A 71,857-nucleotide genomic window follows, 5' to 3' on the forward strand; every position below is an offset into this window, starting at 1 on the left:
CTGCGGTGGCGGGGCTGCGGGCGGCGGGGGTGGGTGGTGGGTGGCGGGGGGGGCTTGGGTATTTAAAGAGGGGAGGGGGCAAGGCAGCGGGGAGGCGGAGTCCGGCTCAAACTCCGTCCGAGTCGGCGGCGGCGGCGACGCTGTACTGGCGCGGGACGAGGCGGCGGGGAAGATGTGCCGGCCCGGTTGGGTAAGACTTTTTTTTAACAATTTCGCCGAACAGAAAAAAAAATCCTAGAAAAATAAAATTAAAATCTAAAAATGTCAAAACAAATTTTCACCGTCTAAATAAAATATTTAGAACGAGATGAACATTTTCTTGGCCCTAAAATGCAATTTTGAAAATGTGCAATTTTTCTAATGCGAACAAAATTGCAATAAAATCCAAATAAAAACAAATATTTGATTTTAGTATTTTTCCTCCAATATTTCAATTATTTTGAAGAAGTCATATTATCTCCTCTCATATACTTTAATATGAAATATTTTCGGAGATAAAAATAATTAAAACCAAAAATCCTCATTTCAATATTTGATAAAAATCAAATTTGAAAACCGGGGAAATCCCCAACTCTCTCCGAGGGTCATTGAGTTGCTTAGGATTTCGAGGATCGCGAGACGAAATACAATAAAATATGATATGCAAGAATGATCTATGTAGAACATTCCAAATTAAAAAATTTGGATGTTACAAAAATACATCATGACATGTTGTTGAGTGCCTTTCAAATTGAAACCATGTTAGTCTTAGCAGAAGCAAACACAAATATATTTTGTGATTCATTGTGATTTGTCATGCTCAAGAGTGTACCACATGTTTCATGCGGTATTACCTTCCACGCGACTAGTAGCTGAGCTAGCCCATTGGGCCAGGATAGGCCAATAGTGCATACTGATCATATAATTATAATCTTTTCATTTTTTAAGCCTTGCATCACTGTAGACTAGCAGCCAATATCTATACTCCTATATAATATACGAGGAGCAAGTCGTATGGACCGTTCGATCTTCCTAATCGGGCGGCTCAAATTAAATGGCTTGTGTTACCGATATACGTGGCTGCATATGAATCGTTGGATATGTCAATCTAATAGCCTACATTGCAGGGATTCACTGGGCCATTTCTCCGTGCTGCCAGTCTGCCACTCTCAGATGTAGTCGTACTTTCTAGGATGTGCATGTGACTCTTCTTGCGTTCTTTGTAGCCAAGCCACTATCCAGAATTTTCCAGCAGACTCCGGTGATGCATGCAGGAGTAGAGTAGAGTAGCACGAGGAGTACTAGGAGTAGCAACTAGCAAGTACGCATCATGACGAGAGAGAGAAAGCATGTGATGGTGTAGCCTGGGTAAAGGCGCACAAGCTAAAACAGAATTAAAAAGTGGCAAACAGTGAAAATGTAATATATGTACATTTAAATAGCTTTTACTTTCTCTTATAAATTTATTTAAAAAATATTTATTACCCTTGTTTTCTTGGACCATGTTCCGGATGCAGGAAAAATGGAGGAAAACCGAAGGAAACTCCTTCCGAAGGAATCGCTAGCTTTTAGCTTTTAGGTCGTTCGGTACAAAGCAATGTGCATCTACCGATCCTGTGGAAAGGTTTACGTGCCCGTGTTTTCACGGGAAAAATGAACATCCAGTCCTAGCTCTTTTTCTCACAGTGGCCGAGGCAACGCAAGGAAAAGCTGCTGAACCATGCACCTTGGGGCCCATGTGCGGTTTTTTTTATGGAAGGGCCCATGTCAGTGTCGATACGTACATGTCAGGACCCACATCCAGAAGGATGGATGTGAGGAGTTGATCTGTTTAAAAATCGCTACAGGGGGCCATGTGAGTTGATTTCCCTCGGTTTTCTTTCCTTCGTTCCGAACGCCTGGTCTGCATGCCTATACAGATTTTTCCTTTCCAATGTTATGCATTGCTATTCCATTACATTTCCTTTGTTTCACTCCAACCTTGTGTTTTGCTTCCCTTTGTTCCGAACACAGCCTTAGTTTTTATCAACAATTCTGTGAAAAAACTCTGATCTGCAAAACAGACAGAATTAATGTTTAAATTATTATTTTTTTTCTAACGGTAAATAACTTGCAAACAGTACTCTCTCTGTTGCTCAATCTAATATTTCCTCTGAATCCATAGTAAGTATCGCAGTTTTGAACTGAAGTTAAACTTAAACTTTATTAAGACAAATTTGAGGACGAACCTGGTATCCTTTTTCTTATGGTATTCTATATTGTGTAAATTCGGTATTACATGGATATATTTATTAAATCGTGCAAAGTTTTATAATTAATAATTAATTAGTTCAAATCATGATACTACTTAATTTCTTTTGTGAAATATGATACTACTTAAAATTACCCACATGTATGTGTGTTAATAACTATCTCTACACGTGCATGGCACGTGCTATTTACTAGTACTATTTAGCTCGTGGATCGATAGTTTGTGACCACGAATGCACCACCCAGCTCCCCGCATGCACATTTTTGGCCCAACCCATTCGCTTTTCCCCCAGTTTTGGGTAGGTTACATAATATTCTGTCGCAGGTTTTTTATGCTTTTATTTTTCATTTTCAATATTTCCTTTTCCATTTTCGTCTTTCTTTATCTTTTTTTATGTTAGTCATTTCTTTTCTTTTTTCCTTTTATTTCTTTCATTTGTCCATTTTGTGGTCATCTTTCAAATTTGTGTTTTTTAAAAAGCATGAACACTTTCTGATATTTACGATATTGTAAAAAAAATCATGAATATCTTTCGAATTATGAACATTTTTTAATATGCAAACATTTTCTAAATTCATGGATTTTTTTTAAATTGTGAACATTATTTGGAATGCGTGAATATTTTTTGGAATGGGTGAACATTTTATGAATTGACGAACATTGTTTTTGGAATTTGTTTTTCTGAAATAACGTACAATTTTCTAATTTCTGAACTTTTTTTTACAAATTTGTGAACATTTTCTTTGAATCCCGTGAACCTTTTGTGAATCGATGAACAATTTTGGAAATTATGGAATATTTTTTGAAATTCACAAACACTTTTTGATTTTGATGAACATTTTTTGATTTGAATCAATGAATATTTTTCTTATTGCATGACTTTTTTTAAAAAATTTGTGAACCTTAAACTTTGATCAATTACTCGAATACGTTTTTCAAAATCGTGAATAATTTTTTATTTTTCAAACTTTATTTCGGCTCGACGCCACAAGCACACGCTGGACGCAGCGCTCGCCTCAGGTCCTTCCCTGCGTGCAGCAGCTTCGCCCAACGCCCCAAGCGCACGCAGGACGCACCGCAACCCCGGCTCAGGCGAGCTGCCACTGGCCACTGCCGCATACCATGTGCCATGACATGAGCCTATGCCCAGTCTTCCCATAGGTCAGGCGTGCACCCACGGGCGTCGGATCGTGAGATCACAGTTGCTGACCTGCCTTTGCACTGCACCACACTAGGGATAGTGATCATCACTCCATTTTCGGCTCTCACTTCTCACCGGTGTCATGCCTCCTCGACACGTTTCATGGCGCAGGCCATTATTGCATTACTTGACTCTTGGAGCAGCTCCAGCTTTTCTTTTCTGGAACGAAGCACCTCCAGCTTTTATCTATTTCAACGAAGCAGCTCCAGCATTATCTCCAGACACTCGTCCCATCCGTCCTGGCCAAAAATGGAAAGATGAAAGAGAAGTTCCCGGTGACCTCTGGCCCCTGCCCTCTATCATGGAGGCCCCATCTGGGATTGAATTCAAGTGTGCTAAACCATAGGCTTCGATTTTAATCTTTATTTGCTAAATCATACGCATCTGGAATGTTTTTCAACTTCTAGGTATTTATAAAGGTGGCCTACTCACTTTGTGCTTGCTTCCCGTCACTTTGTGAAGTACATTTGTTATCTTTTTTTTTTGAAAAATCAAAGTCAATTTGTGAAGTTTCACCCATTTAAAAAGAACGCTCACTTTCGTGAAATTATAGTAACCGCATTTTGTTTTTGTGTTTTTTTTTCTATTTTTCGCTATTATGGTTTCTTTTGTGCAGTTGCGCTTCTTCAATTGTGTAGTGTAGATGCACCATCCTCCTCTAAAAAAAAGCCTAGGGTTCAGCGTCGCCGACGGTTCGGCTCATCTCCGATGGCCTTAGGGCCATGGTGGCGTTGTGGATCCCAGCCTTTGTCGATGGGAGGTCTCTGTTTTTAGATATTTCTTCGAGTTTTGTTAGGGTTTGTGTTATGCTCAGGAAGACGAGACGGTGCCGGCTCCTTGAAGATGGAACAAGGGTTTTCCGCGCCTAGCCCCGCGCCGGTGGTATGTCTAGCATCGTCTGTGGGCGTGTGAAGGTGTGTAGCGCATTTGTCTTTGGTGGATTTGTTTGGACCTGGTCGTCGTTTGTTGACGTTCATATGTCTTCATGTTGGATTCTTTCGATCTATGGCCATTGTTGTTCTTGTGCATTGGTTCTATGAGGCCTTCGCACGGCGACTTCCTGATTGTCTTCTACAACAAGTTTTGGCCGGCTCCGCGAGGGAGGGGTGACGATGGCGGCGCGCCTTCGGCTCGCTTCTGTGCTTGTACTCACCTCCAGGTGGTCTACGAATCTAGATGTATTTTTTTATTATTTTTGTTGTTGGTTGTACTACCATGAAGATGAAATAGATCGGAATTTTTCCCACAAAAAAAATGTGTAGTCGCATTTTCATTATTTTTACTTGTTTTTGTTTTTTTGGCATATTTGTTGCGATTCTATGTTTATTTTGCAATTGCACTTTAGCTTTGTGGTAAAGAGTTACTTAAACTTCAAAAAAATTCACTTACATTTGTCCTAGACATTCCCTAGTTACATCACCTGTGAATTATGATGTCGATTGATGTTTTAGATGGAGTACACATAAATGCACATATGAAATCCTTTTAAACCGATTGTAGAAGGAGGATTCGTAAGAAATGGGACAATCCAGAAGTTCTCATGCACAATCACATGCCTCTGTTTTGATTTTCCTGTTAGCTCCTTGCGGCAGTGTTATGTGGATTTTTTTTTCAGCTTTCATTTCTTCGTTCTGTTATCCTTTGATAGTGGAATCTAGTCCCTTTTTGAGAAAAAAGATGCACATGCCCCGCCTTAGTCTTTTTCTTGTCCAGTGACAAAAAAACTCGAGAACTAGCTACATGTACTGCTGCTCCTTGGATATTTTGTGTGTGATCGGTTCGAGTACTTCCTTTCTTTATGAAATCACAACGATGGATTATTTATTAGCAAAGAGAGTTACTCAAAAAAAAATTTAACAAAGAAACAGTTGGAGACTTTTGGGAGGGGAAATGTCGGCCCATTTATAAGAGAAACTAACATGAAAACTACACGGACTTAGCTAATTAAGGAAAATCATATGAAAAATGCATGTAAAACCAGATAACTAAGCTTAAAGCACCACTAAACAAAATGAATACTATGACAAACCAATCCAACAGAATAGACGTTCGCAGACAAAGCACATCTTCAAGCACCGTGAGCCTCATCAACCCCCCACCATCCATCACACCCTTGACCCAATGACTCGTCATTGTGGCCGCACCACCGTGAGTGCCTTCTGATCCACCAAAGCAATCCTAACCATTAAAGCCTTGTACAATGGGAGATGCTTAGGGGAGGTGCTTAAAGAAATAAATCAGACTTTCTTCAGCACCGGTGCTTATTTATACAGGATAGACGTTTAACTAAGCGCATCTCTTGTAGAAATAGGCATCGGTGCTTCCGAAAAAATCGTTTTATTTTTTCTAAGCATCTCTCTAAACACCTTCCATTGTACAAGGTCTAATAGAGCTTTGACACTATCTGAGTGCTCACCTATACATATGTGAGACATAATCCCTACAGGGCATTTGTGCAAGAAACGACCCCTAGTTAAGCTCATCGGAGCACACATTGGAATCCAGCAATGTGATATGTCAGGCTGTCAATTCATCTATTGTCCCGAAGAGAACAAGCGGGTTTTCAACTAATACATTTGTTTTCTATACGCAATCCATTTTGTAACCATACATCTCGAAATTATAATTATTGTTGACACACACACCGACTCAAAGCGATAGACAAAAAGATGAGAAAATAAAACCTAAGTACTATGGCACCTACACACAAATTTGTCATAGGTTCATGATTCACATGTATAGTATTTTCACATGATCCTTTTTGTTACCACTAAACACTCACACCATTTCTTTTCACATTTCAGATGATTGCTTCCGCAATGAGTCGTAAATTTTAGTTTCTCATTCTCTTCCTTTTTTTCTTGAATTTTTCCGTTTCTCATTCCCTACCTTATAATCTCTGTTGTTACTTGTGAGGAACTATAAGCTTTAGGGACTGGCTAGTCCTCACTCGACTGAAAATAATTTTTGGGTCAATCACTTGGTTTTAAGCCGTTAGATACCAAATGAATGGCTAGATCGCTTTCTTTATTCTCCCGCCCAACCTTCTTCCTCGAAACCACCCCACATACCACCGGTCTCCGTCGCCCGTCTTCCCCTCAGCCGCCGCCCCGACCATCCCTCTAACCTCGACAGTGAGTAGATTTTTTCGGCAAACCTGACCCCTCCCCTCTCCCCCTAATATAGACACCGGGCGAGCCTGACATCTAAGATAGACGCCGGGCAAGCCTGGCACCCTAAGGTAGAAACTGGGTGAGTCTGCCGCCCTAAGATAGACAGCCGGTGAGCCTACCAGGACCCAGGGGGCTTCTCCGGCGAGCCGATGGCCGCTCCTTCCTCCGGCTGCTGCTTTCTTCATGTGAAAAATCGACTGACCCAAATATTATTCCTAGGTAATTGGAAATTTTATATAGAAACGCCTCATAAAACACCTAGAAACATCCCGGGAAAAATAAAGACCAACCACCAAAGTCCAAAAGAGTCATTGCACTTTGTACGCACATTTCCATCTTTCCGCTGCGCACCGCCCCTGCCACACGACGACAGGACTGAGTGCAGGTGACGCGCGCGATGCCTTCCTCCTCCGTCGACCCGGACAACGGCGTCGCCACCGCCGCCGAGATCGACGACGCCGAAGCTGTGCTGCCGTCGAGGCCCACCGGCGACGAGCGCCTCGTGTCCTCCCTGCGCACGCAGGCAGACGTCGACAACCTCCGCAAGAAGCACGGCATCCCGAGCGTGTACGCCGCGCGCCCCGCCGGCGACGACCGCCGCGCCTGCACGCGGCCGCCGCCGGGGTCCATCTGCGTCTACGCGCACGCCCTGGAGGCCGGGATGCGCGTCCCGCTGCCCAGCTTCTTCTGCGAGGTGCTCGTCCACTTCGGCATCGCGCCGGCCCAGCTCATGCCCAACGCGTGGCGAGCCATGGCGGGATTCCTCGCGCTCTGCAACTCCGCCGGCGTGCCGCCGTCGCTGGCCGTGTTCCGGCGCTTCTTCCTGCTCTCCATCGTCAACAAGAAGCACAAAGGCTGGTACTGTTTCCGAGCCAGGGACAGCTCCGGCGCCGGCTTGCGCTTCACGGGGATGCCAGGGACACCCATGGACTGGAAGAAATTGTTTTTCTTCCTCTCCTCGCCGGAGCCGTGGCCTTGCCCCGTGGAGTGGGGCGAGCCGTCCATGAGCTCCTTCGTAAATCCGGCCCTCACCAGCGAGGAAAATAAATCCGCGGCGAAGCTATTGCGCGCTTACGGCGGCGCCTCCGTTGATATCAAGACATGTCTGTGCGATGGCAACCGTGCGGCCATCGCCATGATCCCCGCCGCATCTCCGACGCCGCCTTCTTCTACTACTACTAGTGTCAATTTCAGTTCCAAAGGTAACTGAACATCGAATTCCCTCTGATTCCCCTGTTTATTTCGAGCGCTCATCTTGCTGTTGAGTGCTATCTAGGTATGGATCCCTCCGCCTACGACATGATGAGGACTATGCTCGCGGAGAAGGCGGCCGCGCAAGCGTCGGCGTCGGCGAGGAAGGCGAAAGCCGAGCCGGGCAGCAACGCGCCAGCGCCGCCTCCTTTGTGCGGGAAGAAGAGGGGCCTGGAAGAAGCCAACGGCGAGGACAGTTCAGCTCATTCTTTGCTGAACACGCCGTTGTCCGGCATGTGTTCGTCGCCGCCGGGCTTCCCCAGCAGGCACGACGGAGACGCCACGGGCTGGGGGGCTGCACGGGAGCTGCTGCAGGGCGCCGTGGCGCCGCTGCAGGAGCGCGCGTTCGCGGCGAAGGAGCCCTCCGACGTCGTGAGGTCAAGCTACGCTGCGATTCTGCGGGTATGTCTTGCCGGCAAATGCAACGGCGAATTATTCATCGGGCTGCCCGGAGTCCAATCGACCGCACTGACTGTTTGCAGGCGGCGAACTACGCGTCGTACTCCCTGGGCTACGCGCTGGAGCTGGAGAAGAAGCTGGCGGCGCGGGACGCGGAGGTCGCGGCGCTGCGGGAGCAGCTGGAGGCGGCGAAGGCGGAGCTCGCCGCAGTGCAGCGCGCGGCAGAAGCCGACGCAGAACGGGGGAAGGCAAACGCGGAGCTCGCCGCCGAGCAGCATGTCCTGGGGCCCGAGGAGCGCGCGCGGCGGCGGGCGGAGCACGCGCTGGAGGGGTACGAGCGCTGGCGAGGTAGTAGGAGAGCGGCGCCGAGGACATGGGGCGCGCTCCGGCCGCCTGATTAGCTCGTTGATTGATTTATTTTTTTCTCTAACGTTGCCGACGCATTTCGTGCTCACGTTCACCTGATGATGGCCAGATGACTCGTCGGCGCATGTCACGGCCTCCGGTGCTCCGACTACCTCGACTGCACCCACCCAGCAGATGATCCACGCCAATGGCCGGCACAGGAGAGCATGTGCATCCACCAAGTATGACAAGAAGCAGTGGGTTCTGTAGCCAGGATGAGTAGAGCCGGTGGATGAACTCAACTGAATACTAGAGAACTCTGATATTTTTCAATCTCTGTCGATTTTCAGTCCAAAGTTTCACTACGTTTAACTGTTTCTTGCTTATCACTACTCCTACCACATACACTCCTTCCTTTCCGGTTTATAAGACTTATCTCAAAATTTTAGTTTTTCCATTTTATAAGACTCAATTTGATTGTTTCACATCACATGTTCAGATTCCAATGTGCATTAAATCATTGCATGCAAGAATTAAGAGAAAATTGATCAATGCATGTACTTTATGCATGCATGCATTGCAATTAATGAATTCATAAACATAATTTTTTAAGGAAAACAAACGCATTAATTAGGTGATTTTGCAAACTACAAAAAGTATTCGACCACTCATCATCTACCTCGTTGGAGAGATTTTTGAATTGAGTCCTATAAATCGGAAAGGAGGGGGTACTTTTTTTTTCTTTACAAAAGGAAGATAATCACCAGCCTCTTGTTGATTGATGCACACAGACTTAGATGAAGAGTTTGAAATTTTACAAATGACCCAACAAAACGGCATGGCAACTACCCGTATGCTATAATACACCTAGTTTCCTAGCACCGGCCGTAACCCATATAGGTTGACCTCGTGCACCCATATAGGTTGACCTCGTGCACGACATGCTGGAGTAGAATAGGCGGCAGGCCGACGGCACACTCTTGTGCCGAATTTATTGCGAAGTTTGTGTCATATTTTCTTCATTTTTATTTACTATATATATCAGGTTTGACTGAAGACAAATTTCGTAAACTTTAACCAAGTTATAGAAAACAATATAAATAATTACCATAAAAAATATGTATGATGCCAAAGTAAAATAATCTAATGGTATTGATTTGTTAATGTATATGTCAATTTGCTTATAATTTTTATCAAAGTTTATAAAGCTAGACTTTGACCAAAACTAACACGTGGATTATATAAAGACCGAGGGAGTGCAAAGAAAAGAACAGCTCGCCAGCCACCGGCTACACAACAGGGATTTACCATGCCCACACTTGTGTAGCACAAATACTACTGCTAGATTGTCACCAAACCGGTTGAACATAGCAAGCTCGTGCTACTGTTCCCAGTGTCTGCATCAGAGACCAGAGAATCTTCCAAAGTATCACTTATATGGAACCTTTTTATCCTCGCTGTAATTCTATTTAAGGCATGGTCTACTATTTTTATTTTGTGTTCATTCATGAAAAATATTGTCAAACTTTTCTAAATTTTCAAGCATAGTTAAAGTTTTTAACTTCACTTTAATTTTTGTTTTTCTTTATTTTGTTTGATCATTTTAGTTCAAAGGGACGAGTCAGCCTAATTGAGCCCAAGTACAAAATAAAACCTTACACAAGATAACATTTCACTTGTTTATAGAGAGGACTACACTCAGATGATATCCAGTTTTTTTTACACAAAGAGTATTTGACTAGTTTTTTTTTTTCAGGATAGAGTATTTTTCTGAGAGGTAAACCAAACTTTATTGACTGGTGTTTCGGCTTATACAGAAATAACATAGGGATCATGGGGTACACCCAGCCACAAGTGGCGCCTTGCCCCTATGGAAGTACAAAATTTAACTAAATTATGAGCATCAACATTCATCTGTCGGACTTCAAAGATAAAATCACATCTGGTAAACTCTCTAGATTGGGCCTAGATCCTTGAGAATAGAGTGTTATACTAGTTGATTTGGCGAATCTTATTTGCGGTGGAGCGAGGTGGACCGGCCCATTTCTGGGTATTTTTCTCCGCGGGGAGGGGGTACTTTTGTACGGCTCATTTTTCTTCTTCTAGTTTTGTTTGTTCTTCACTCGAACATGTTTTGTGTTCTTTTCTAAGTGGTTTTTTGTTCGGTATTTTTTTTGTTTCGAACAATTCAAAACCAAAGTATTTATTCTGTTCTTTTCCAAGAAAATGTTCATGTTTTCAAAAAAGTTAGAAATTAGTTAAATGTTAAATTTTGTTCAGAAATTCAAAACTCTTACATTTAAAAATATGTTCCACAATTTCAATAAAAATGTTCGCACTTTTCAGTTATTTAAATATTTGTTCAAAATTGTCTGGAATTTCAAACAATACTCAATATGTATTATAAAATTATTTATCATTTATTTTCAATATGTATTTATAAAATGTTCATAATATACTTACAAAAATGTTCACCATATATTAGAAAAATCTTCATGTAAACTAAAGAAATGTTGGCAAGATTGTTCGAAATGTTTAAAAATAGTTTGAAGAACTCAAAATTGGCTGAAATTTTTCAAAAATGTTCTTGCTCCGAAAATTCCGCATTTTAATATGTGAAACCAACTAAAGAGGCTGAAAAAATTCGCTACAGGACGCTGCTACGTACAGTGTTATCTCACTGTTGGACCAACCCAATTAGGATGACTTGTGCGAAAGCTCAACTATTGGACGCCAAAGGGCGTCAAATAGGAGCACTCAGTTGATTTGTGGACTGCTGCTTCGAATTTGCTGATACTGACACCTTAGGGCTCGTCTGATTTGTAGGATTTGCAGACGATTTTTTGTAGGATTTGGATCTTCTGGAAACTTTCCTGCGATGTTGTTCGAACAATATTGTGTTCCATAGTTCAGTTTCACAGGAAAAACAAAACGAGGTCAAACTTCATGGAAAATTCCTGGCGGGAAGAAAACGCGTGTGTGCGCGCGCCGGTGCCTTGCTCATGAGTTCCAGTGGTTTTCCTGTATAACAAGCAAATAGCAGTTGTGTGAGAATTCCTCTGTTTTGCAATCCGTGGGATTTCACTGGACATGGCATCCTATTCCTCTAGTTTTCATGTCCCTACACTTCACCAATACTGCATATCAAACGAGGCCTTAGACGGCAAGGTAAATATTATGGTAAATCATTCAAGTATGTAGATCAGCCATATCAAAATCAATCATCACTAGATGATATTTATAATTATATTTTTTGGCAACTACTAATGGCTTAAAATATCAGTAAGAGTCAAAAAAAATAACTTTCAAACTATATGTTTAAAATCCTTTAGTGGTGAGAAAGTGAAGATTATGCTATAGATGAGGACACGTTTTTAGCAAATAAAGTAAACATAGAGAATTGGGGTAAGACATCAAGGAATCAAGTTTTCCACCACACTTGTTCGAGCTTGATTGACAAGGGAGACTGTGAAGGAGCAATCTTTTAGCCACAAATGCAAAGCAATCCCGGACGTCACACCAGCGAAGCTCCGTACATCTCATTTGCCACTTTTTTGATAAGTCTTGCTGCCAGCATCATTTTGTTTTCCTCCTTTATCTGCAAAATAGCCCAACTTGTTATCTAGTGACATGCTTATTTTTTATCAGCGCAATTGGATCACTAATCGTTTTCTTTTCAAACACAACATCATTTCTACATCTTCAAATGGCACAAAAGATAGCAGAAATGCCAATCGGTGCCAATTTTTTTCGCTATTCCTGAAAAAGCTTTTTAACCAATGACCATTTTTTTGCTATCGAATTTGGTACTTGAGTCATTGACCGAACTTGACCGGTGCCGCAAGAGTTCAGATGGCAACCCGCGGCAACGTTTGCAACTAAATCGGCGCCTCCTTCATTTCAGTAGTTTGGGTGATCTAAAGTAATCTGCCCGAGAAGTCGGGAGCATTGATAAAAAGTGAAATAATTGCTGAGTGTGCGAATGTATAACACAAAAAATATGATCATCTGATATTTACTCTGTTTCATTTTCATCCCCCCCCCCTCCCTAAAAAAATATTTATTTTCATTTTCTCTTAATGCAGAGAGATGCCTATGGCTTTTGTATGCCCCCTGCACGCCCAGTCGCTCCTGTTTCAGAGCCAGAGAAAAGTCCATTGTCGTTTTTCCCACTCCGAAAGTCTTGTGTCGTTTGGTTGGCCCACGGCTGCTTTCTTCTCTTTTGTTTTCGCTCTCTCGCCAGTTTCATGCCTAGTACAGTACTAGCAGGAGCAGCGTATCACTGGATCAACAGCAAACCAAACAATGCTCAAAAAAAAAAAAAACAGCAAACCAACCAATCTTTTGCTTCGGCTGCTCGCTCTGTCTACCTGACACTGCCCACGCTAGGACAAATGTAGGCGCTTTTGTGTGCGGTGAAAAATGACAAAACTGGCCCTTTGGTCAAAACTCAGCACAAAATGACCTTGTTTTAATAATATTTCACGAAATGGCTGACGCCCGCATCTGGAGCGCCATGGTAAACAACATGATCCCCTGATCAAAGGCGTCATACGAGTCGCCGATGACTTGCCATGTTGGCAGGGCATGGCCCCATAGCGCCCCAGGCCAGGGCGCCATGGTCAGCAGCATGACGCCCCTGCCCAGGGCGCCAGGCTCCTCTGTTCCCCATCACAAACCCTCTCTTTTCCCCTTCTCCACCCCAGCCGCCCCACTCATGACCCTCCCTAATGCCCATAAAATTTCGTGGACCGGAGCTCCAAATCAGTGATTTATCCTCCCCTTCGACCCCTCAAGGTATTCTCCATCATTCTTCCTGTTTTCATTGGTTGAAATTCCGCATTGTGGCGATTTGGGGAAACCCTAGGTCATCCAATTTTGCTATTTTTGTTGATGCATTTTGGTGTTTATGATTGTAGATGGCGAGGACCGTGAATGTGCATCATGTGGACTTTGTTTCCTTTGAGAAGGAAGACGCGGAGTATGGTGACCCAAAAAAAAAAGCCGGTGGTGATGGTATTTCCCACAAGTCCTAGCCTTGAGGAGGTTGTGGTTGATCTTCAAAGAAGGTTGAATTGGATGGAAGAAAGTGATGGAGCAGACTTAATCGGAAGGTATAATATTGGTTATGGACAACATATTCGTTGGAACATAATGCCTCTTGACTCCGAGTTTCATTGGAAAGCATATAAGGAGAGTGTGTTAACCCAAAGTATACATATTGATATGTAATCATTTAAATTTAACTCAAATACAATTCAATAATATTAGACAACTACTAATGGACTCTGTTTTCTTTCAGAGACCATGAGCAACGAGTAGCTGGCTAGTACAAGTGTGACTTGACGGCCGTTTTAAAGAATGTTCTGCAATGGTGGTTATCGTGTTGGTTGGGTAAAAAAACAAAAAGCTTTTGTCAGATTTATCTTTGCTTCTCTGCAAGGCTGCAACCAATGAACCAAAGGCAGTTCTGTTCATTCAAACAAGAAGAAGACCAACTTCTCTGCAAGATTGCACCATGCTTTCTTTTCGGTCTCACCAACTCAACTCATGCGTGGGGAGGCAGGAGAAAGCTAGGGATCGGGAGATAAAAAAGGAGGAATCGATGAGGCAGCGCACGATGGCGTAGCTCCTGCCATTGCCTCTTTTTTTTGCGGGTGAGCTCTTGGCCTTGCCTGTGTGACGAATGTATGCTGGACAGTGATTATTTATTTTTATTATTTTTGAGCTGCCAATGGTGATTTATGCTAACCACTCTAGCAAGTCAATTCATGGTATAATTTATTGACATTTTTTCGATAGATCGTACCATTGCTTGCAACCATTACCATTTAAAATGCCGATAAATATTTTGGACGCAAGTTTTAATGCCAAATGAGGGCTTACTTTTGTTGAACTATGATATTAGCGATGCTGCTGATAAAATATTTATCATATATCGGAGAGTGGGGTCTGGAAGATGAAATTTGAGGTTATGTCAGAAATTACTCTTTCGTAGGTGACTGGGAAATAACCGTTTCTGTTTCTAAATCACCACTAATAATCATCTGATGTAAACAGGAGATTCATACGAGTGTAGAATTGGTTTTATTTTTTCTAGAACATGAACCAAATTGATCATCCCTGCAAAAAGAAGAACCAAATTGATGAAAATACCTTGAACATACGTCCACAAATTTTGACTGGGAAATAAAACATTTTAATTGATTGAGCTACCGTTACTCTGTATTAATATAAGGGTTCAATGTTTCAAAATTTTGGGATACTGCTTGAGTTGCTCTCTGCAATACTACATGCACTAACCTTAATTTTCCCAATGGATTTGTCGGAACTGGTTGCGTCCGCGGGAAATACCTAATGGTTCCTGGGTACATTTTTTTTGATATAGGACTTTTCATTGAATAGATATATCGAGATGATACAATCATATTGAAAGAAAGCCCGGCCTCTGCATAGCTAGATGCACACAGCCAAAAAGTCCAGAGCACCCTAAAAATAAGTTTTTGGGTACATATGTACCCTATATGGGGTTTTATTTTTAATAGTTAAACAAAAAGTCAAAATAGTTAAGAAACTATTTTTAGAATAAAGTTGACTTACTTGCGCACTAGTATACACATTTTCAAAAAAAGAAAACTATTTTGACTTCACAGCGAAAAAGACAAAATTTATTTGCTATTATAGGTCACTATTCATACTATTTTGACCCGAAATTTGTCTTTTTTGAAAACAAGTCAAAGAGGAATTTTATGTTTTTGTCACTTTTCTCACTAGTGAAAGATCGTGGATGTCGCCTAGAGGGGGAGGGGGGTGAATAGGCGTTTTAAAATAATTACGGTTTAGGCTTGAACAAATGCGGAATAAACTTAGTGGTTAATTTGCCAAGCACAAAACCTAAAACAACTAGGCTCACATATGTGCACCAACAACTTATGCTAAGAAAGATAAGCAACTATGTGATAGCAAGATATATGACAAGAAACAATATGGCTATCACAAAGTAAAGTGCATAAGTAAAGGGCTCGGGTAAGAGATAACCGAGGCACGAGGAGACGACGATGTATCCTGAAGTTCACACCCTTGCGTATGCTAATCTCCGTTTGGAGCGGTGTGGAGGCACAATGCTCCCCAAGAAGCCACTAGGGCCACCGTAATCTCCTCACGCTCTCGCACAATGCAAGATGCCGTGATTCCACTAAGGGACCCTTGAGGGCAGTCACCGAACCTGTACAAATGGCAACCCTTGGGGGCGGTCACCGAACCTGTACACTTTGGCAACCCTTGGGGGCGGTCACCGGTACCCGTCAAATTGCTCGGGGCGATCTCCATAACCTAATTGGAGACCCCGACGCTTGCCCGGAGCTTTGCACCACAATGATTGAGCTTCGAACACCAACAACCATCTAGGGCGCCCAAGCACCCAAGAGGAACAAGCTCAAGGGTACCAAGCACCCAAGAGTAATAAGCTTCTCAACTTGTAACTTCCACGTATCACGTGAAGAACTCAAATCGATGCACCAAATGCAATGGCAAGGGCACACGGAGTGCCCAAGTCCTTCTCTCTCAAATCCCACCGAAGCAACTAATGCTAGGGAGAAAAATGAGAGGAAGAACAAGAAAGAGAACACTAAGAACTCCAAGATCTAGATCCAAGGGTTCCCCTCACATAGAGGAGAAAGTGATTAGTGGAAATGTGGATCTAGATCTCCTCTCTCTTTTTCCTCAAAAACTAGCAAGAATCCATGGAGAGATTGAGAGTTAGCAAGCTCGAAGAAGGTCAACAATGGGGAAGAACACGAGCTCAAAGGATAAGGTTCAATGGGGAAAAAGACCCCCTTTTATAGGAGGGGGAAAATCCAACCGTTATGTGCTCAGCCCGCACACGAGCGATACTACCGCTCCATGAGCGGTACTACCGCTCAAGCGGAAGAAACAGGGAAAAGGAGCAACAAAACATGAACCTTGGGGCGGTAGTACCGTAGGAGACAACGGTACTACCGCTGGGTTAGGCAGTACTACCGCACCCTTCGGCGGTACTGCCGCGCAGAACGAAGGGTAAAGGGAAAGAGGGAATCGGGCGGTACTACCGCGGAGGAAGGGCGGTACTGCCGCTAAGGAGCGGTACTGCCGCACTACTGCCGCAGCGAGGTACCGCACAATCCGACACAGGAAAAGACCCCTCGAATCGACGCGGTAGGGACCTGATAAGCCAACGGTAGTACTGCTACGGAGTCACCGCCGGTACTACCGCTGCGGAGCGGTACTGCCGCTTGTGTCTCCTCAACGGTACTACCGCTGGGTACCACGGTACTACCGCTGGGACGCTGACAAAAACCACACTCAAAAAAACCAGAATTGCCATAACTTCTGCATATGACCTTCGAATTGAGCAAACTCAAGCTTATTGGAAACAAGACGACGAGTAGCATCAAAACAGCGACTGGTTATAGTAAGAAGAGGCAGGAGAGGTATGCCTAACAAAAAGAGGAGTGAAACCTCCAACCGAGAAGAACCGACAAAACCTCCAACATCGAAAACATCATAGAAGATGCAAGCGAACTCCGTTTTCGATGAACTCAAGCTTGTCAACAAGATGACCGTAAGCTCTAAGACTCACAAAGAGAACCAAACAAGAACCAAGAAAGATGATGCAAGGATGCAATAGTTTGAGCTCTCAACGAACGATACGATCAAGCTACTCATTGAGAGCCCCCCTTGATAGTATGGCAATCGATCCTATAACCCGGTCTCCCAACTACCATCATGAGACCGGTAAAATAGAAAACCTATCAAGGGCAAACCTTTGCCTTGCACATGGTCCACTTGAGCTAAATGATGACGATCTTGACTCCCTCAAGTTGGACCACCTTTCTTGATTGTGTTGGTTCGATGAAGACTAGTTGATTGATCCCCCATACTCCACTATGGGTGAGCCTTTCTTCCGCACATCTTCATAAGTCCATTGTCACCACAATGGACGGCAAGCTTCAAGCATTTGATCTCTTCGTGATGCTCCACTTGAACTTGCACCGCAACCTTTCTTGATTGTGTTGAGTCGATGAAGACTAGTTGATTGCTCCCCCATACTTTACTATGGGCGAGCTACTCTTCCGCACATCTTCACCAGTCCATTGTCACCACAAAGGACAACAAGCTTCAAGCATTTGATCTCTTCGTGGTGCTCCACTTGAACTTGCACACCGCAACCTAACCCCACAAAGAACCCTCACGAAGACCATGGGTTAGTACACAAAGCGTAATTGACAATGCTTACCATACCATGGGATCACTTGATCCCTCTCGGTACATCTTCTATGCTTTGTGGGTTGATCATCTTGATTCACTCTTTAACTTAGTCTTGATCAACCTCTCACAAGACCAATCTTTAGGTAATTCCTTGAATAGCACCTTGGTCGAAACAAACTCTTCTTCAAACCAACACATGTACTCCAAGAAAAGTCTATGGACAAAACCTTCAAATATAACTCAAGGCAACCATTAGTCCATAGAGATTGTCATCAATTACCAAAACCAAACATGGGGCAACCGCATGTTCTATCAACTAGTACAATAGAAGGTCAAGTTTTTATCTAAAATATTTTTAGAAATTTTTGACTTTTTGTTGAATTACTAAATTATTTTGGAATATAGGGTACATATGTACCCAGGAACCAAAAGTTCCCCTCCTTGCGTCCGCACCCTATTTTGAGAACATATATATACATCCCAAAGTTTCAATTTTTTTTTGAAAAACTCATGGATGTGTCACATGTTATAACATAAAGCTTCTTGCCAGAAGTTTCACAAAACCATTCGTACATGTAGGTGATTATAAACATGCTTAAAAAACAAAACAATAGTATGACATGCACACACTATTTTTGCATGTATGTTTACAAGGCTTGAAATCTTTATTGCATGTTGTCAAACTGGCCACCGTACGTGTTGTTCTCAGTCTTGCCACCTCTCATTCTTGGCCCATTCATCAACTTGATATCAAGAACGCCTTCTAACATGGTGAGCTTGGCGAGACGGTTTATTGCACGCAGCCTACTGGATTCATCGACACCTCTCACCCCAACCATGTTTGCCTCGAAACAAGCTCCTCGCACTTGGTTCTTGAGGTTCAAATCCTTCATTCTTTCTTTACGGTTTATTTATTCCAAATGTGACACATCCCTCTTTATTTATGGACATGGCTCATCCATTGCATATCTCCTACTCTATGTAGATGACATTATTCTTACTGCTAACAATTCAGTCACACTAAGTTCCATCATCACATCTCTATGCTCCGAGTTTGCCATGTCTGACCTTGGTGATATACATCACTTTCTCGGTGTTAATGTTATTCGCTCTCCCACCGGCTTGTTTGTATCCCAACAGCAGTACGCACTCGAGATATTGGACCGCGCCAACATGGTTCACCGCAACCCGATTCCCACCCCGTGGATACTAAATCCAAACTTTCCTCCATGGATGGCGATCCCGTATCCGGTCCTACTCTTTATAGGAGTCTTACTTGGGCCCTACATATCGTACCATCACTCGACCGGACATATCATATGTTGTCCAGGGCCAGTTCTTTTGGGCGATTCTACCAGAATCACCCCCCTCCCCAGCTTCTCCCAGAATCACTACTCCATATATTTTTTACAATCCTAGCTAATTAGACCTTAACTAGATAGGATTGTAAAAAAATATGGAGTGACAATTCTGGGAGAAGCTGGGGAGGGGGTGATTCTGGGAGAATCGCCGAAAAGAACTGGCCCCCAGCAGGCTTGCCTATTTATGCATGACCCTCGTACCTTCCATCTACAGCTCGTCAAAAGAATCCTACACTATGTAAGGGCACCTCGCACTTTGGGCTTCAACTTTACAAGTCCACGTCCTCTGATCTCGTGGCCTATTCTGACGCTGATTGGGCCGGATGCCCCGACACCAGGAAGTCCACATCCGGCTTTTGTGTTTTTCTTGGGTCTAATCTCATCTCCTGGCCCTCAAAAGACAACCCACTATATCACGATCGAGCGCAGAAGCGGAATACAAGGTCGTCGCGAATTGCGTTGCAGAAACTACGTCGGTGCGCCAACTACTTCAGGAACTCCATCGCCCTCCAGCGCGCGCCATGATTGTCTAATGTGATAATATCAGCGCCACCTACCTCTCCCCCAATCCGTTTCAACACCAGTGCAAGAAGCATGTCGAAATCGACCTCCACTTTGTGCGGGTCGTGTCGCCTTGGGAGAGGCAAGAGTTCTGCATGTACCCTCTGGATTGCAATTTGCTTTTTTTTGAACATCAGTACAGACACAAGTGCTCATATGCACGCGCATACACTCATCCTACCCATATGAGCACCTTCGAAAGACTGAGCCGACATATCATCTTGTGATTTACGAAGTCACCGTAGGCACCTCGTCGTCGACGGGAACGTCTCCTCCCACTGAATGCGCATCGCCGGAAATCCTAAAATAAATGCGAGCATCAGAATTTGAAACCTGATGGGCTGGGATACCACTGTCCCTTAATCATCCAACCGCGGATTGCAATTTTCTGATGTGTTCACTTAAGGATTGGGGCATAGTATATGTGTAACTGTAACAGCACTGCATGTATCTGTTGTAACTTCCTCCTCTTCTTTAGCCACCTCTCCATGTCAAAGGGCCTGCGTGCCTCTGATCACGGGAGTAGTTACTGCTATGAATAACATAGTAGTGTGCACAGATCTCTCTTCTAGCTAGCACGACCACCAACTCGCACCATGCCTTCCGTCGACCCGGAACATGGCGAGGTCACCACAGAAGAAATCCTCGCCCCCGACGCTGCCATGCCAACGAGAGGCACGGGCGCCGAGGGCTTCGCCTCCTTCCTGCGCACCCAGGGCGAGGTCGACGCGCTCTGCGACAAGTACGGCGTGCCCAAGGATCAGTACACCGCGCGCCCCGCCGACGACCTGCGCGCGAACTCACGGCCGCCACCGGGTGCCATCTGCGTGTACGCGCGCGCACTGGAGGCCGGCATGCGCGTCCCGCTGGACGGCTTCTTCCGCGACGTCCTCGCCCACTTCGGCATCGCGCCGGCGCAGCTCACGCCCAACGGGTGGCGCGTCATGGAGGGCTTCCTGGAGCTCTGCCGCTCTGCCGACGTGCCTCCGTCGCTCGCGGTGTTCCGGCGCTTCTTCCACCTCTCCGTCTACGACCGAAAGCACAGGAAAGGGTGGTACTTTTTCGTGTCCAGGGGGGGCAGCTCGGGCCTGCGCTTCACGGGGATGCCCAACCGGAATTCCAAATCCATCGTGGGCTGGAAACACGACTTCTTCTTCCTCTCGTCGCCGGCGCCGTGGCATTGCGCGGTGGACTGGGGCGAGCCGCCCAGGCGCTCCTTCGGAATCCCGGCGCTCACCGTTGAGGAAAACGAATCGGCGGTGAAGCTGCTGGCTGCTCACGGTGGCGCCGCTGTTGATCTCAGGGACCTGCTCCCTGCTACGTGCCCATGGCAGCGCCGCTATCCCTGCAAAACCAACCTTGCTGGCGCCATGATAACCGCAGCATCCCCGCCGCCGCCGCCTTCTACAACTCGTACTACTTCCTGTTCGAAAGGTATGGATCCCTCTGTCCACGACATGATGAAGATTATGCCGGCGGGGAAGGCGGCCGCGTCGGCGTCGGCGAAGAAGAGGACCTGGGAGGAAGCCAACGGCGTGGAGGAGGTTCCGCCTCTTTCAGTTCTGCCCTCAGTGCACTCGCCACCGCCACAGCACTTCCCCAGCAGGCACCATGGACACACCACAGACTGGGAGGTTGCACGGGAGCTGCTGCAGGGCGCCACCGAGCCGCAGCTGGAGCGCGTGTTCGCGGCGAACGAGCCATCAGATGCCATGGGAAGTCGGGCTGGCATCGACGCAGCGATTCGTCAGGTATTGCCAGCGAATACCATGGGAAATCGTTACATTGACGCAGCCCAATCGATCTTATTGTTGTGTTCAGCATGCGAACTATGAGCTGGAGCTGGAGAAGAAGCTGGTGGCCAGGGAGCGCGAGGCCGCGGCGCTGCGGAAGCAGTTGGAGGAGTCGAAGAACGAGCTCGCCGTGGTAAAGAGAGCGGCGGACGCGGAGCGGGAGAAGGCTAAGTCCGAGCTGGTGAAGACGAAGGCCGAGCTCGCCGCGTCTCTGGCGGATGTGGTGAAGATGAAGGGCGAGCTCACCGCGGCAGAGGCCGAGGCGGTGAGGACGAAGGCCGAACTAGCCGCGGCCGAGGCGGAGAAGGTGAAGACGAATGCCGAACTGGCTGCCGCGAAGCGAGCCACCGAGACGGCGGTGGCCAAGGCGAACGCCGAACTCGCCGCGGCGAACCGGGCCGTGCAGGCGGAGCTGGTGAAGGCGAAGGCCAAGCTCGCCGCTGCGGAGAAGGAGCTGGACAGCGCCAAGGCGGCGGCCGCGGCGCAGGAGCTTCTTGCCTCCGAGGAGAAGGTGCGGCGGCGCGCGGAGCTCGCGCTGGAGGGGTACGAGCGCTGGCGAGGCCGTCATACTCCGGCTGGTCGTGCCGCTTGAATAGCTCGTCGATCGTGGAGGGGAACTTTTGGTTCCTGGGTACATATGTACCTTATATGCGAAAAAAATTCAGTAATTCAACAAAAAGTCAAAAAATTCTAGAAGTATTTTTGATAAAAACTTGACCTTTCATTGTACTAGTGAGAAAAGTGGCAAAAACATAAAATTCCTCTTTGACTTCTTTTCAAAAAGACAAATTTCCGGTCATAATAGCATGAATAGTGACCTATAGTAGCAAATATTTTTTGTCTTTTTCGCTGTGAAGTTAACATAGTTTTCTTTTGAAAAAAGTCCATTTTACTCCCCTAAATAAAGTGGGTGGTTCACTTTACCCCCTGATCTTTATTTCTGTTCCCTTAACCCCCTCAGCAAACCCAAATCGGACCGAAAACCCTCCAGGCTGGTTTCTATCCACCCACTGTTGACGTGGCGCAATCAACAGCGGTATTGACCCTAGTGGCCCCCACTTGTCAGGTACCCTCCTTAAAAAATAGTCCCTGTAATTTCACAAAGATACCCTCCTTCAAAAATGAAAAAAGAAATCAGCTCCTGCCCCCGTCGGCTGCCTCCTCGCCTGTCCTCCATAGAGGTGGCAGCGGCGCCTGTGCTCGTACAGGGCCACTCCACGGAGTAGAGCAGCAGGCTGGACTCGCCGGCAGGGAGCAGGGACGGCGGACGGGTCAAAGTGCGCGCCGACGAGGAGCAGGGACGGCGGACGGGTCGAAGTGCACACCGGCGGCACACCGTTGACCAGGTCGTCACAACGCACGAACGTGAAGCCTTCCGCGGCTGCTGCTCCCACCCGTGCGCGGCCGGTGCTCGCGCTCGTCGAGGCCGGCGCCTCCGTTGCTTGCGCCCGGCGTCGCCGTTGCTCCCGCCCGTCGCGCCCGCCACCACTGCTGCTCCCGCCCGCAAGCAAGTGTCCGGCTCCCGCGGCAGCTTGGCCGCAGCCGGCCCTCTAGCGGCGGCTGCTGCTCCGACGCCCGCGCCAATGCTTCTCCGGTGGGGAAGCAGGCCCTCCGGTACCCATGGCACGTCCGGAGAGGAGAGACGAGGAGGGAAGGGCTTGATTGCTTTTTAGATTTTTGGAGAAGGGTGTCCGTGTAAAATCCTTTATCTAACAAGTGGGACCCACAAGGGTCAATACCGTCGTTGACTGCGCCACATCAGCACTGGGGGGAGAGAAACCAGCCTGGGGGGTTTTCGGTCCGGTTTGGGTTTGTTGAGGTGGGTAAGGGAACATAAATAAAGATTAGGGGGTAAAGTGAACCACCCACTTTATTCAGGGGAGTAAAATGGACTTTTTTCTTTTCTTTTTTATGAAAATTGTGTATACTAGTGCGCAGGTAAGTCAACTTTATTCTAAAAATAGTTTCTTAATTATTTTGACTTTTTGTTTAACTATTAAAAATAAATCCTCATATAGGGTATATATGTACCCAGGAACCATGGGGTATTTCCCGTCGATCGTTTACTTTTCGGAATCTATAACTCCCGAACCTAAAACGTTTTAGAATCTCCGAACGCCTTTGCTGCCGTTAGTTTCCATGCACGAATCTCAGCGCTGAATTCTATTCATGCGAAAGCGTTCGGACATTTAGGAATTCGTCCCGAACGAGGCCAGCCCCCGAGACAGCCTAATCTCCTACAGTTCTCCTCTCCACCCACTCAATAGCTCCCTCCTCTCCCTCCCCCGCATCCGCCATGCGCATCATCGACGAGGAGCTCCGCAGCCTGGCGACGGCCAAGGAGAGCGGCAGGCCCTGTGGCGGCGACCACACGGCGAGGAGCTCCACAGCTTGGCGGCGGCCACAAGGAGCGGCAGGTCCTGCGGGACGACCGCGCGTTGAGGAGCTCCGCAGCCCGGCGCCGGCCACGAGGAGCGACTTCGGCGGCGATCGCGGTGCGAGGAGCTTCGCAGCTCGCCGGTCCTTGGCGGAAGGAGCACGGCAGGCCCCTGGCGGTGGTCCTCGATGCGGTGGTGGTGGCTGACGAGATTCGGCACCGCGCCCGACGTCAGCGGTGGCGAGGGAGAAGGATGGAGGTGGAGGCTACGATGGAGACGAGGTCTATGGTGAGGTGCGGTGGACGCTGACCATGGGATGGTCTCGAGGTGGCGGCGGTGGCGGCCGAGTTCCGGGATGGCGCGCCCGGTGTTAGCGACGGCGGAGGTACTTGCAACGTTGGAGGGCAATGGTGTTGCTGCTCGCCTGCTCGAGGGGTAGGCCGATGTGAACGGCGCATGTTGGAGGTGCCTGACGAGGCAGCGGTTGTTGGACTTGGAATTGACGTGAGTGGAGTGGCAACAACAGTTGTCCATCTTGGAGGTATGATTTTTTCAGCAGATGGCAAGATCTTCTGGACAAAAACAGAGACAGTGCAGGCAACAATCTTATTGTATCTTCTCCCTAGCCTTTTTTCCAGTCAAACTGAAGGCTATACACATCTGCATTAACAGCAACCATGTTTCAGTCAACTGAATGCTCATCAAGTATGGCGAATCTTAATTTGCAGCATGCACATTTTACTTTGTTGTCATGGCAAATATACCTACATTTTGCCATGCAATTTTAACCATCTATTTTTGTCATGTCAAAATTTACTTTATTTTTGCCATGGCAAAACTTTACCTACATTGCCATGACAAATTTATATTAACATACATGGCAATTTTTTCTCTACTTTGCCGTGTCAATTTTTACTTTATTTTGCCATGGCAAAATATTACCTTCATTTGTCATGGCAAATTTAATCTAACATATATGGCAAATTTTACTCCAATTGCTCATGGCAAATACACCTTTTTTGGACCATGCCAAATTTACTTTATCTAACCATGCCAAATTACCTGTATTATTGCCATAGCAAAACAAAGAAGAGAAAAAAAATTGCCATGTCAATTTTACTTCATTTTGCCATGACAAAACTTTACCTTCAACAGGAGCATTAGGAGGCTCACGTCAACCTAAGTATTAGCCACTTGGGTTGGTTCAACAGGAGCATTAGGAGGCTCAAAAACATGGCAAACTTGCCATGGCAACTCTGCCATGTTCGAGAACATGGAAAAGTTATAGATATTCAAAACATGGCAACTTAGCATGTTTCAAAAACATGGCAACTTTGCCATGTTCAAAAACATGCAAAGTTATAGATGTGCAGAAACATGGCAACTTAGCATGTTTCAAAAACATGGCAAACTTAAGATGTTTTTGGCAAATCGTACATGGCAATTGTAGTTCACAGGGCATGGCAAAAATACTTTTATTCACGGCCAAAAGTGGGATTTTTCTATGTTTTTCTTGCCATGGCAACTTTACTTTTTAATGACATGGCAAATTTTACTCTAGTTTTTTGACATGGCAAATTTATTGTATAGAGCATGGCAATTTTTTATTTAAATATGATGGCAAATTGACATTTCCAGAACATGAATTTTTTAATATGTAACATGGCAAATATACTTGTGTAGCCATGGCAACTTTTAATTTATTTCAATGGCAAAATTACTCCATTTTTTCCATAGTCAAATTTAATCCATTTTTGCCATGATATACTTTTTAATAACATGGAAAATTTTACTTTCTTTTTGCCATGTCAAATTTACTGTAAAGAGCATGGCAATTTTTAATTTAAATATGGTGGCAAATTTACAATTTTCGGAACTTGGCAAATTTTACTATGTACATGGTAAATATACTTGTGTTTCCATGGGAATTTTTAATTTTTTCCATGACAAAAATACTTTTATTTACATACATGGCAAATTTTATTTTAATTTGCCATGGCAAATTTTCCTGCTTTTTACATTGTGTATTTGAAAGATGGTAAAGTTAAGAAATTTTCGATCGATTGATATGACATTGCTCAGAATTTTTTTATACACACCCAATGGCAATTTTTTGTAGAAATCTTTTTTCTTCTATCCTATATGTCCATTTTTTTTTCTATTTTGTCATAATTTCATGGCATACTTTCCACACTCAGTTGTAATGAAGTGTGTATGAACATTATGGCAAATCATGTAAATATAAGTACCCTTTTTTCATGATTATATGGTAGTTTTGTTCATTAGAGCATGGCAACTTTTTTAGCGTAGTATGGATTTTCTAGATTATTTTCTAGGAGAGTTTTCTTGGTCCAGTGCATTTTTAGGCCTCTTTTTGTTTCTATCTATTTTTTGGGAGACGCAGTAGCAGTTTGTGGGCCAACAGAAAATGCAACTCTTTGTTTTTTTAATTCTTCAATTCATTGGCGTTTTTGGGCCTGTCCGTTGGAGCCATTGGGCTGACCCGCTGAAGGCGAGCGGTAGGTCGTTCGCGAGGGATGGAGATCGTAACGAACAAAATTGTTCGTTCGGTCCTCTCTCCCGATCGAACAAAACGTTCGGTCTGATCCCTCCCCTCCCCGAACATTCGGGTGTTATCGTGGTCCTTATATTTTTGGAAATCACATTGCTCGTCGATCGTTTTCGGACATGGATTTTTCCTAACTCTATGCGCGCGTAACTCGAATCGCTGCTGCTCATCAAGCGTGGTGCCCAATCGATGAGGCCCACCACTCTATCAGCCATGCAATGCATGGTACAGCCCTTTATATTCTTTGTCACAAGGGCTGCATTGATGACGTTCTGAGGAGGCAATACTGAAGTAGAATTCTTTTGAGATAATATCACTGGAAGTCATACAACTTGCGCTCAATGTTCAGTTTGGTTACAAAATTTGTAAAATACAGAATTGTGGTCACATAATTTGTCATCTTGTACGAATACGGTCACTTTGTCCGTATCGGGACGTATCCCGTGCTTATATGGCATGCCAGCTGGGCTGTGGCCCACTGTCAACGAATGAAAAAAATTGGTGCAACATGCCCGCGCATCTTTTTGCAGAAACAACCCTCACTCTATATTTGAACACACAAAAGACCCCATCAGCACGTATGGATCCGAACAAGTGAGAAATAAAAAGGCAATAGGTGGGGATTCGAACTCAAGACTTTCCATATACGCAAACACTAGAGAACCACCACAATAAAGACAATTCCATGGTTACGAAGAGATACATTTGCTTTTAGACTGGTTCCGTTTTACCAGGTTCGGCCACAAATATACGTTTACGAAAAAACTATTTTTGCCAGAAACTGTCAATTGTAATTCAAATTATAAAACGCTTCAAAAGGTATAATGTTTAAACCAAAATGTAACAAACTTGTTCTTGAGCAAGATCCTTTTTTCCGATTTTTTTTGGAAGGGGCTGCAAAATCCGGTTTTTGAAATATCTCAGCAATCCCGGGTTTTTTTGCCCGAAATTTTGAATTCATTTTTAGTGTCTAAATATGTTTAGTTTAAAAGTCAGCCTGACTCGTTTCTTATAGAAAGTCATGAATCCAATTCATTGTTGCGGCACTGAGAGCAATATTTTAACTAACACAATTTTTTTAAATGAGCATGAATAATACATTTTTTCCAAAAAGAGGGTCTGATATAGTATGCCTATCTAAGGATTTAAGTTACGTCCATGTATTTTTAGACTAGCTTCTCTTGTTTAAATTCAAAAATTTCGGCCTTTAACAATTTTTCTCTTAATAGAAATTCATTCCAAAAAATTTGGATACGAGTAGTCGTCATTATTGCAAAAATAGAAAATTCAGTGTCTCTCTTTATGAACACAAATAGTTGCTTGGTGCAGTGGTTAGCTCACGCGCACCCATGTTCAAGGTAGATCAACTCCGCCAGGCACCTTTTCTAGAAAAATTATCCACGTGCGGGTGAAGAACCCATGGTTGACCGACGGACAGGCAGGCCCTGCATAGATTACCCTAACATGTTGTTAGTGTCCCACTGACTTCTGGCCCCAATCCTAAATTATCCAGTTAGACTCTAACCTTAACCAGTTAGTGGCATTTGGGCCCATTTATCTGATTGACCAAGAAAAGTTGACAGCGTTGACCACAATCCTATTGCACCTGTCATTCACTTGAGGCTTATATGTGTATAATTAAATATTTATTAGTCGATGGCCTCCTTTAAAAAAAATTAGTAGTGCACTTCTAAGGTCAACATGCGCTGGTGAGGTGAATTTACATGCCAGTGTATTATTAGGTGGTAGTGGGTTCAAAACCATCGGCTGGAGGCTTTTTTATTTTATTTGAGGAACTTTGAGGGTAATTAAATATCAAGGGGCTTATATGTAAAAATGCATTACGCTAACATGCGTGCCACGCGGGCGGCGGATACGCGTGCAGACAGCCAGAGTGATCGTATTTGCACCGAAACACAAGTTAGATGACCAAAAAACCGTATTTTTTAAGTTTTAACACCAAACTACACATCCGACGCAAGTTATGTGACTACAACTTTTTAGTTGCGTGCCTAACCTATGTGGATGCTAATTAAGATCGCATACAAATTGATATTCTGGAGATTCCTTTTTTTAACCCATCATGAACTAAAAATCACACTGTGTATATAAATTTCTTCTGATTTTTATGACAAAGTTTAGACAACGTGTTAACAAAGTTCTTCGGTTCCGAATAAAATTTCTAGGGAAGTTCTTTAATATTTCTAATAAAGTGCAAACTGACTATTCAGAAAGTTCTTCACTGTTTCAAACAAAAATGTATTTCAACTGTATCCAAAACTGATCTTGTTCTGAAGGGCTTGACGCCACGAGTTCAAATATGTAAAAAGTTTCAAAAACGCAATTATGGTTTTAAAGATATAAACCATCTAAATTGTCAAGACAAAATGAAAAATGATGGAATTAAAAGAGAGAAGGAAGATAAAGTACACATGCATGTCTTGATGTAAGACATGCATGTGTCAGTGCGTGTACAGGAAAAGAGAGGGAAAAAAGCCAGGCACATGCAAGGTGCTCGCATCCATATGAAGCGGCAACGACGATGATTCACATTGCGCGCGCAAAGTGTTAGAATTGGCCGTATTTGATCGTTTTCCTCTATGCGATCGAGTAACGCAGAGTCGCATACCAATTCTATGTAGCTGCAGGTTCGTCACATACACAATGCAGCAGCCATTGCTACGTGGCTTTGTTGTTTCACGCTCAGGAGACAATCGACTACTGTGGGCAAATGAAACAAAAATGTTTTGCTTGATGTGTGTTCAGCAGACATTTATGAAGCTGCAACAACGACAGCGCTTATGTATTATTTTCTTCTTGAAGACGTCGTTTTTGAAGGCCTTTTATGTTTTCAGAATGCTGTCTTTGGTGCTGGCTATGTGCTGATGCTGAGAGGAGTTGATCACTTTACCAAGGCCAATTTTTTTCCAGATTGTGTGTATCTTAGATGTCTTTATGATTTTTTGTTGATGCACAGGTTGGATGTAATTGGTATCTCCGTGATATTAGTATATTTCTTTTTAAAAAAATCTATGAAGCTGCAAACATCTTAGTACTTGTTTACTACTACCTGACGAAGATTGTGCCTATTTAACTTGTGGTGTATAGGCACCTGGTCTCAAGTCAAAGTATTTAGATCGGCATTTTAAAGTTGGGACCACCTGTGTGACAGGTGCCTGATTTTTTCTGGTTTTAGCCATTTTTTTCCTATGAACAATCACTATATGACCATCACAGTTTATATATTGACAGGTATATTTACTTGTACACACGTACATCGAAATTATATGATTAATGGAAGGAGACAAAAAAAGGAATTAAGGAATTTTTCTTAATTAATCACATGATAAGTACACCGGTCATATCGGATTCCAACAATATTCTTACACTATGGACTTTAAGATGGTGGAACTAAGATCGACACAACGACCCGGTTAAACAAAAATTGTTGCCGTAAAAAAAACAAATACAAAAAATGAAAACAAAAACAGAAGCCTTGGGAGGAATGAATTACATTGGTATTATCCTAAAGAAGAAAGAAAATGAAAGAAAAACTTGGTAATGTGAATGTTCATACTCATTTCTATAAACTTTCGGATGTATATTCGCAGAATAGGGGTGCAGAAGTAGTTTAAATCGCACGCAGTAGTTAAAATCGCACGAAGCAATAATTTTCACCCAACCGACCCGATGCAACATCCATCGCCTCACCGAGAGCCGGTACTTTTTTCTCGTCGCATCTTTTCTCTGGAAGCCCCCGATCGATCCCTATTCTCCTGCCTCCCCACGCACGCATGAGTTGGGTTGGTGAGAGCGAAAAGAAAGCGAGGAGCAGCCAGCGTGGTGCAGTGTCGCAGAAGAAGCTGGTCATTTTTCCTTTTTTGAACGAACAGAACTGCATGCCTTTGGTTGCAGTGTTGCAGAGAAGCAAAAACCTGACGAAAGCTGCTTTCTTTCTACATGGTTCAAAACGGCCACACCATCCGAGGCCTGCCCGCACCGACCGAAAGATCGATCGGCCGATAGCACACGAGACATCATTACCGCTTGGGCCATCTGGAAGCACGGTAACGCTATTATCTTTGATGGCGCCTGACCTTCGACTGATGAACTGCTTGATGCAATCAAGGCTGAGCCAGAGCGCTGGGCTCGAGCTGTAGCCAAAGGGACTGGATAGGATAGTTCCCGTAACATGATTCGTGTAACTTGGGGCTTTCTCTGGCTCGCGGGATTCCCTATTGTCGCCTCTCTGTGCACGACAAGACGAAACCATAACTCCACATTCTCTACTCTATCTATCAATGGAATGATACGCCTCCAAGCGTATTCGTGAAAAAAACAGTTGGCAAAAACAGTTGGCAAAGTTCAAAAAAATTCAAATCTTTTTTGGTATCAAACATGATCAAGTATTGTAGTCGTATAAAAAGATTCATCGGAGAATGACTTGTGTTGCATCCTAGGTCGAAGATTTGGCAAAAAACGCTATATACAAGTACTATACACGCTATATTGTCGTCGTAAACTTCTCTTTTTTGCCCTGAAGTCGAAATGAGTCATTTCTTGTCCAAACTTTTTATACGAGTAGAATACCTGATCATGTTTGATTCCAAAGAAGATTTATAATTTTTTGAACTTTTTGTGAATTACTAATTTTTTTTGGCGCATATAGGGTGCGCCAGAACCCGAGAGCACCAAGTTCCCGTCCCTCTCGGTGAGGCGATGGATGCTGCATTGGGTAGGTTGGGTGAAAATTATTGCTTCGTGCGATTTAAACTACTGCGTGGATCAGCGAGGCAGAGCTCGACGGTGTAGCCTCCATAGCTCATGCCCTAGCTTGTGTGATGTATGTTGAATAATATTTTGGATGTGATTTTTAATACTTACTTTTTGGTCCCTCAAGTTTCCCAAAAGTATAGACTCGATGCCACAGAATTTTTTGGTAGACATTTGATCCTTCAACTCTCAAAACCAGATAAGTTTGGTCCAAAACTAGATTTTGAGTACGTTGACCAAGTTTGATCGATGAACAGTAAAATCAAAAAATAGCACAAAATCTGAAATTTTGTGACAACCAAGATGCTTGGGTGCGCTAGCTGCGTGTAAATGTTTGTGGTCAAATAACATCCGAGGAGCTCTACAAAAAGAACAATTTTTGAAATTTTTTTGAGGCAAAATTTGATATTTTTTGCCACAAGATCCACGAATGTCGAAACACCACATAAATTTTCACGCACCTAATCATCTTGGTTGCCACAAAAATTCATTTTTTCTATATTTTTTTAGATTTACTATTAATCGGTGAAAACACGATCAAAATCTGGTTTTGGACGAAACTTATCCGTTTTGAGACTTGTAGGACCAAATGTCTACCAAAAGATCTTGAGGGACCAAGTCTATATTTTTGGGGAACTTGACTGACCAAAAACTTACTTTTCTCTTTTTAGATTGTTGTGAATCAAAGAGGCCCATAAATGTTATGTTTTGACACGTTTTTTCCCTTCTAAATTCTTCTACTATTGCATATAGTAAGCATCTTCTAATTCACTATGCTCCTTAACATAGAAGCTCTCCCATTCAATCGAAGTGTTCAATTTTGAATCTGGCTCACAACTTTGTCTGGCTCAACGATTTCTCAAGAATCCCTCTGATTCAAATGAGGTGTTCAATTTTGAATTTGGTTCACGATTCTATTTAATTTCCTACGCTACCTAACTTTGGAGCTCTCCCATTTAATAGAAGTGTCAAATATTGAATTTGGTTCATAATTTTGACCTGATCAATGACTTTTAAGGAGCACTCTCATTCAATTTGAGGTTTTCAATTTTGGATTTGGTCACAATTCTGAATGGATAAGCGACTTTTCCAATCAATCGACAACAACAGGCCTATAAAAACACATAAATCACGCCCACCTTCTCACCACCTAGAAAAAAGCATCAATATTTGACAATATAAAATCAATATATTACATGCGACCATTAGTACAAGGAACTCCCTATATAAGTATGAAAATTGATTAGAAGATAACATAAAACCATAGTGCCAAGAAGACGCCCCAAAACACGGCATTACAAAGAAAACACTACATGATCTTCCCCAAATGCCAATCCAAATAATAAAAGAAACATGAAATCCCAACAACATCGATAGCTTAGGAAGCACGCCTAGTCCTCCTAGTACAAACTCACATCTTACATAGTCACTAAGGTTCTTGTTTCTCATTTCAGTTTTACTAAGTCTCGGTCGACTGAAACTTCGTTATGTCTCAGTCGATGCTATATTCCCTTTTTTTAGAACGAAGGTTCAAGAAGATCCCGGTTTTGAATTAACAAAGCCATCGACCGATTAGAATTACATGACTGCAACTTACAACGAGAAAGAAAGAAAAGCAGAATTGAAGATTCAATGTGCTCAATAGAACAACTTGAAGGCAGTGAGCACACAACACCAATACCATCGAACGCCACTATGCCGAAACTAGCTAATCTACTAAGGCGACGGGAGGAGGGCACCACCATGCATGTTTTGTGTCGCCGACTGCCACCAAAGGACCAAACAGGGGCTACACACGATCTGATTCCGCCGCCGCAAAGGGCATCTACCCTTTCACCCAAGCTCGACGGGTGCCGCCCCAGTGGCCGACGGAGTAGTTCACCCTAAAACCCAAATCAAAGTGCCCAAGCTGCCAAAGGAGAGGCACGAGGAACATACCCACATGAAATGGAGAACCGACCACCCAATCACTGTCGTCGACAACAGCAAGGTAGAAAACCAGACGAGAGTTGTCGAACGAAGGCGCTGAAACCCGGGAGAAGGCCAAAAGGATGCAACACCATGCACCGGTCAAGGATAGGAATCACCAAAGCCAAAGGCCTACCGCCCACACCGAGGAAGGGACACCAATCCCCTCACACCAGCGGCTGGAACTCTCACGCACCTGGACAAGAGCAGGTTGCCGAAGATGAGATAAGGCCACCACATGCCATCGTTGAATCACGCCCAACTCCACCACCACTCAAGCAGTCCCTAGACGACACTTTCAGGAAGGAACATGCCACCAAAATGCCCTTATCGTCAGGAAAAGAGGACCTGAGGTTTTCATCTGAGCTCATGGACGGGGTGGAAGGAAAGGGGATCCCATTGAAGCCTTCAGCAAGGGAAACGATGCCCAAAGGCAACGTCTTTGGTGTGGCCGCCGCGCCGGCCAGGGGTTTCCCCCGGATCAGCCCCAACCCATCAAATCCGCGCAGCCGATGTCCGATAATTGGCAACCGAAGCCGCCAGGGACCGGGATCGGCGCAAATCGGAGTAGATCGAAGTTGAGGACGCCTCTTCTACATGGCACAACCGACCTACGAGGGGTAGCATCTTCAAGTATCGATTTTTTTTGCCGCGCCTTTTAGAAATGTGATTTCATAATGAAATTTTGCCAGATCTTAGAACATCTTGCAAAACAATATTATATATACTTTTTATATTTTTATTTATTTTACTCTTCATCCAAGCTTCGAGAAACTTCACTTCCGTTTGTCTCATCCTTTTCTTTGGAGACCAGCCAACGAAGCCCAAATCGGCCTCAAGCCTGAAAGATTCTCGGTCAAGATATAGTCAAAAGGGGTCATTGCAGTCTGCAGGACAGGGCAGGAACGGAGGAGACGCCGCCGGCTGGCAGCAGCACCGACGCGCACCATGCCTACCTCCTCCTCCGTCAACCCGGAACATGGCGTCGTCACCGCGGCCGAACTCCTCTCCGCCTACGCCGCCGTGCCGTCGAGGGCCACGGGCGCCGAGGGCTTCGCCTCGTCCCTGCGCACCCAGGACGAGGTCGACGCGCTCTGCGAGAAGTACGGCGTATCCAAGGAATTCACCGCGCGCCCCGCAGGCGACCTGCGCGCGAACTCGACGCCGCCGCCGGGGGCCATCTGCGTGTACGCGAGGGCGCTCAAGGCCGGGATGCGCGTCCCGCTGCACCGCTTCTTCCGCGAGGTGCTCGCCCACTTCGGCATCGCGCCGGCGCAGCTCTCGCCCAACGGGTGGCGCGCCATGGCGGGCTTCCACGCGCTCTGCGACTCCGCTGGGGTGCCGCCGTCGCTCGCGGTGTTCCGGCGTTTCTTCGTGATGTGCAGTCTCTGCCAGGAGCACGAAAAAGGCTGGTACTCATTCCGGCCCAGGCGGGACAGCTCCGGCTTGTGCTTCAGGGGTTTGCCGAAGCCGGATGCCAACTCCATCAAGTGGAAACACGAGTTCTTCTTCCTCTCGTCGCCGGAGCCGTGGTCCTGCGCCGTGGAGTGGCGCGAGCGGTCCAACCGCTCCTCCTGCAACCCGGTGCTCACCGTTGAGGAAAGCCAGTCGATGCTGAAGCTGCTAAGTGCTCATGGTGGCGCCGCTGTTGATCTCAGGAACCTGCTCCCTCCTACGTGCTCAAGGCCCCGCAGCCGCCTTACTGCCGCATCCCCGCCGCCGCCGCCTTCCTCAACTCGTATTATTCTGTTCCAAATCCCTCTGATTCCCCTGTTTCATCGAGCCCTTAGGATGGTGTTGCGTGCTATCTAGGTACGGATCCCTCCGTCCATGACACAAGCGGGGAGCAGGGGGAGAAGACGGCCGCGCAAGCGTCGGCGTCGGCGTCGGCGAAGAAGAGGACTTGGGAGGAAGCCGACGGCGGGGAGGAGGTTTCGCCTCTTTCAGTGTTGTCCAGCGTGCGCTCGCCACCGCCACAGCATTTCCCCTGCAGGCACGACGGAGACACCACGAAGGCTGCACGGGAGCTGATGCACCTGCAGGAGCGCGCGTTTGCGGCGAACGAGCCTTCCGACGGCGCAGCGATTCGGCAGGTATTGCCAGCAAATGCCATGGGAAATCGTTCGATCGGTAGGTGCTTGTCGGGAGTCCTCGATCATCTTGTTTGTGTTCAGGCCTGGGAGCGCGAAGCCGCGGCGCTGCGGGAGCAGCTGGAGGGGGCGAAGAACGAGCTCGCCGCGAAGGTGGCGGAGCTGGGGGAGACCAAAGCAGAGCTCGCCGCAGCGAAGCAAGCAGCGGAGGCGGAGGTGGTGAAGACGAAGGCCCAGCTCGCCGCGTCTCTGACGGATGTGGTGAAGACGAAGGCCGAGCTCGCCGCCGCCAAGCGAGAGGCAGAGGCGGAGGCGGTGAAGATGAAGGCCGAACTCGCCGCGGCCGTGGCAGAGGCGGTGAAGACGAAGGCCGAGATGGCCGCCTCGAAGCGTGCCACGGAGACAGAGACGGCTAAGGCGAACGCCGAACTCGCCGCGGCGAACCGGGCCGTGGAGGCGGAGCTGGTGAAGGCGAAGGCCAAGCTCGCCGCGGCGGAGGCGGAGCTGGTGAAGGCCAAGGCCAAGCTCGCCGCGGCGGAGGCGGAGCTGGAGAGCGCCAAGGCGGCGGCGGCGGTGCAGGAGCTTCTGGCCTCCGAAGAGAACGCCCGGCGGCGCGCGGAGCTCGCGCTGGAGGGGTACCAGCGCTGGCGAGGCCGTCACGCTCCGGCTGGTCGTGCCGCTTGAGTAGCTCGCTGATCGTTTTCCTCCTCGATGCAATCGAGTAACGCAGAACGATTCAATCCGGGAGATCACCAAATTTTGTAGCTGCAGTTTCGTCAGATACACAATGCAGCAGCCATTGCTATGTGGCTTTCTTGTTCCATGCTCAGCAGACAATCGAGCACCGTGGGCAAATGAAACAGAAATATTTTGCTTGATGTGTGTTCAGCAGAGAGTGGATTTTTGGAGCCCGGGTGCAATGGAGGACCTTATTTTAAATAGTTTGAAAGTCACATTTAAGGGTTTAGAAAAATCTAAAAAGAATTCCACATGAACATATGGATGTATATTACACATGTGTAAATTTTGTTTTTTTTGCGGGGGATGTGTAAAATTTGTTGATGAAATAAGTAAGCGCATGAGCTATACAAAATCGTGAAATGGTAATTTTTAAATAGTGAATACATGCATTGTTTATTTTTTCAAAATCATGATTTTGTTATTTTTGTGTCACTCACATGCTTATTTATTTCAGCATAATTTGCATATGTGTAATATACATCCATATAAACAAGTTGAATTCTTTCCATATTTCTTTAGAACTTCAAAATACAATTTTGGCACTATTCAAATATAGGGCTAACTGAAGCTCGTCCTGCAAAGTGACTTTCTATTTACTACTACCATTGTCTTAAAATAAAGGATTTTTGTGTCTCACTACTCAATTTTGCCATTAGAAATTACAACTGCTCAAAAATGCCATCACTCAATAAGATGCTTGCTCCAAAATGCCATTAGGCACCTAAAAATTGCCATCATTTTGTTAGATTTTTGCTTAAAAATGCCATTAGACACTGTTACTATCAGGTCAAACCTGTTGACCATGTTATATGACAAGAATACCTGTAGACCCTCATGTCAGCTTTCTCTATCTCACAATGATAAGTTAGGCCGCACTTGATATGAGTAAGCAAGCGAAAAATTTATAGGAAAATAAGAACAATGTTGGAGATCGAGTGGGACCACACTTTACTGTAGTAAGATAAAGGACGAACTGCCATGTGGGTCCATGTGTATTTTGGTAATATGACATGATAAACGAGCTTTGAGTTGACAACAATGATGTCTAGTGGAATTTTTGAGCAGTTAAAATTTCTAGTGGCAAAAGTGGGTAGTGGGACACAACTAATGACATAAATGATAAAAACCATATAAAACATTTCATATGCTAAACTGGCCTACAAAAACGTTTTATATCTTGAGACGAAGATAGTACGTATTTAACTTGTGTTTATACATATATCATTTGTACATTAACTTGGCACCTGGTCTAAAGTGCAAATATTTAGATCTGTATTTAAACATCGGAGCACCTATGTGATAGGTGCCTGAATATTTTTTCTGGCTTCAGCCATTTTTCTCTGTCAAAAATCATTGTATAACCATCACAGTGTATATATTGACAGGTATATTTACTTGCACACACGTACATCATAAGTATCAACCTGTGGTTGAGTTGGTTAGGTGGACAGTGGTATCCCCAACCCACCAGGGTTCAAATTCTGGTGCTCGCATTATTCCTAAATTTATTTCAGGATTTCCGGCGATGCGCTTTCAGTGCGAGGAGACATTCCCGTCGACGACGAGGCGCCTACGGTGACTTCGTAAATCTCAAGATGATACGCCGGCTCAGTCTCTCGGAGATGCTCATAGGGGTAGGGTGTGCGTGTGTGCGTTCATAGGGGTGAGTGTATGCGCGTGTATATAAACGCTTGTGTCTGTACTGATGCTCAAAAAAAATAAGTATATGATTAATGGAAGGAGAAAAGAGGAATTAAAGGATTCCAGACTTTTATTTTTAGCAACTATTTACGGTAATTGTTTTAATTAAATCACATGATAAATTACATTGGTCATACCGGATTCCTACAATATTCTTACACTATGGGGGCTTTAAGGCGTGGAACTAACGACGCGTTTGGTTCGGCCCCGGTAACGCATTCGCTTCGCCGTATCAGGAAGCGCCGCTTCCGATTAATTTTACGCAATACGTCCATTGTTTGGTTGGTGCGGCCGAGTCCTGTTTTTCTAATCCCCTCCGATCGGGCGGTTTAGCTTTTCTGAAGCGATGTATCAGGAGGCGCTGCTACGGAAAACGTCGTGCGCGAAACAAACGCCAGCTACGGTTTTGGAAGTCGGTGTAATCGGAAGCCGCGCCTTTTTTGCGGAACCAAACGCGTCGTAAGATCAACACAACGACCTAGTTAAACAAATCTGTTGCAGTAATTTTTCAAAAAAGATACAAAAAGAACTGATTTTATTCTAAGGAAGAATGAATTACATCGGTTATATATATATATGTCAATAGTTGGTTGGCAATGGTACATCCTTTAAATCTAGGAGGTGACGCGATGTAAAAGTTTGCTACTGGAGTCATCGACCGAGATTGACCGGTGCCCCGAGAGTTCAGGTGCCAACTCTTGTCAACATGTTTTCAGTCTGATCAACTCTTAGTTTAGTTCAGTAGTTTGGGTGATCTAAATTCATATTATCAAGAAGTCGGGACCTTTGATAAAACTAAAGAAATGGTTCAATGAGGACATCGTTTTGGTGCTAAGGTGCATCGCCCCTGCATGAACAGTATATTCAGACATGTTTTTCGGAGAAAAATGATTTTTTTTACACCAAAGATGCTCGAGTGTTCTAGGAGTGTGCAAAATGTCATGGACAAATAACATTCCAGGAGCTCTCACAAAAAGAACAAAATCGACTCTCAAAGAACTTTGAAAAAAAATACATTTTGGAGACCCCTTTTCTTGTCTACGCCTCCTCGAATGTGATTTCGCCACAAAAAAATGCACACCCCAACACACTCGAGCATCTTTGGTGCGAAAACATTTCATGATTTTTTTTGTTTATGTTTGCTACTCCCTCCGTCACATAATATAAGAAAGTTTTTTTACACTAGTGTAGTGTCAAAAACGTTCTCATATTATGGGATGGAGGCAGTAGTTTTTCGAATTTGCTGTTTGTAAGCCTAGGCTCATCTATGGATTATCATGGTTTAGTGGAGAAATATTTATGTCACAAAAGATATGAATGTGTGATATTTGGTCCGTTAATTTTCATTTTTGATATATCTGTGTTGGGTGCTCTCTTATGTTTCTATGTGGATGATCATAGGCACGCACAAAATTAAGTGTTATTAGGAATAATTTGAAAGTCCTCTTCTACTCCTGAGCTCAAATGAGCTCAGGGTGAACAGTAAAATAAGACAATTTAAAAAGTTTCATCACGGAAAAAATCAGCAGTCCAAAATGCTTTCAGAAATAGCATTTTTGGAGCGTTGTTTTTTTTTTTCAAAGACTTCAACGAATGTTCTTTCGTGACGAAATTTGGCAGGCACACAAAACATTGTCAAAGTTGATCTCAGAAAAAATTCAGACATTTGTACATTTTTTTTTCAATCTTACTGTTCACCAGGGAGCATTTGAGCGTAAGCTGAATTCATGGAAGCTTATTAAAATGTGTTGTTAGGTAAGTTGTTGTACCACTTTTACGGGATTTTCACGATTATGTATATGTATGATATTGTTACCGCACTGCAATATTTTTATGTATTGTGGGAGTAATTAGCTCTTTATATTTATCTAGCCTCGCCACCATATCCCTGCATCAACAGGAAACAAATATTTTGCTACGAAATGTTTGCGCCTTGGAGGCTGCCTTTCGGCGCGCACACACACATGTCCCAGAAAACGCAGGTGCATCCCCAGCCAGAACCACGGTCACACCACACATGGTCAGCAAGCATCGGGTTTGCACAGAATTTACACCCACAAGCATCACATGAGCCAACCATTAACATGAAGCGCAGGCAGGCTTGTATACGTAGCAGCAGCAGTGAAAACGTAAATGCCAACGAGCGAGATTCGAGAGGAAGCGGATGCCTCTTCGTTCATCCATGGTGGTCCGTGGTCGTGGTAAAAACAAGCAGCCTTTGTGAGGCCAAGCCGTCACGTGTTGGCTCCTCTCCAAGAGAAAGCTACAGTAGTTTTCTCCCTGTGCTTTTTGCAGGTCTATCGGTTGTACTACATACATGCGTGTTGCCCGACCGTCCTTTTGCAGGCACACCGCATGCAGGTCCTCCCTTTCTTTTTGTTCTCGCCAACGCAGGTCCATCGGTTCGCCAGCACGTTCCTTTCCCATCCAAGGTACAAGGAAAAAGGAAGAAAAGATGCAGAAATTGTGTTAGCAGACAGACCACCCATTCTCCGTCACAAGGAGAATGGAGTCCCCTAAACCCAACTTGAGATGCAGAACATGTCTGTAAGCTAGAGAAGTTTTAACATGCTCCGTCTTACCTCACAGAAGGTAATAGCATCTATATCCAGACCGCTCAAACCTGCTCTATACGTCTGGTAAATCAGAGAAGTTATTTTGCATTTACCATGATCTTTCAATTTCATGTTCATTTTACTAATTATCATGAACGACAAAGAATATAGGCAAAAATTGTAAGCTTAGAGCATCTCTAACCGATCCCTAAAAATCTTTGAAGGAGTAAAGTTTCAGTTTTCTTCCTCTAAACCGCACCTAGCCGATCCCTTACAATGATTAGAGGAGTAAACTTCATCTTTTATGGCCGCCCCGACTTCTAAATATACTCGGTCGCGCACCCGAGAAGTAAAATTTCCCACTCCTCCCTCGGATACACCCTCCCCACCCTGCACAGCATCCACTCCGACGCCAACCTAGTTGCCTCCACCGGCCACCACACACCATCGCCGACCCCAGTAGCACCCCCCGCATTCCTCGTCGCCGGTTGATTTAGTCACTCAGTCACGGGCGCCCAAATTGATGGATCTACGTCTATCGCCAGATTCGAGGTCACCGTCGTCGCCCGCGCAGCCACCTCGACCGCTCTGCGCCGCCTCTCAGTATGTCCTCCTCCTCTCACCACTCACATCTTAACCATCAACCAATAGCTGGCACCCCCCTCCCTGGTCGGTTGGGCTCGGCCCTTGACAACAGCTCATCGGTGTACCTCTAACGGTCATCAAGTGTGGTCACTGCTGGTGGTTAGTGTTGCACCTCGTCTCAAGCATGCCGAAACATCCCGAATGGTTTTTCTACAAGTGTGAAAAGGACAGAGTGAGTTCCATTTTGTATGGTTGTTTTTCAGATTCATCCCGATTTGAAACTCATTGTTTGCTCAAAAATGTAAGTAGGAAAGATGGAACTTTTGATGTTGGAAGAAGAGTACATTGATCTATTGATAGCGATAAATTTGCTAGATGCCCAAAATTAAATGAGCTTGACATTCTTTTACTCCACTATAAGTTTAGGAGATCGGTTAGAAACGTCAATTTTTTAGGGGAGCAAATACTCTTTGCTAGAGGATACCCGGCCATACCTTGCACTAAATTATAGGGATCGGTTAGAGATGCTCTTAGATCCTGAAAAGCCTAGGTTATTTTTGATTTCTTAAAAAAATTAAGATGAAATCACATTGAATACAAATAGAGGACTAATATAAACCAATAAGTATGTTTTCTTTACATGTTCTTTACTTAATGAAGTTCACAGTTCAATAAAACAAAGTTTGCCATTGTACATGACCATGCAAGTGTGCATTTTTTTCCAATGTTAGTATTATCACCGGGAGAACAAAATCATTCCTATCTTCTATGACCTCGCAACATTTGCGTATATAAACCACATCACTTAAGGGCCTCAATCACATAAATTAGGAATGGAATAATTTCCTCTACTCGGTCTCGCCCTCTATGGACGTAATATTTATTTTTCCAATTTTGGTTTGTCTAACAGTTAACAAATATGGCTTATACCTATTATGGTTGATCTATTACCTTGTGGGAGGTAGTAGGCCATCACATTCAATCTATGTCACTCAATCAAAAATAATGAAGGGTCCATAATAGTTGGGACCATCTTAAAATTTCTATGAAAGCTATTGCGCTGCAAACGTGCATGGTCAATTCAAATTTATAGTGTTAACATTTTTTGCAGGAAACACTGTAGCCTGTTAATTCATGTTAACCAAATGGCATTTTTTTTTGTAGAAAATATGTTAGTTGCAACTACTAATTATAATACCAATTAGTATTATGGATGTGAGTTATATTGCTAAAGAAGTGCTTGCTTGTGTTGCAGATATTATATTAGTTATAAAATATTAATCAAATATAGGAGAGCTTGTATGATGAATGTATGCTATCCAATAATTATTCGGGTCTGTCTAGAGCACATCTAGATGTGCTCTAGATATTGCACATCTAAAATGACTTAATCAAGCATAAATAGAAAAAGAAAAAACAATACTCACACGAATCTCCACGTAAGATCAGTGATATTTGATTTAGATGTGTGATACTTATCGCACATCTAGGTGTGCTTTAGCAAAACTGTAATTATTTATGGTAACCACTCTAACATTTTAATGCAGGGTAACTTAGTGACATTTTGAATAGCTCATATCTTACTTGCAACTATTAATTATAATGTCAACAAATATTTTGGATGTGAGTTTTAATGCTTAAATGAGTGCTTACTTGTGTTGAAATATGATATTATTGATGTTAGTGACAAAATATTAATCAAATATAGATGAGTCGAATATGGGAGATGAAATTTTAGGTTATGTGAGAAATTACTATTTCTAAGGTAACTGAGAAGTATCTATTACTAATTTTGTATCACCACTTAAGAACCATTTGATGCAAATAGTATAATAGAATATATTTTTTTGACAAGAACCAAATTGATGAAAATATCTTGACCGTGTGGCTACAAATATCAATTCAGAATATATTTTTATATTAAGCTACAGTTACTCCTAAGAGGAACTCCAACGGGCCGACCCAAACGAACGGCGCATTTGTCTGCCTTTTGTCCGTTTGGGTCGACCGCCCGCCCGGCATCCGCCCTCTTTTGCATTTGGGTCGGCAGTGCGCCCAACGCGCCGACCCATTTCATGCCCGCACTCAATTTTAAGAAAAGGCCCGCGGCCACAGATCATGCCAGCGGCCATAGATCATGCCGACACCATGCCAATGCCGGCATACATTGCCGGCTTCGAAAAATATCACCGCAGTTCATGCTGGCGCACTCGCCAGCGGCCGGCACAGATGCCAGCACACAAAAAGGGGTGGGACTTGAGTTCATCCACGTAATCGCGGCCTCGTGGTCATGCCAGCACACAAGCCGTCATACAAAAAAGGAAGGCGCTTGCGGCCACGAGATCACTCGTCGGTGAACTTGAGCATGCCAGCCTACATCTTATCGAACCACGGCCTCTTCCTTGGCTACACGATGTTGAGATCCACCTTCATGATCTCCACCCCGGTCATCATGCTTGCGAGAGCCACTTCTTTCGCCTTGGTCTTGGCGTTGGCGGTCTCGATCTCTAGCATCTTGGCTTGCTTCTCCGCGTTCATCTCAAGCCTCCTCCTTTGGCTTGGGCGCGGAGGCGGTCTTGCGCCGGCACGAGGCTTGCCTTTGCCGGAGGGGGTGGCCGTCTTGCCGGACGAGGCGAGGGAGGTGAGGCCGGCGGCAGCGTCGAGGTCGAGGTCGTCGTCCATGACGGGTGTGGGGCGGGAGCGCGTGCGGGCGAGAGGGTTTTTGAGGGAAATGGGAAGAAATGGTGGTGGCTGCCTGTGACGCCCCCGATTTGACCGTACACTAATCATACACGCAAACGTGTACGATTAAGATTAGGGACTCATGTGAAGATATCACAACACAACTCTACAAATAAAATAAGTCATACAAGCATCATATTACAAGCCAGGGGCCTCGAAGGCTCGAATACAAGAGCTCGATCATAGACGAGTCAGCGGAAGAAACAATATCTGAGTACAGACATAAATTAAACAAGTTTGCCTTAAGAAGGCTAGCACAAACTGGGATACAGATCGAAAGAGGCGCAGGCCTCCTGCCTGGGATCCTCCTAAACTACTCCTGGTCGTCGTCAGCGGGCTGCACGTAGTAGTAGGCACCTCCCGAGTAGTAGTAGTCGTCGTCGACGGTGGCGTCTGGCTCCTGGGCTCCAACGTCTGTTCGCAGCAATCGGGTATAGAAAGGGAGAAAAGAGGGAGCAAAGCAACCATGAGTACTCATCCAAAGTACTCGCCAGCAAGGAGCTACACTACATATGTATGCATTGGTATCAAATGGATTAAGGGTATCATATGTGGACTGAACTGCAGAATGCCGGAATAAGAGGGGATAGCTGGTCCTATCGTAGACTACGCTTCTGGCCACCTCCATCTTGTAGCAGGAGAAGAGAGTAGATGGTAAGTTCACCAAGTAGCATCGTGTAGCATAATCCTAACCGATGATCCTCCCCTCGTCGCCCTGTGAGAGAGCGATCACCGGTTGTATCTAGCACTTGGAAGGGTGTGTTTATTAAGTATTCGGTTCTAGTTGTCATAAGGTCAAGGTACAACTCCAAGTTGTCATGTTACCGAAGATCACGGCTATTCGAATAGATTAACTTCCCTGCAGGGGTGCACCACATTTCCCAACACGCTCGATCCCCTTTGTCCGGACACACTTTTCTGGGTCATGCCCGGCCTCGGAAGATCAACACGTCGCAGCCCTACCTAGGCACAACAGAGAGGTCAGCACGCCGGTCTAAATCCTATGGCGCAGGGGTCTGGGCCCGTCGCCCATTGCACACCTGCACGTTGCGTACGCGGCCGGAAGCAGAACTAGCCCCCTTAATACAAGAGCAGGCTTATGGTCCAATCCGGCGCGCGCCGTTCAATCGCTGATGTCATGAAGGCTCCGGCTGATACCACGACGTCGAGTGCCCATAACTGTCCCCGCGTAGATGGTTAGTGCGTATAGGCTAGTGGCCAGACTCAGATCAAATACCAAGATCTCGTTAATCGTGTTATCTTGAAATAACCGCGAACGCCGACTAGGGCCAGGCCCACCTCTCTCCTAGGTGGTCTCAACCTGCCCTGTCGCTTCGCCACAAAGATCCACTCAGAGGGCCGTCGGGACAAACTTCCTTTCGGACCCAATCTGTGAATCACTCGCGGGTGCTCCTAGGAGTCGAGCCGTCTTTAGTCACCACAAGTATCATATATTATGTATATAAGTATATACCCGTGACCACCTCCCAAGTGATCACGACCCGATAGTATAGCATGGCAGACAGACAAGAATATAGGGCCACTGATGATAATCTAGCATCCTATACTAAGCATTTAGGATTGCAGGTAAGGTATCAACAGTTGTAGCAACAATGACAGGCTATGCATCAGAATAGGATTAACGGAAAGCAGTAACATGCTACACTACTCTAATGCAAGCAGTAGAGAGAAGAGTAGGCGATATCTGGTGATCAAAGGGGGGGCTTGCCTGGTTGCTCTGGCAAGAGAGAGGGGTCGTCAACTCCGTAGTCGTACTGGGTAGCAGCGGCGTCGGTCTCGGTGTCTAACGAGAGAAAAGGGGGAAGAAACAATAAATATAATGCAAACAGATGCATGACGATGCATGACATGACTAAGCGTGATGCTAGGGGTGCCCAATTGCGGTAGTAGGTGATACCGGCGAAGGGGGGAAACATCCGGGAAAGTATCTCCGAAGTTTCGCGTTTTTGGACAGACGAACCGGAGGGGGAAAGTTGCGAGTTTGCTATGCTAGGGATGTGTGACGGACGAACGGGTTGCGTATCCGGATTTGTCTCATCGTTCTGAGCAACTTTCATGTACAAAGTTTTTTCATCCGAGCTACGGTTTATTTTATATTAATTTTAAAAGATTTAAATTAATTTTAAAATTAATTTAATTAATTTAAACCAACATTATCCAGAATAGTGTTTGCTGACGTCATCATGACGTTAGCAGTTGACCTGGTCAACCTGGCAAGTGGGTCCCGCATGTCATTGCCTAACTAACTGTTTAGTTAGATTAATTAGCAGGTTAATTTGGTTTAATAGTTAGTTAACAGAATTAATTAAGTTAGTTAATTAATTAATTAATTTTATTATTATTTATTTATTTATTATATATATATATAATTCTTTTTTTAACCGTTCTGTGGGCGGGACCCATATGTCATAGGCCCTAAGGGGGCTTAACGGGCGCTGGGCTAATGGGCGTGGGCACCGGCCGGGACAGACCCGGGCGCGGCCAACACGCATGGCCACGGCGAGCAGCCGTACCCGATGGGGTGCCGGTGGCCAGTGCCGCGCGGGAGGGGCACAACCAGAGGCGGTGTAGAGCCCTCCCGGGGTGCGCGAAGGAGGCGGGAGGGGGCGCGCGGGGCGCTAGCGCGGCTGTTGCCGAAGGCGCGCGGCAGCAGCAGTGGCCGGCAGGAGGCGGCGGGGGCGCGGCCATGGGTCACGAGCGGGAGCGAGGCGGCTGCGGGGCGCGGCCGACGAACGGCGTCAGGGGCGGCAGCGGGAGCCGCGGTCGATGGCGGGCGCGAGCGACGCATGAGGGCGCAGGCGAGCGGCAGCGCCGCAGAGCAAGGCAGCAGCGGAGCTGCGGCAGGCGGACACGGCGAGGGCGCCAGGCTGGGCAGCGGGAGCAGTGGGGCGTCGGGGCGGTGCGTGGATGGGCGCCGGCGCCGAACATTAGGAGCGACGACACGAAGCGGGCCAGGTGCAGCCTGTGCGACGGTGTGCGCGTGCGGGACGACGCATGGGCGCGGTGACCGGGCGAGTAGAGGGGGGAGCTCACGGGGTAATGTAGGGAACTGGCAGTGGGCGTCGAGGAGGAGGAGGGGGACGAGGTCGACGACGAAGAGGATGGCGGGGCAGCTCCGGCGAGATGGCTCCGGCGGCGGGATCCGGGGAGTCGCGGCATCGCGACGTCGGGCGTGCGGCGAGGGGAACCGCTGTCCCCGATCCAGATCGGGACCGAGAGGTGGGGGCGCGAGGGGAGAATGGGGGATCAAGAGGAGAAGTGGGACGTCTAGGGTTTCGGTCGGGTGGACCGTGGGGTTAATGGGGGGAGTGGGTGGCCGGTTGGGCCGGCCAGGCGGCCTGGTGGCCAGCTGGGCCACGACCCAGCAGGGAGGGGTTCCCTCTCTTTCCTTTTTTGTTAGTTTTGTCTTTTATATTTTCTTTTATTTATTTCTCTTTTTTCTGTTTTATTTAATTTAGGGCATTTAAGTATATTCTAAACATGTGATTTCTTCACTATAATCACCTATGTAATATTTGGCACCATCCGAACATTTTTGTTCTAATGTTTGAAAACTTTGTTGTCTGCCATATTTAGAATTTGAATTTTGAACTAACGTGAGATTGTCAACACTAACCGTGGTGATGTGGCATGATTAGCGGGGGATTACTGTAGCATGATTATCCGGGCGTTACAAAACTCCTCCACTACAAGAAATCTCGTCCCGAGATTTAGGAGGTAGAAGGAAACAGTGCAGGGTATTCCTCACGCAGGCGGTCCTCGCGTTCCCAAGTGGCTTCGTCTTCAGAATGGTGCAACCACTGGACTTTGAGGAACTTGATCGCCTTCTGACGTGTGCGGCGTTCAATTTGGTCGAGAATGCGGACCGAATGCTCTTTATAGGAGAGGTCCTGTTGCAATTCGAGCACTTCATGATCCACTGCTCGGATTGGATCCTTGAAGCAACAGCGGAGCTGTGACACGTGGAACACATCGTGAACCTGGGAAAGGTTCGGCGGAAGCTCCAGTTGATATGCCACTTTTCCACGCCTTTCGAGAATAGTGAAGGGACCGATATAGCGAGGAGCTAGCTTGCCCTTGATCCCGAAGCGATGAGCACCCTTCATTGGTGTAGCTCGAAGATAAGCCTTTTCGCCAAGTTGATAGACCATGTCTTGGTGATGACGGTCATACTGACTTTTCTGACGTGACTGAGCAGTCTTGAGATTCTCGTGAATAATGCAGACTTGTTCTTCGGCCTGTTGGATAATATCCGGACCGAAGAGTAGACGTTCCCCAGTTTCTGACCAGTTCAGAGGGGTCCGACACTTTCGTCCATATAGCACTTCGAAGGGGGACATATTCACACTAGCTTGATAGCTATTATTATAAGAGATCTCGGCATATGGAAGAGATTCCTCCCATTTCTTGCCGAAGGAAACTACACAAGCTCAAAGCATGTCTTCGAGAACTTGGTTGACACGTTCAACCTGCCCTTGCGACTGAGGATGAAAAGCAGTACTGAACGACAGATGAGTTAACATAGCTTCTTGGAAACTTGCCCAGAATCTTGAAGTGAATAAGCTGCCACGGTCTGAACTGATAACCAGTGGAATACCGTGAAGTGAAACAATCCTGAACATGTAGAGAGTTGCAAGCTAACTAGCAGTGATTGTTTCTTTGACCTCCAGAAAATGTGCAACTTTAGAAAGCCGTTCAATGACGACAAGAATAGCATCATTACCTTTATGCAATTTGGGAAATCCAATGACGAAGTCCATTTCAACATGGTCCCATTTCCATTCAGGAATAGAGATAGGTTGCAGAGTTCCAGCAGGCCTTTGATGTTCAGCTTTGATACGACGGCAAACGTCACACTCAGCAACATAACGAGCAATGTCCTGCTTCATATTAGACCACCAGAATCTCTGACGGATGTCCTGGTACATCTTTGTACTACCGGGATGAATAGACAAAGGCGTATCATGAGCTTCTTTCATAACCTTTTTAGTCTGATCCAGGTTTTTCCTCGAACGTGGTACCACTAGGCGGCCTTTGAAGTACAAGGCGCCATCATCGGCGATAGTGAAGAATGAGGGCTTTCCTTCTGCTAGATGGCGTTTAATCTTATGGACCTCAGAGTCATAACCTTGAATAGTCTTTATACCATCTACGAGATCTGGTACGATAGCCAGGGTATTTAGAGAACCCTTAGTAACAACACGAAGATTCATCTTCTGAAACTCTAGGGGAGGGGGAGTGATTGCTCCAGGAGGAACAATATGAAGGTTTAGCTTTCTAAATTCTTCGACAAGCGAGGGCTGAACTTTGTGAACCTGGAGGTGGTTGTAGTAAGACTTGCGGCTCAAGGCATCAACCATTACATTAGCCTTGCCGGGGGTATAGGATATACCCACGTCAAAGTCTACAACAGTCTCCATCCATCTCTGTTGACGGAGGTTCAAATCTGGCTGAGTAAACAGATACTTCAGACTTTCATGGTTAGTGAAGATCTCGCAACGATTACCGAGAAGGTAATGTCGTCACTGCTTCAGTGCATGAATGACAGCAGCAAGCTCGTGGTCGTGGATTGGGTAGTTTTCTTCATGAGGGCGCAGTTGACGAGAGGCATAAGCAATCACTCTGCGCTCTTGCATTAGGACACAACCTAATCCTTGACGGGAAGCATCGCAGTAAATGACGAAGTCCTTCTTAGTATTAGGTGGAGCAAGCACTGGGGCAGAAGTCAACTTGTCTTTGAGTGCCTGGAAACTTTCCTGACACTTGTCTGTCCATTCAAACTTGACACCCTTATGCAACAGATTAGTCAGAGGCCTGGCAATCTTGGAGAAGTTCTCGACGAATCGACGGCAATAGCTGGCGAGACCGAGAAAACTTCGGACTTGCTTGACATTCTTCGGAGGAGTCCAATCGAGAATAGCCTGAACTCGTTCAGGGTTGACGGCAATACCGTCCTTGGAGATGACTGTTGGAAATATGCCCTAGAGGCAATAATAAAATGGTTATTATTATATTTCCTTGTTCATGATAATTGTCTATTGTTCATGCTATAATTGTGTTATCCGGAAATCGTAATACATGTGTGAATACATAGACCACAACATGTCCCTAGTGAGCATCTAGTTGACTAGCTCATTGCTCAATAGATGGTTACAGTTTCCTAACCATGGACATTGGATGTCATTGATAACGGGATCACATCATTAGGAGAATCATGTGATGGACAAGACGCAATCCTAAGCATAGCACAAGGTCGTGTAGTTTGTCTGCTAGAGCTTTTCTAAAGTGTCAAGTATCATTTCCTTAGACCATGAGATTGTGCAACTCCCGGATACCGTAGGAGTGCTTTGGGTGTACCAAACGTCACAACGTAACTGGGTGGCTATAAAGGTGCACTACAGGTATCTCCGAAAGTGTCTGTTGGGTTGGCATGAATTGAGACTGGGATTTGTCACTCCGTATGACGGAGAGGTATCTCTGGGCCCACTCGGTAATGCATCATCATAATGAGCTCAGTGTGACTAAGTACTTGGCCACGGGATCATGCATTACGACACGAGTAAAGTGACTTGCCGGTAACGAGATTGAACGAGGTATTGGGATACCGACGACCGAATCTCGGGCAAGTAACGTACCAATTCACAAAGGGAATTGTATACGAGATTGCTTGAATCCTCGACATCGTGGTTCATCTGATGAGACCATCGTGGAACATGTGGGAGCCAACATGGGTATCCAGATCCCGTTGTTGGTTATTGGCCGGAGAGTTGTCTCGGTCATGTCTGCATGGTTCCCGAACCTGTAGGGTCTAGACACTTAAGGTTCAATGACGCTAGGGTTATTAGGAAGACTTGTATGTGATTACCGAATGTTGTTCGGAGTCCCGGATGAGATCCCGGATGTCACGAGGAGTTCCGGAATGGTCCGGAGGTGAAGATTTATATGTAGGAAGTTGTCATACGGTCACCAGAAAGGTTCGGGGACATATCGGTATTGTACCGGGGCCACCGGAGGGGTTCCGGGGGTCCACCAGGAGGGGCCACCTCTCTCGGAGGGCCTAATGGGCCGTAGAGGAAAGGGAACCAGCCCTACATGGGCTGGGCGCATCCCCCCTTGGGCCCATGCGCCTAGGGTTGGGGGGGAAACCCTAAGGGGGGCGCCCCCCTTGCTTGGGGGGCAAGCCCCCCTCCCCTTGGCCGCCGCCCTCCCTCTAGATCTCATCTAGAGGGGGCCGGCCCCCTTCCTCCTTCCCCTATATATAGAGGGGCAAGGGGAGGGCTGCATACACCATCCAAGGCGCAGCCCCTCCCCTCCCCAACACCTCTCCTCCTCCACAAGAGCTTGGCGAAGCCCTGCCGGAGTACTGCAGCTCCACCACCACCACGCCGTCGTGCTGCTATTGGAGCCCTCTTCCTCAACAACTCCCTCCTCCTTGCTGGATCAAGGCGCGAGAGATGTCCTAGCTCCGTACGTGTGTTGAACGCGGAGGTGCCGTCCGTTCGGCGCTAGGATCTTCGGTGATTTGGATCACGACGAGTACGACTCCATCAACCCCGTTCTCTTGAACGCTTCCGCTCGCGATCTACAAGGGTATGTAGATGCACTCCTCTCTCCTCGTTGCTAGATAACTCCATAGATTGATCTTGGTGATGCGTAGAAAATTTTAAATTTCTGCTACGTTCCCCAACAGTGGCATCATGAGCTAGGTCTATGCGTAGTTTCTATGCACGAGTAGAACACAAGTTGTTGTGGGCGTCGATTTTGTCAATTTACTTGCCGTTACTAGTCTTATCTTGATTCGACGGCATCGTGGGATGAAGCGGTCCAGACCGACCTTACACGTACGCTTACTTGAGACTGGTTCCACCGACTGACATGCACTAGTTGCATAAGGTGGCTAGCGGGTGTCTGTCTCTCCCACTTTAGTCAGATCAGATTCGATGAAAAGGGTCCTTATGAAGGGTAAATAGAAATTGGCATATCACGTTGTGGTTTTGGCGTAGGTAAGAAACGTTCTTGCTAGAAACCTATAGCAGCCACGTAAAAACTTGCAACAACAATTAGAGGACGTCTAACTTGTTTTTGCAGCATATGCCGTGTGATGTGATATGGCCAAAAGGATGTGATGAATGATATATATGATGTATGAGATTGATCATGTTCTTGTAATAGGAATCACGACTTGCATGTCGATGAGTATGACAACCGGCAGGAGCCATAGGAGTTGTCTTAATTTATTTATGACCTGCGTGTCAACTTATACGTCATGTAATTACTTTACTTTATTGCTAACCGTTAGCCATAGTAGTAGAAGTAATAGTTGACGAGACAACTTCATGAAGACACGATGATGGAGATCATGATGATGGAGACCATGGTGTCATGCCGGTGACGACGATGATCATGGCGCCCCGAAGATGGAGATCAAAAGGAGCAAAATGATATTGGCCATATCATGTCACTATTTGATTGCATGTGATGTTTATCATGTTTTACATCTTATTGCTTAGAACGACGGTAGCATAAATAAGATGATCCCTCGCAATAATTTCAAGAAAGTGTTCCCCCTAACTGTGCACCGTTGCTAAGGTCCATTGTTCCAAATCACCACATGATGATCGGGTGTGATAGGTTCTAACGTTCGCATACAACGTGTGTAAGCCAGATTTACACACGCAAAACACTTAGGTTGACTTGAAGAGCCTAGCATGTACAGACATGGCCTCGGAACATGGAAGACCGAAAGTTCGAACATGAGTCGTATAGAAGATACGATCAACATGAAGATGTTCACCGATGATGACTAGTCCGTCTCACGTGATGATCGGACACGGCCTAGTTAAATCGGATCATGTATCACTTAGATGACTAGAGGGATGTCTATCTAAGTGGGAGTTCATTAAATAATTTGATTAGATGAACTTAATTATCATGAACTTATTCTAAAATCTTTACAATATGTCTTGTAGATCAAATGGCCCACGCTAATGTTGTCCTCAACTTCAATGCGTACCTAGAGAAAACCAAGCTGAAAGACGATGGTAGCAACTATACGGATTGGGTCCGGAACTTGAGGATCATCCTCATAGCTGCCAAGAAAGCATATGTCCTTGAAGCACCGCTAGGTGAAGCACCACCCCCAGCAAACCAAGACGTTATGAATGCTTGGCAGTCCCGTGTTGATGATTACTCCCTGGCTCAGTGCGGCATGCTTTACAGCTTAGAACCGGGGCTCCAGAAGCGTTTTGAGCAACACGGAGCATATGAGATGTTCCAAGAGCTGAAAATGGTTTTCCAAGCTCATGCTCGGGTCGAGAGATATGAAGTCTCCGACAAGTTCTAGAGTTGTAAGATGGAGGAGAATAGTTCCGTCAGCGAGCACATACTCAAAATGTCTGGGTTGCACAACCGCTTGTCTCAGCTGGGAGTTAATCTCCCGGATGATGCGGTCGTTGACAGAATCCTTCAGTCGCTCCCACCTAGCTACAAGAGCTTTGTGATGAACTTCAATATGCAGGGGATGGAAAAGACCATTCCTGAGGTATATTCAATGCTGAAATCAGCGGAGGAAATCAAAAAGGAACATCAAGTGTTGATGGTGAATAAAACCACTAAGTTCAAGAAAGGCAAGGGTAAAAAGAACTTCAAGAAGGACGGCAAGGGAGTTGCCGCGCCCAGTAAGTAAGCTGTCGGGAAGAAGCCAAAGAATGGACCCAAGCCCGAGACTGAGTGTTTTTATTGCAAGGGAAGTGGTCACTGGAAGCGGAACTGCCCCAAGTACTTAGCGGACAAGAAGGCCAGCAACACCAAAGGTATATGTGATATACATGTTATTGATGTGTACCTTACCAGTACTCGTAGTAGCTCCTGGGTATTTGATACCGGTGCGGTTGCTCATATTTGTAACTCAAAACAGGAGCTGCGGAATAAGCGGAGACTGGCGAAGGATGAGGTGACGATGCGCGTCGGAAATGGTTCCAAGGTCGATGTGATCGCCGTCGGCACGCTACCTCTACATTTACCTACCGGATTAGTTTTAAACCTCAATAATTGTTATTTAGTGCCAGCTTTGAGCATGACCATTGTATCAGGATCTCGTTTAATACGAGATGGCTACTCATTTAAATCCGGGAATAATGGTTGTTCTATTTATATGAGAGATATGTTTTATGGTCATGCCCCGATGGTCAATGGTTTATTCTTATTTAATCTCGAACGTGATGTTACACATATTCATAGTGTGAATACCAAAAGATGTAAGGTTGAGAATGATAGTCCCACATACTTGTGGCACTGCCGCCTTGGTCACATTGGTGTCAAACGCATGAAAAAACTCCATGCAGATGGACTTTTGGAGTCTCTTGATTATGAATCATTTGACACGTGCGAACCATGCCTCATGGAAAAAATGACCAATACTCCATTCTCCGGAACAATGGAGCGAGCAACCAACTTATTGGAAATCGTACTGTAACACCCCGGATATGATTTTCCCAATATGTACTCCAACTCTTGCCGTTTCCGGCGTTAAGTTATTTTATTTTCTTGGGTTTGGGTTTTTGTCTCCGTGTGTTGTTGTCGTTGTCATGCATCTCATATCATGTCATCATGTGCATTGCATTTGCATACGTGTTCATCTCATGCATTCGAGCATTTTCCCCGTTGTCCGTTTTGCATTCCGGCGCTCCGTTCTCCTCCGGTGGTCATTTCTACCTTTCTTTCGTGTGTAGGGATTAAACATTTCCGGATTGGACCAAGACTTGCCAAGCGGCCTTGTTTTACTAAAGGAAGACCGCCTGTCAAGTTTCGTACCATTTGGACTTCGTTTGATGCTCCAACGGTTAACCGAGGGACCGAGAAGGCCTCATGTGTGTTGCAACCCAACACCCCTCCAAGTTGGCCCAAAACCCACCAAAACCCTCTCCATCATCTAGAGCGTTCGATCACGATTGCGTGGCCGAAAACCGCACCTCATTTGGACTCTCCTAGCTCCCTCAATGCCTATATATACCTCCCCCATTCGAAATCCCGGATCCCCTCCACACAAAACCCTAGATCCACTCCACCCGCTACCGCCGGACAATTTCCCGCGGGCTGGATGTGTCCGTCTCCACCCCGCCGCCACGTGTCACGCCACCATTGGCCCGCGTCGCCGCCCCACTTCATCGCCGCCGCCGGCCCGGGAGGCCCAGATCGGGCCCCCGAGGCCCATCCGCCGCAGCGCCGCGCTAGGGCGCTCCCCGCCGCCGCATCGCCGCCTCCTTCGCCAACTCCGCGACCGGAGCTCCCTCCGCCCGCTCCGACCACCGTGGCCATCACCGCCCTGCCGCCGCAGGCCCCGGCGACCTCGCCAACCGCCGCTCCACAAAGCCCGCCGCCGCCCGCCGTCAGATCCGGCCGGGGAGAGGTCGGCCTTGCCTCTCCTTCATCTCCCAGCCGACGGACCGACCTCGCCGGAGTCACCTCTGGTTGCATGCCCGCGAGGAACCCTAGATCCGCGGGTGGTGATTTTCTTCTAAGTCCTCAAATTCCCAGATCCATATGCCCATGTTCATCATGCTATAACTTTGCATCCGTAGCTCCATTTTGGACATATAGCATATCAAAATGTTCGCCTCAGAGGGCACATCATTTCATCTCATTGCATCATTTTCATTTGAGTTCATCTTGATGCCCGAAATGCTGTTAGTAGAATGATATTTGAGTTAATTGTCAGATCTGCTGCTCCAATTAGATATTTGTCATTTTTGCCATGATTATTGTGTGCATGATATGCCCCTGAGCTCTTCATGAGTTTTGTTATATGTTTTGCCATCTATCCAGAGGCGCAACCCATGTATTTTTGTGATGTGTGTGATGACTAGCACAAGCTTGCAAAGTGGAGCATTCGTTAATGCTGATTTCAGGGACTTAGCATTTCCACTAAGTCCTTGACCTGGTTATCTCAATATGCCATATGTTCATGTTGTTTCCTAGTGATCTGTCCTCTTTTGAGGATGATCAGTAAGGATGTTTTATTAATCTTGTAGTGCTCTATCCATCCATGTCTTTGTTTGCAATTATGGAGCACCCTAGCTTGAGTCAATCGAGCTCTGCTTTTGTCATTTCGTGAATCTGGGCAGATTGTCTACTTGTTAGCAATTTTGCCGAGGATGTTGTAGTTGATCCGTGCATGCTATGTTATTATTCTTGACATGTCTAGCTTGTATTTTGTGTATTCTTGATGGGTGTAAGCTTAGATTGTCATGACTTGCTCTGTAGTGAGTGCATCGAGCTCCTAAACATGCCTACTTGATATCTGTTTCAGCATGCTCCAGTTTTCACAAAGTCTGAGAACTGATTATGTTTTTGCCATGTTCACATGCTTGCAAATGTATTTTCTGATCCCTTTTGGCTCAAGGTCACTAAGGGACTTTTGTTAAGCTCTTGGAGTATCTCCATGCCATGCTTTGCTTTGCCTTGCCATTTTCAGGTCCTGTAGCTTATTGTTTTCATGCTCCAAAGAGTGCTATCTGATCTGAAATTCCAGACAAGTGTTAATTTCACTAAGTCTGAAATCTGTTTACCAAATGCATTTTTGCCATGCTTGTTTGAGCCTGTTAATGGATGAATTGGCCATAGCTCGGTGCTAGTCTTTTGTTAAGCATCATGAATGGATCCCTGCCATGTATTTTGATGCCATGTTTGGGTGCTGTAGCATGTTCATCTTGTTGCATTTAGATGGCTACTTGCTGTAAATCGCAGAACGTGGTCATATTTGAATCGCTTGCCATTTCCAAACCGTAACTCCGATTCCGGCGTTCTTTATATCATTTTCAAGCGATTTCATCTCATCTTTCCAGTGGCACACTTCGATTTCCAAGTTGAGGCCAGGTTCATGCATTCCTTGTCAAATATTGCATATGCATCACATATTGCATCCCGCATAGCATACCATCTTTGCATCATGTTGTTTGAGTTTGCACGTGGTTGATTGTGTCCTTGTTGCTTGTTTGTCTTGTTTGGGTAGAGCCGGGAGACGAGTTCTCTAACAAGGATCCCGTTGATTTTGCTTTCGAGGATCCAGTCAACTCTGACAACTTTGCAGGCAAGATGATCATACCCTCGAAATCACTACTATCTTTGCTTTGCTAGATGCTCACTCTTTTGCTATGCCTATGCTACGATGCCTACCACTTGCTTATCATGCCTTCCAAATTGCCATGTCAAACCTCTAACCCACCATGTCCTAGCAAATCGTTGATTGGCTATGTTACCGCTTTGCTCAGCCGCTGTTATAGCGTTGCTAGTTGCAGGTGAAGATTGGAGACCGTTCCTTGTTGGATCATTATTTACTTGTTGGGATATCATTATATTGCCATGTTATCTTAATGCATCTATATACTTGGTAAAGGGTGGAAGGCTCGGCCTCTCGCCTAGAGTTTTGTTCCACTCTTGCCGCCCTAGTTTTCCGTCATATTGGTGTTATGTTCCCGGATTTTGCGTTCCTTACGCGGTTGGGTGATAATGGGAACCCCTTGATAGTTCGCCTTGATTAAAGCTTTTCCGACAGTGCCCAACCTTGGTTTTACCATTTTCCACCTAGCCTCTTTTTCCCTTGGGTTTCCGGAGCCCGAGGGTCATCTTATTTTAAACCCCCCCGGGCCAGTGCTCCTCTGAGTGTTGGTCCAAACTAGAGTCCTGTGCAGCGCCCCCTCGGGGAAACTCGAGGTTTGGTTTTAGTTGTATGGAGAGCTCATCTGAGTGTGCCCTGAGAACGAGATATGTGCAGCTCCTATCGGGATTTGTCGGCACATTCGGGCAGTGTTGCTGGATTTGTTTTAACCTGTTGAAGTGTCTTGAAGAACCGAGATACCGAGTCTGATCGGAATGTCTCGGGAGAAGGTCTATTCCTTCGTTGACTGTGAGAGCTTGTCATGGGCTAAGTTGGGACCCTCCTGCAGGGATTTGAACTTTCGAAAGCCGTGCCCGCGGTTATGGGCAGATGGGAATTTGTTAATGTCCGGTTGTAGATAACTTGAACCTTAACTTAATTTAAATGAATCAACAGTGTGAGTTACCGTGATGGTCTCTTCTCGGCGGAGTCCGGGAAGTGAACACGGTGTTGGAGTAATGCTTGCCGCAGGATGCCCTCTAGTTATCCGTTCGCGCTTTGCCTTCTCTTCTCGCTCTCTTTTGCGAATAGGTTAGCCACCATATATGCTAGTCGCTTGCTGCAGCTCCACATTTTTATCCTGCCTTACCTATAAGCTTAAATAGTCTTGATCGCGAGGGTGCGAGATTGCTGAGTCCCTGTGGCTCACAGATTACTTCCAAACCAGATGCAGGGCCTGATGACTCCGCTCCAGATGACGCGCTTGAGCTCAAGTGGGAGTTCGACGAGGACTCACGCCGATACTATGTGTCTTTCCCTGATGATCAGTAGTGGTGCCCAGTTGGGGTGATCGGGACCGTGTCGCATGTTGGGTTTATCTTTCATTTTGGCGTCGTAGTCGGGCTATGAGTGTTTGTTTGATGTAATGCTATTTATGTACTTTGATTGACGTGGCGAGTGTAAGCCAACTATGTATCTCCCCTTTTATTATCTATATTACATGGGATGTTGTGAAGATTGCCGAACTTGCGACATTGCTTTCAATGCGGTTATGTCTCTAAGTCATGCCTCGACACGTGGGAGCTATAACCGCATCGAGGGTGTAACACAAGTCCAATGAGTGTTGAGGCTCGCGATGGCTATCGTTATGTTCTCACCCTCACTGATGACTTGAGTAGATATGGGTATGTCTACTTAATGAAACACAAGTCTGAGACCTTTGAAAAGTTCAAGGAATTTCAGAGTGAGGTTGAGAATCAACATGACAGGAAAATCAAGTTCTTACGATCAGATCGTCGGGGAGAATATTTGAGTCACGAATTTGGCACGCACTTAAGGAAATGTGGAATAGTTTCACAACTCACGCCGCCTGGAACACCTCGGCGTAATGGTGTGTTCAAACGTCGTAATCGCACTCTATTGGATATGGTGCGATCTATGATGTCTCTTACCGATCTACCGCTGTCATTTTGGGGCTATGCTTTAGAGACTGCCGCATTCACTTTAAATAGGGCTCCGTCGAAATCCGTTGAGACGACACCGTATGAATTATGGTTTGGGAAGAAACCTAAGCTGTCGTTTCTAAAAGTTTGGGGATGCGATGCTTACGTGAAGAAACTTCAACCTGAATAGCTCGAACCCAAATCGGAAAAATGCGTCTTCATAGGATACCCTAAAGAAACTATTGGGTATACCTTCTACCTCAGATCCGAAGGGAAGATCTTTGTTGGCAAGAATGGATCCTTTCTAGAGAAAGAGTTTCTCTCGAAAGAAGTAAGTGGGAGGAAAGTAGAACTTGATGAAATATTGCCTCTTGAACCGGAGAGTGGCGCAGCTCAGGAAAATGTTCCTGAGGTGCCTCCACCGACTAGAGAGGAAGTTAATGATGATGAGCATGAAACTTCAGATCAAGTTGCTACTGAACTTCGTAGGTCCATAAGGACACGTTCCGCACCAGAGTGGTACGGCAACCCTGTCATGGAAATCATGTTGTTGGACAATGGTGAACCTTCGAACTATGAAGAAGTGATGGCGGGCCCAGATTCCGACAAATGGCTGGAAGCCATGAAATCCGAGATAGGATCCATGTATGAAAACGAAGTATGGACTTTGACTGACCTGCCCGATGATCGGCGAGCCATAGAAAATAAATGGATCTTTAAGAAGAAGACAGACGCGGATGGTAATGTGACCATCTATAAGGCTCGGCTTGTCGCTAAGGGTTATTGACAGTTCAAGGGGTTGACTATGATGAGACTTTCTCACCCGTAGCGAAGCTGAAGTCCGTCCGAATCATGTTAGCAATTGCCGCATTCTATGATTATGAGATATGGCAAATGGACGTCAAAACGGCATTCCTTAATGGTTTCCTTAAGGAAGAATTGTATATGATGCAGCCGGAAGGTTTTGTCGATCCTAAGAATGCTGACAAGGTGTGCAAGCTCCAACGCTCAATCTATGGGCTGGTGCAAGCATCCCGGAGTTGGAACATTCGATTTGGTGAGATGATCAAAGCGTTTGGGTTTACGCAGACTTATGGAGAAGCCTATGTTTACAAGAAAGTGAGTGGGAGCTCTGTAGCATTTCTCATATTATATGTGGATGACATACTATTGATGGGAAATGATATAGAATTCTTGGAAAGCATAAAGGCCTACTTGAACAAGTGTTTTTCAATGAAGAATCTTGGAGAAGCTGCTTATATATTAGGTATCAAGATCTATAGAGATAGATCGAGACGCCTCATTGGCCTTTCACAGAGTACGTACCTTGACAAGATATTGAAGAAGTTCAATATAGATCAGTCAAAGAAGGGGTTCTTGCCTGTGTTGCAAGGTACGAGATTGAGCACGGCTCAATGCCCGACCACGGCAGAAGATAGAGAAAAGATGATGTCGTCCCCTATGCCTCGGCCATAGGGTCTATTATGTATGCCATGCTGTGTACCAGACCTGATGTAAACCTTGTCGTAAGTTTGGTAGGAAGGTACCAAAGTAATCCTGGCATGGAACATTGGACAGCGGTCAAGAATATCCTGAAGTACCTGAAAAGAACTAAGGATATGTTTCTCGTTTATGGAGGTGACGAAGAGCTCGTCGTAAAGGGTTACGTCGATGCTAGCTTCGACACAGATCTGGATGACTCCAAGTCACAAACCGGATACGTGTATATTTTGAATGGTGGGGCAGTCAGCTGCTGCAGTTGCAAGCAAAGCGTCGTGGCGGGATCTACATGTGAAGCGGAGTACATGGAAGCCTCGGAGGCAGCACAAGAAGCAATCTAGATGAAGGAGTTCATTATCGACCTAGGAGTTATTCCCAATGCGTCGGGCCCGATGACTCTCTTATGTGACAACACTGGAGCTATTGCCCTTGCCAAGGAGCCCAGGTTTCACAGGAAGACCAGGCATATCAAGCGTCGCTTCAACTCCATTTGTGAAAATGTTCAAAATGGAGACATAGATATTTGTAAAGTGCATACAGACCTGAATGTCGCAGATCCATTGACTAAACCTCTCCCTCGAGCAAAACATGATCAACACCAGAACTCTATGGGTGTTCGATTCATCACAATGTAACTAGATTATTGACTAGTGCAAGAGGGAGACTGTTGGAAATATGCCCTAGAGGCAATAATAAAATGGTTATTATTATATTTCCTTGTTCATGATAATTGTCTATTGTTCACGCCATAATTGTGTTATCCGGAAATAGTAACACATGTGTGAATACATAGACCACAACATGTCCCTAGTGAGCATCTAGTTGACTAGCTCGTTGATCAATAGATGGTTACGGTTTCCTGACCATGGACATTGGATGTCATTGATAACGGGATCACATCATTAGGAGAATGATGTGATGGAAAAGACCCAGTCCTAAGCATAGCACAGGGTCGTGTAGTTCGTCTGCTAGAGCTTTTCAAAGTGTCAAGTATCATTTCCTTAGACCATGAGATTGTGCAACTCCCGGATACCGTAGGAGTGCTTTGGGTGTACCAAACGTCACAACGTAACTGGGTGGCTATAAAGGTGCACTACAGGTATCTCCGAAAGTGTCTGTTGGGTTGGCATGAATCGAGACTGGGATTTGTCACTCCGTATGATGGAGAGGTATCTCTGGGCCCACTCGGTAATGCATCATCATAATGAGCTCAGTGTGACTAAGTAGTTGGTCATGGGATCATGCATTACGGCACGAGTAAACTGACTTGCCGGTAACGAGATTTAATGAGGTATTGGGATACCGACGATCGAATCTCGGGCAAGTAACGTACCGATTGACAAAGGGAATTGTATACGGGATTGCTTGAATCCTCGACATCGTGGTTCATCCAATGAGAGCATCGTGGAACATGTGGGAGCCAACATGGGTATCGAGATCCCGCTGTTGGTTATTGGCCGAGAGTTGTCTCGGTCATGTCTGCATGGTTCCTGAACCCGTAGGGTCTACACACTTAAGGTTCGATGACGCTAGGGTTATTAGGAAGACTTGTATGTGATTACCGAATGTTGTTTGGAGTCCCGGATGAGATCCCGGACATCACGAGGAGTTCCAGAATGGTCCGTAGGTGAATATTTATATGTAGGAAGTTGTCATACGGTCACCGGAAAGGTTCGGGGGCATATCGGTATTGTACCGGGGCCACCGGAGGGGTTCCAGGGGTCCACCGGGAGGGGCCACCTCTCTCGGAGGGCCTAATGGGCCGTAGAATAAAGGGACCAGCCCTACATGGGCTAGGCGCATCCCCCTTGGGCCCATGCGCCTAGGGTTGGGGGGAAACCCTAAGGGGGGCGCCCCCTTGCTTGGGGGGCAAGCCCCCCTCTCCTTGGCCGCCGCCGCCCCTCTAGATCTCATCTAGAGGGGGCCGGCCCCCTTCCTCCTTCCCCTATATATAGAGGGGCAAGGGGAGGGCTGCATACACCATTCAAGGCGCAGCCCCTCCCCTCCCCAACACCTCTCCTCCTTCGCAAGAGCTTGTCAAAGCCCTGCCGGAGTACTGCAGCTCCACCACCACCACGCTGTCGTGCTGCTGTTGGAGCCCTCTTCATCAACCTCTCCCTCCTCCTTGCTGGATCAAGGCGTGGGAGACGTCCCCGCTCCGTACGTGTGTTGAATGCGAAGGTGCCATCCGTTCGGCGCTAGGATCTTCGGTGATTTGGATCACAACGAGTACGACTCCATCAACACCGTTCTCTTGAACGCTTCCGCTCGCGATCTACAAGGGTATGTAAATGCACTCATCTCTCCTCGTTGCTAGATGACTCCATAGATTGATCTTGGTGATGCGTAGAAAATTTTAAATTTCTGCTACGTTCCCCAACAATGACATGCCCAAGATAGGTTACTTTGGGGAGCCAGAACTCACACTTGGAATACTTAGCATACAGTTGATGCTCTCGAAGCTTTTCCAGCACAAGACGAAGATCTTCAGCATGTTCTTCTTTGTTCTTGGAAAATACAAGGATATCATCCAAATAAACCACGACGAACTTGTCGAGGTAATCCATGAATATGTAGTTCATCAGCCGAGAGAAGGTGGCGGGAGCATTCGTTAAGACGAATGACATGATGGTGTACTCGTATGATCCATACCGAGTCACGAAGGCGGTTTTTGGGATGTTATCTTCACGAACACGGATCTGGTGGTAACCCAACGTCAAGTCGAGTTTGGAGAACACTGAGGAACCAGCCAGTTGATCATAAAGATCACTGATCTGAGGAAGAGGATATTTATTCTGAATGGTAGCTTGGTTTATAGGACGATAGTCTTGGACTAATCGGTTCGTCCCATCCTTCTTCTTAACAAAGAGAGAAGGTGCTCCCCAAGGAGAGCAACTAGGGCGAATGAAACCTTTGACAAGAGATTTGTCGATTTCCTCCTTAAAGCTTAATGAGTTAATGTGGCGGCATCTTGTAGGGTCGTTTGGCTATAGGGGTGGTGCTGGGTTTCAAGTCAATGATGAATTCGACAGCTCTAGCAGGGGGAATCCTGGAAGTTCTTCCAGAAAGACGCCTTGGAATTCACGAACGGCGAGAATGTTTTCAATGCCCTCGAGTGGTGCAGCGTTCAACACATTCAAGGCATAAAGTCATGCCTCGGCATTTTGAACTAGATGAGCCTGGTAAGTAACTATTTCATCGGAAAGATGTAGCAGATGGAAGGTCTTAGTGGCGCAAACTATAGAAGCAGTATGCGCTTTCAACCAATCCATCCCCAGAATGAGGTCGATTTTAGACGACTTCAGAATAATGGGAGAGGCATAGAATTCCAACCCTTTAATTTTCACGGGGACGTCGATGCCAACCAATGAGGTTTGACATTGTCCCACGGGGGTTTTTACCAATACCGAAGTGTTCATCTCCTCACATTTAACGTCATGCTTATATGCAAAATCTTCTAACATGAATGAATGTGATGCTCCTGAATCGAATAAAACAGATGCAGGTACTGAATTTATGAGGAGTGTACCCATCACAGTAGCAGGATGGTCTTGAGCTTCATTAAGATCAACGTGGTTGGCATGAACACGACCATAAGACCTGACATTGTTGTTGCGAGGCTGGTTGTTTCCACGGCCAGCTGCGGGAAGGGCCAGCTGATTCTGATTCTGATTGCAATCTCTGGCACGGTGACCTGGCTGACCACACTTGTAGCAGAGACCATTATTGGGAGTGGGAACATGAGCTTGGGGTGGTGGAGCTAGAAGTCTTGGCTGCCTAGTTGGTGAGGGAGGCAGATGTGGTGCAGCATAGGACTGCCTTGGAGCAGGTGCAGTTGGCTGATACATGCTGTTAGGAATCCATATCCTACGCTTCTGCGAAGACGGGCCCGAAGATGAGCCCGAGTCACGTTGCGCCTGTGAGAGCTCTGGTGTTCCTGCAGACCGGTTTCGACATTGATGGCCTTGTTCACCAAGGTGGCGAAATCGGCAAAGTCGTGCACTAGAAGTGCGAGCTTGATATCAGCTTGAAGGCCATCATGGAACTTCTCCTGTCTGCGTGCATCAGTTGCAATGTCTTCTTCAGCATAGCGGGACAAGTCCAGAAACCCCCGTTGATAAGCTTCCATAGTTTTGTTGCCTTGGGTGAGGCTGCGGAACTCGCACTTCTTACGGTCCATTACTCCCTGAGGAATGAAGCGAGCACGGAAAGCAGCTTGGAAGTCTGGCCAGGTGATGATTGTTCCAACTGGCAGAGTACGCCTGTGGCTGTCCCACCATTTCGCAGCGGGTCCTTTCAGGAAGAAAGAAGCAAAGGTGACATAGCTGGCAGGGGCTACATCCGCCGACTCCATCTCATAGGTGATGTCACAGAGCCAGTCATCAGCATCCAGAGGCTGAGTTGAGCTGCTGTACACAGTTGGATTGAGACGCATGAAATTCTACAGAGTCACTTGGGTTGGCTGCTGGTTCATATTGGGGCGAGGAAACTGAGCCATAATATTCTCCATAAACTGGCGATTCAGCTCAAACGACTGTTGCATCATCCCAGCCATGTACTCAGGCGGGGGTGGGGGAGGGTTACCACGACCATGACCACCTGGTCTAACCATCCTGCTAATATATAACAGGGGTAGTTCACCATTGAGAATTTGCAAGGACAAGAATCATTCATGATGAAACATGCATAATGAAAGGAACACGATAGACACTACTTAGTAGTTGGCATAGCTTACAAAAGAGATCGTGCATAGAGTTTGGTACACAGAGTTCAGTACACAGACTAAGAACATCATAGGCAGCACGCAGGCTCGCGGCGAATGCACCTAACACTAACAAGCAAGCCTACATCAGTCCCAGGAGGAACTGTGGAGGTAGGTGTAGCCTGACAACTGGTAGTGACGCGAAGGGAAGACCTCCACGCGAGTAGCCTAGGGTCCGCGGATACTCTGGTGCGGAACCCACGCGCAGGAGGCAGGCGAGGACCAAGTGCGGGAGAGTAGCCTCCCACATCTGGCCAGCCGACACCCTGGGGCATCACGGTCCTGGCAGGGTAGATCGCAGAACGCGACAGATCACCAGATCGGACAGAGGGGTGCAACAGCGTCAGAGCATGGTACAGGTGCTGACGGGTGGTGTACAACTTGTGTCGAAGAGCTCGGTTAGCTCTATCCAGCCCATCAGCATGCAAAACCAGGTTCTAATGGTAGAAGGGCTCTCGGGTGACAGTGGAGTAGGCAGTAATGTAGTATCCCTCCGCACCAACATCGGATGCGATAGCAATGTGCCTGAAGGGGGAGGTGTCCAACTCCTGATACTCTCCACGAAGACGTGTCAGAGCAGCATAAGCAGCATCGTGGACCGCCATATCGATAGTCACTCCAACACCATGAGCAGCGTGCAGCACGGTAGTGGAGTCATACTCCCGAGAGTAGAGGTGGACGATGGCACGGTACTGCTCCTGGTTGAAGTCCTGGTACTCCCCATAGACAGTGTACTCAGGGTGCCAGCGATAACCCAGATAGTCATCATCTCAACCAACACAGCAGGTGATCCTGAGGCACCAATGGCCGTCGTGTGGCGCACGACCTGTCTCGTGGGTTCCATCTAAAAACAAAGATGTTTTCACGGGAGTCAAATAACAATGTGGATAATGTTCAAATACTATTCTAAAGAATAACTAGGGCTTATCCAACTTTGGGGTGAACGTGGTTATGGGATCCTAATGTTAAAGTTAGTAAAATCGTTTAACCCGAGTAGAAAAGAGTTCAGAGTCCCAGAGTAAGGATCGAGGAGTAAAAAAAACTAATACCACCCAGATGGCGACGTGGGCCCGTAATGCACACATCCATGTTAGTAAAAAGTTTTGTAATGTCTAGACTCAACTTCGGCCAAGGAGTGTGGAAGGGGGATTCCTACAGGCAGTCGGCTCTGATACCAACTTGTGACGCCCCCGATTTGACCGCACACTAATCATACACGCAAACGTGTACGATCAAGATCAGGGACTCACGGGAACATATCACAACACAACTCTACAAATAAAATAAGTCATACAAGCATCATATTACAAGCCAGGGGCCTCGAAGGCTCGAATACAAGAGCTCGATCATAGAGAGTCAGCGGAAGTAACAATATCTGAGTACAGACATAAATTAAATAAGTTTGCCTTAAGAAGGCTAGCACAAACTGGGATACAGATCGAAAGAGGCGCATGCCTCCTGCCTGGGATCCTCCTAAACTACTCCTGGTCGTCGTTAGCGGGCTGCACGTAGTAGTAGGCACCTCCCGAGTAGTAGTAGTCGTCGTCGACGGTGGCATCTGGCTCTTGGGCTCCAACGTCTGTTCGCAGCAATCGGGTATAGAAAGGGAGAAAAGAGGGAGCAAAGCAACCGTGAGTACTCATCCAAAGTACTCGCAAGCAAGGAGCTACACTACATATGTATGCATTGGTACCAAATGGATTAAGGGTATCATATGTGGACTGAACTGCAGAATGCCGGAATAAGAGGGGGATAGCTTGTCCTATCGTAGACTACGCTTCTGGCCACCTCCATCTTGCAGCAGGAGAAGAGAGTAGATGGTAAGTTCACCAAGTAGCATCGTGTAGCATAATCCTAACCGATGATCCTCCCCTCGTCGCCCTATGAGAGAGCGATCACCGGTTGTATCTGGCACTTGGAAGGGTGTATTTTATTAAGTATTCGGTTCTAGTTGTCATAAGGTCAAGGTACAACTCCAAGTCGTCCTATTACTGAAGATCACGGCTATTCGAATAGATTAACTTCCCTGCAGGGGTGCACCACATTTCCCAACACGCTCGATCCCCTTTGTCCGGATACACTTTTCTAGGTCATGCCCGGCCTCGGAAGATCAACACGTCGCAGCCCTACCTAGGCACAACAGAGAGGTCAGCACGCCGGTCTAAATCCTATGGCGCAGGGGTCTGGGCCCATCGCCCATTGCACACCTGCACGTTGTGTACGCGGCCGGAAGCAGAACTAGCCCCCTTAATACAAGAGCAGGCTTACGGTCCAATCCGGCGCGCGCCGCTTAGTCGCTGACGTCATGAAGGCTTCGGCTGATACCACGACGTCGAGTGCCCATAACTGTCCCCGCGTAGATGGTTAGTGCGTATAGGCCAGTGGCCAGACTCAGATCAAATACCAAGATCTCGTAAACGTGTTATCTTGAAATAACCGCGAACGCCGACCAGGGCCAGGCCCACCTCTCTCCTAGGTGGTCTCAACCTGCCCTGTCGCTTCGCCACAAAGATCCATTCAGAGGGCCGTCGGGACAAACGTCCTTTCGGACCCAATCCGTGAATCACTCGCGGGTACTCCTACGAGCCGACCCGTCTTTAGTCACCACACGTATCATATATTATGTATATAAGTATATACCCGTGACCACCTCCCAAGTGATCACGACCCAATAGTATAGCATGGCAGACAGACAAGAATGTAGGGCCACTGATGATAATCTAGCATCCTATACTAAGCATTTAGGATTGCAGGTAAGGTATCAACAGTTGTAGCAACAATGACAGGCTATGCATCAGAATAGGATTAACGGAAAGCAGTAACATGCTACACTACTCTAATGCAAGCAGTAGAGAGAAGAGTAGGTGATATCTGGTGATCAAAGGGGGGGCTTGCCTGGTTGCTCTGGCAAGAGAGAGGGGTCGTCAACTCCGTAGTCGTACTGGGTAGCAGCGGCGTCGGTCTCGGTGTCTAACGAGAGAAAAGCGGGAAGAAATAATAAATATAATGCAAACAGATGCATGACGATGCATGACATGACTAAGCGTGATGCTAGGGGTGCCCAATCGCGGTAGTAGGTGATACCGGCGAAGGGGGGAAACATCCGGGAAAGTATCCCCGAAGTTTCGCGTTTTTGGACAGACGAACCGGAGAGGGAAAGTTGCGAGTTTGCTATGCTAGGGATGTGTGGCGGACGAACGGGCTGCGTATCCGGATTCGTCTCGTCGTTCTGAGCAACTTTCATGTACAAAGTTTTTTCATCCGAGCTATAGTTTATTTTATATTAATTTTAAAAGATTTCAATTAATTTTATAATTTATTTAATTAATTTAAACCAACATTATCCAGAATAGTGTTTGCTGACGTCATCATGACGTCAGCAGTTGACCTGGTCAACCTGACATGTGGGTCCCGCATGTCATTGCCTAACTAACTAACTATTTAGTTAGATTAATTAGCAGGTTAATTTGGTTTAATAGTTAGTTAACAGAATAAATTAAGTTAATTAATTAATTAATTATATTAATTATACTAATTAATTAATTATTATATATATTAAAAATCTTTTTTTAACCGTTCTGTGGGCGGGGCCCATATGTCATAGGCCCTAAGGGGGCTTAACGGGCGCTGGGCTAATGGGCGTGGGCACCGGCCGGGACAGACCCGGGCGCGGCCAACACGCATGGCCACGGCGAGCAGCCGTACCCGATGGGGTGCCGGCGGCCAGTGCCGCGCGGGAGGGGCACGACCAGAGGCGGTGTAGAGCCCCCCGGGGTGCGCGAAGGAGGCGGGAGGGGGCGCGCGGGGCGCTAGCGCGGCTGTTGCCGGAGGCGCGGGGCAGCAGAAGTGGCTGGCAGGAGGCGACGGGGGCGCGGCCATGGGTCGCGAGCGGGAGCGAGGCGGCTGCGGGGCGCGGCCGACGAACGGCGTCAGGGGCGGCAGCGGGAGCCGCGGTCGATGGCGGGCGCGAGCGACGCATGAGGGCGCGGTGAGCGCGGTGGCGCAGGCGAGCAACAACACCGCAGAGCAAGGCAGCAGCGGAGCTGCGGGAGGCGGACACGACGAGGGAGCCAGGCTGGGCAGCGGGAGCAGTGGGGCGTCGGGGCGGTGCACGGATGGACGCCGGCGCCGAACAGCAGGAGCGACGGCACGAAGCGGGCCGGGCGCAGCCTGTGCGACGGTGTGCGCATGCGGGACGACGCATGGGCGCGGTGACCGGGCGAGTAGAGGTGGGAGCTCACGGGGTAATGTAGGAAACTGGCAGTGGGCGTCGAGGAGGAGGACGGGGACGAGGTCGATGACGAAGAGGACGGTAGGGCAGCTCCGGCGAGATGGCTCCGGCGATGGGATCCGAGGAGTCGCTGTGTCGGGCGTGCGGCGAGGGGAACCGCTGTCCCCGATCCAGATCGGGACCGAGAGGTGGGGGCGCGAGGGGAGAGTGGGGGATCGGGAGGAGAAGTGGGACGGCTAGGGTTTCGGTCGGGTGGTCCGTGGGGTTAATGGGGGAGTGGGTGGCCGGTTGGGCCGGCCAGGCGGCCTGGTGGCCAGCTGGGCCACGGCCCAGCAGGGAGGGGTTCCCTCTCTTTCCTTTTTTTGTTAGTTTTGTCTTTTGTATTTTCTCTTATTTATTTATTTTTTTTGTTTTATTTAATTTAGGGCGTTTAAGTATATTCTAAACATGTGCTTTCTTCACTACAATTATCTATGTAATATTTGGCACCGTCCAAATATTTTTGTTCTAATTTTTAAAAACTTTGTTGTCTGCCATATTTAGAATTTGAATTTTGAACCGGTTTTAAACTAACGTGAGATTATCAACACTAACTGTGGTGACGTGGCATGATTAGCGGGGAATTACTGTAGCATGATTATCCGGGCGTTACACTGCCATTGACCGGCGGGCCCTGGAAGAGGAGTAGGCGCGCGTGCGTGTCCGTCTTGTGTCCGTGCCGACGTAAATCCGACTCAAAATTGGATCGGGAATAAGTCGTCATGCGGACGCCAAGCGGCGCGCGTCCGTTCGGGTCGGCGCGTTGGGCCGTCTTTTGTGTCTGCGCCGACCCAAGTGGACGCGAGCGGACGAAATAGTTCGCCCCATTGGAGTTGCTCTAAATATAAGTGTTCAATTCTTCAAAATTAGGATTCTTTTTTTGTTGAGGATCGAAATTAGGATTGTTCTACATTTTTTTTAGACAAGGATTCTTCTACATTCCTTGGGAATTTTAACTTCAACTAAAGGATATGAACCCATGGGCCATGCTAAAAAGAGAGTAGGAAAAACAAAACAGCTGACCAACGAACAAAGCCCAAAGAGGTCAAAAGAGAGTCCAAAAGGGGTCATTGCAGTTCAGTCTCCAGTCTGCAGAACAGGGCAGGGGCAGGAAAGGAGGCGACGCCGCCGGCTGGCAGGAGCACCGACGCGCACCATGCCTTCCTCCTCCTCCGTCAACCCGGAGCACGGCGCCGTCACCGCAGCCCAACACCTCGCCGGCAACGCTGGCAAGGAAACCAGGGCCACGGGCGCCGAGGTCTTCGCCTCGCTCCTGCGCACCCAGGAGCAGGTCGACGCGCTCTGCGAGCAGTACGGCGTGCCCAAGGAGTTCACCGCGCGCCCCGCCGGCGACCTGCCCGCGAACTCGCCGCCGCCGCCGGGGGCCATCTGCGTGTACGCACGCGCGCTGGAGGCCGGGATGCGCGTCCCGCTGCGCGGCTTCTACCGCGACGTCCTCGCCCACTTCGGCATCGCGCCGGCGCAGCTCACGCCCAACGGGTGGCGCTTCATGGCGGGCTTCCTCGTGCTCTGCCAGTCCGCCGGCGTCCGTCCCTCGCTCGCGGTGTTCCTGCGCTTCTTCCACCTGTCCATCATGGATCAAAAGCACGAGAAAGGGTGGTACTTTTTCCAATCCAGGCCGGGCAGCTCCAGCTTGGGCTTCACGGGGTTGCCGAACGGGAGTTGCAAATCCATCGTGCGCTGGAGACACTACTTCTTCTTCCTCTCGTCACCGGAGCCGTGGCATTGCGCCGTGGAGTGGGGCGAGCCGTCCAAGAGCTCCTTCAGAAACCTGAGGCTCACCGCTGAGGAAAGCAAATCGGCGGTGAAGCTGCTAAGTGCTTATGGTGGCGCCGCTGTTGATCTCAGGAACCTGCTCCCTGCTAGGTGCTCAGGGCGGCGCCGTCGTCTCTACAATAGCAACCCCGCCGTTAGTGCCGCCGGCGCCGTGATAACCACAGCATCCCCGCCGCCGCCGCCGCCTTCAACTCACTGTTCCAAAGGTATGTGAAGTCTGAACATTGAAAACCCTCTGATTCCCCTGTTTCATCGAGACTTGGTGTTGTGTGCTACTGTTATCTATAGGTATGATGAAGGTGGCCGCGCAAGCGTCGGCGTCGAAGAAGAAGAGGACCTGGGAGGAGGCCAACGGCAGGGAAGAGCCTAGCAGGCACGACGGGCAGCCGCTGGAGCGCGCGTCTGCCGCGAACGAGCCTACCGACGACGCAGCGATTTGGCAGGTATTGCCAGAATACAATGGGAAATTTGTTCCATCGGCAGGTGCTTGTCCGGTCCGGAGTCCAGTCGATCATACTGTTTGTGTTCAGGCCGCGAGCTACGTGATCGAGCTGGAGGAGAAGCTGGTGGCCCGGGAGCGCGACGCCGCGGCTCTGCGGGAGCAGCTGGAGGGGGCGAAGAAGGAGCTCGCCGCGGCGAAGCGGGCGGCGGACGCGGAGCGGGAGAAGGCTGGGTCCGATCTCGCCGCGGCGGGAGCAGAGCTGGAGAAGAGCAAAGCCGAGCTCGCCGCGGCAAATCGAGCGGTGGACGCGGAGTTGGTGAAGACAAAAGCCGAGCTCGCTGCGGCTCGGGCGGAGGCGGCCAAGACG

General features: G+C 46.8%; 3 protein-coding genes and 1 pseudogene across 4 annotated transcripts in view; all 4 read left to right on the forward strand.

The window, feature by feature from the left end:
• Positions 1 to 6,910: 6,910 nt before the first annotated feature.
• Positions 6,911 to 8,997, forward strand: LOC125520524. The gene is made up of 4 exons (XM_048685478.1): positions 6,911 to 7,806; positions 7,881 to 8,257; positions 8,338 to 8,602; positions 8,730 to 8,997. Exons 1-4 carry the CDS (start codon positions 7,002 to 7,004, stop codon positions 8,867 to 8,869), a joined length of 1,587 nt encoding a protein of 528 aa, XP_048541435.1. The 5' UTR covers positions 6,911 to 7,001; the 3' UTR covers positions 8,870 to 8,997.
• Positions 8,998 to 20,323: 11,326 nt separating this feature from the next.
• LOC125524365 lies at positions 20,324 to 22,155 on the forward strand (annotated as a pseudogene).
• An 11,956-nt stretch (positions 22,156 to 34,111) lies between these two features.
• Positions 34,112 to 36,342, forward strand: LOC125523331. 2 transcript variants are annotated; one of them, XM_048688379.1, is made up of 3 exons: positions 34,112 to 34,986; positions 35,061 to 35,341; positions 35,423 to 36,340. In XM_048688379.1, exons 1-3 carry the CDS (start codon positions 34,197 to 34,199, stop codon positions 36,020 to 36,022), a joined length of 1,671 nt encoding a protein of 556 aa, XP_048544336.1. In that variant the 5' UTR covers positions 34,112 to 34,196; the 3' UTR covers positions 36,023 to 36,340. The 2 variants fall into 2 exon arrangements, with proteins under 2 accessions (XP_048544336.1, XP_048544335.1); XM_048688378.1 differs by having other exon boundaries at positions 35,061 to 36,342.
• Positions 36,343 to 70,347: 34,005 nt separating this feature from the next.
• LOC125524711 overlaps positions 70,348 to 71,857 on the forward strand; it is a 2,005-nt gene continuing 495 nt past the window's right edge. The window contains exons 1-3 of the mRNA XM_048689751.1: positions 70,348 to 71,245; positions 71,337 to 71,491; positions 71,579 to 71,857. The exon at positions 71,579 to 71,857 is cut by the window's right edge and continues 495 nt beyond it. Coding sequence (XP_048545708.1) covers positions 70,408 to 71,245; positions 71,337 to 71,491; positions 71,579 to 71,857 — 1,272 coding nt within the window. The 5' untranslated portion in view covers positions 70,348 to 70,407. The remainder of the gene's footprint in view (positions 71,246 to 71,336; positions 71,492 to 71,578) is intronic.

Source organism: Triticum urartu, chromosome 7 (assembly GCF_003073215.2).
Source record: "Triticum urartu cultivar G1812 chromosome 7, Tu2.1, whole genome shotgun sequence".
In the NCBI taxonomy this organism is placed as follows: Eukaryota; Viridiplantae; Streptophyta; class Magnoliopsida; order Poales; family Poaceae; genus Triticum; species Triticum urartu.

Bases quoted from the DNA above. Each gene is read 5' to 3' on its own strand.
- LOC125523331 (XM_048688378.1), top strand. From the start codon at position 34,197: ATGCCTACCTCCTCCTCCGTCAACCCGGAACATGGCGTCGTCACCGCG. The intron at 34,987-35,060 runs GTATTATTCTGT...CGTGCTATCTAG, and splicing joins GCCGCCGCCTTCCTCAACTC to GTACGGATCCCTCCGTCCAT.
- LOC125520524 (XM_048685478.1), top strand. From the start codon at position 7,002: ATGCCTTCCTCCTCCGTCGACCCGGACAACGGCGTCGCCACCGCCGCC. The intron at 7,807-7,880 runs GTAACTGAACAT...AGTGCTATCTAG, and splicing joins TGTCAATTTCAGTTCCAAAG to GTATGGATCCCTCCGCCTAC. The intron at 8,258-8,337 runs GTATGTCTTGCC...GACTGTTTGCAG, and splicing joins GCTACGCTGCGATTCTGCGG to GCGGCGAACTACGCGTCGTA.